At 32.7% G+C, this 60948-nt stretch overlaps 4 protein-coding genes and 1 long non-coding RNA gene across 5 annotated transcripts; 3 read left to right on the forward strand and 2 right to left on the reverse strand.

Moving 5' to 3' along the window:
* The first annotated feature begins 13458 nt into the window (after window positions 1-13458).
* Window positions 13459-17724, forward strand: LOC134693817 (uncharacterized). The gene is made up of 4 exons (XR_010102485.1): window positions 13459-13470; window positions 14138-14245; window positions 15801-15824; window positions 17565-17724. It is a non-coding gene; the product is annotated as an uncharacterized LOC134693817 (long non-coding RNA).
* Window positions 17725-25435: 7711 nt separating this feature from the next.
* Window positions 25436-26547, reverse strand: LOC134693275 (beta-1,3-galactosyltransferase brn-like). The gene has a single exon (XM_063554020.1). It carries the CDS (start codon window positions 26504-26506, stop codon window positions 25505-25507), a length of 1002 nt encoding a protein of 333 aa, XP_063410090.1. The 5' UTR covers window positions 26507-26547; the 3' UTR covers window positions 25436-25504.
* Window positions 26548-39469: 12922 nt separating this feature from the next.
* On the forward strand, window positions 39470-40941 carry LOC134693322 (acetylcholine receptor subunit alpha-1-A-like). The gene has a single exon (XM_063554076.1). It carries the CDS (start codon window positions 39495-39497, stop codon window positions 40686-40688), a length of 1194 nt encoding a protein of 397 aa, XP_063410146.1. The 5' UTR covers window positions 39470-39494; the 3' UTR covers window positions 40689-40941.
* A 2265-nt stretch (window positions 40942-43206) lies between these two features.
* Window positions 43207-48223, reverse strand: LOC134693586 (uncharacterized). The gene is made up of 4 exons (XM_063554428.1): window positions 48215-48223; window positions 44835-45406; window positions 43877-44120; window positions 43207-43431 (listed from the first exon to the last, which is right to left on the reverse strand). The coding sequence occupies exons 1-4, from the start codon at window positions 48221-48223 to the stop codon at window positions 43207-43209; spliced, it is 1050 nt and encodes a 349-aa protein (XP_063410498.1).
* Window positions 48224-53404: 5181 nt separating this feature from the next.
* On the forward strand, window positions 53405-54553 carry LOC134693587 (acetylcholine receptor subunit alpha-1-B-like). The gene has a single exon (XM_063554429.1). The coding sequence runs from the start codon at window positions 53405-53407 to the stop codon at window positions 54551-54553; it is 1149 nt and encodes a 382-aa protein (XP_063410499.1).
* Window positions 54554-60948: the final 6395 nt, after the last annotated feature.

Consider the following 60948-nt stretch of genomic DNA (forward strand, 5'->3'; position numbering starts at 1 on the left):
AGACAAAATTTCTTAATGATATATTAATCGTTACACAATAAGCGTAACTTTCGTTCTACATAATGATTACCTGTCTTTGATATACAAAACTACAAAGTAGACCTCATCAGAAATACATTAATGATAAAGATAAACATAAGTGCTGGTCCACTCCTAAATTTACTTACCTGATTTTGGCAGTAATCTTCAAGAACATATATTCTTTATTCTCAGCTGTTGACCGTAAGTACATGTAATTAATTACTTTGAGTATGTTTGTTTTTGTTGTTTAGTTAGTTATCAAAGGTAATAGGATTATTATTTAGTACGCCGGACACGCGTTTCGTCTACAAAAGACTCCTCAATGACGCTCATATTAAAATGTTCATAAAGCCAAACAAGCACAAAGTTGTAGAGCATTCAGAATAAAAAATTCCAAAAAGTTGTGCCAAGTAGGGGTTATCTAATCAAGAATGTTTATCAGATATTCATAATCCTCTGTTTATATCCATGTAGTGCCTTTATAAACTTTGCCCGCTTTCTAGATATACGAACTTGTAGTATGAGTGACAATGAGACAAATCTCGATCCAAGTCACAATTTGTAAAAAGGCAACCATTAAAGGTCAAAGTACGGTCTTTAACACGGAGCCTCAAACCGAACAGCAAAGTGTACGATACTTTTCGGTTCATTATGTATCTTATTCGATAACATATTTTAAAAAGTCAAATATCAACATTTTTGAGAATCCATGTTAACTTTTTAAAAACATTGAAAATGTATTATTTATGAAAATCTACAGAGAATCATTTTCAGCTTAATTTGTCTTTCTGAATAGAATTTATGATTTACCATCGGTTAACTATACTGTTTTTCTTCAACAAACGTTAATATATTTTATAATTTTTATTGTGCATAGATTGTGCAGTCAATCCTTGTACACATGGCTTATGTTCTAGTAACATTACTGGTTATATGTGTGCATGTGATCCTGGTTATATTGGAAACAACTGCGATACCGGTAAGTAAATATTATATACGATTGAAACAGATTTCTTTAAATAAACCAAATATGGACTTCAAAAGAAGCCGTATGATTATTTTCTGGTCAAAGTCATGAATGCTGTCGGTTTTTTTTTGTTTTTGTTATTGTTCATCTCGAAATATTCTTTTAAATCGATATCAATGGTAGATAACTGATAGCCTCTTTCGATTACAAAAATTGTGTTTCGCATTAGTGTGCTATGGACATGATAAATTGTAAAGTCACGTGTCTATTGTATTAAACTTAAGGGTGATATACATTACCTCTTTTCACAAGAAATCTTAAGTGTAAAATTAATCCTACGATGGAATATTTAGTTGAATTGTTAAGGAATATTTTAGACTTACGATGAATTTTACACTTAACATTTTTTGTGAAAAGAGATACTTCTCATTTTGTTATTTGTATCCTTCGGTTGTCGTCTCATTAATACATACATCACACCTCTGTTATCCATAAACAGGGTTGAGTTCAATATCGTAGCAGCTCTGTAGCTATCAATATCTATGTAGCAACTAGTCTATAGCTTCACGTTCAATAGTCAAAATCTACGTAGCAGTACGTAGCTACTACGATATTAAACTCAACCCTGTATACACTGCATGGGGCAAAGCTTAAAGTTTTCTCAACTTACTCATTTGACAGACTCACTTTAGTTTACTTTGTTGTGTGTCATTCTGCAATGAAGACAGCATGAAAACCGGTGTTATTATAACGTATGCATACGACGGCAATGGTGTTATTCAGATACAAATTACAAAACGTCCTTAAAGTGCAATACGTTATATCTATATTTTGTTAATAAAAGAAACCGATATTATTTATGTAATATCCTAATTATACTATTTTATGTCCTAATAAATGCTGTACGCGTTTGATCCAAATTGATCATTGGTTTTTATCTTAAGAAATATCATTAACGTTAGAAAATGAGCATTTCAACACATGTACATTAAAATTGAAATTTGGCAAATTTGCCTACAGAACCATAGTCCCAATATCTTTGATGTGTTTTGTCATGTTATAATTAAATACACTCTTTAAAAACCATACGTACAATCAATTTAGCATTAATATATACATAATTGTTTAGGTATGACGTATAAATATTAAAAAAAGAAGACGTTGAATAATTGCCAATGAGACACATCTCCAAAAGAGACCGAATAACACAGAAATAAACGACTATAGCTCACACTACTTTGATCATTGTGATATACGATTTACATGAATTTAAATCTTTTCTTTCAGTACTGGACCGTAAGTTTAAGTTTTTTTTTACAATGTTTTTATGTGCATCGTTATGAACAAGTGTCACCACGTGTTTCATAGATTATTTATAGAAATAATTTATGGCAGCCGTATATTTTATTTAATTTAACCATGGGTTAGGCATTTATATTTTTTAACCCGGAGCGTTAAGGTGTGGAACTCATCGTGTTGCTAATTTTAGTGCAATTTTGGTGATTAGATTTACTTGTGGAAAGGAGTGTTTTCGAAGATTAGAACGTACCAGGTGCCATTTGTCTGTCAACAATTTTTTGATCGCGTCCGTAAAATATCTGTAAAATTTCGAATACTACTATCAACCTCGCTATTTTGAATTTTAAAGCTTTCTTGTAAGAATCAACCACTTATTAACTACATCCCTGGAATATCATTTCAACGTGGTGATATGTAAGCCATATACAGGCATTGTAAGAGTAGAATAGTATACTACAGCTCAAAATCTGTTACATTCATTAAACTATTTAAAATGGTATAAGACAAATAGTATAGTTTTTGTCAATGATTGTGTCGATTTTTAGTCAATCTAACTTACAACGAAAATAAAATATTATATTCTTAATAACATGAATAAGGTTAATTTTTGTTTCTTCTGAAAATGCATCTATAATCATTTCATTAGGACCACAATTTTACAAAGGTATGCACTGATAACTTCACGCTTTTTACATGTTTTAATCAATTTGTTTTATAGGTTGTACAACAAATCCATGCGTACATGGTAGATGTGTGAATGAACCAACACAATTTTCATGTGTATGCAACACTGGTTACACAGGTCGCACGTGTTCGCAACGTAAGTTTAGCATAAAAGTATTAGTAAAGAAAACTATCTGATCAAAGTAAAATAACAGTTTTATGATTACATTACATTATAAATAAACACGTCGTGAGCTACGTCACAAATACAGACCAAAAAATTAAAACACAATATTTGTCATAGGTTAGCTTTGTCTGACAGAGTTTGAACACCAGGGTTTGTACAAGTAATAATGTACACGATATATACAATAAGACATATCTACATGACTTATAAATCTATATACTAAAAATATGTAACATTCTTCTTTATTGCTATAAATTGCTATAAAATCTGCAACGTCTAACAATATAAGGTATTTATACAGTGAAGCACACACACAAAAAATCGCCAAGATAGCTAGCAAATAACAAAACTCACATCAATCCACTACACAATGTGTTTTTTTAGTGCGACATAATAGTCTCTTTAATCAAATATCTTTATCTCACACAAAATTAATTTGTTCATTTTACATTTAAATATGTACATTTAATGCTATCTTGCATACACCAGAAATTTGTTGTGATTAGTTTCAATATGCATGTACCGTCTGGTGTCAAATATCCGTACGAAATTTTATTAAGTGATTTTCAAACGCTTGCAATTCTTGAATAAATGTTTATTTTCTAACCTTAATTTTTTATTAACCTTTTTATAAAATATCTACAGTCATTATACATTTTAAATTGATCAATCAAAGTGTTTCTTTGCAGCTCCGAACTGTAAGTACAATTATTTTGAATTTAAATACTTCTCTTTTTTAACAACTAAAAATATGTGATGATATAGTTTCTATTTTTTAAAATAAATCCACAATTTTGGAATGAAAATTCAGATTGGTATTTTTATTCATGTGATTGTCCAATTATTCGTTTGTATCTTTAGTTTTTTTCTATGTTTCTGCAATTTTCAAAACCTTTCTTTTCTTGTATCTTAATCTTAATCGGGAAACGTCTAATGATTCAGTATATAGATATGCCAGACAGCTACCAAAAAGAGAAGAAGACGTACATAAACCTTTTTAATGGTTTAATGTGCTGATAAAAACCCGATAACAAAACGTACTAAGTATATGGACACTAGTGATTATCTTTGAAGATATAGTGTTGATGGTTTACCATGCACACGAACGCACTGACATAAATCAAATAATCGTTTTTAAATTTTTTGTGTCAGTACAATTAAAAGTAAATACGTAAGTGTAACTTTTTAACATCCCTTTGACTGCACAACAATAATCATTACATTTATAACAAAACATCATATTACTGGATAACCAGTTTTTCAAACACGTTTATCGAAAGAGAAAACTGATATGCTATGCAACTATTTTCCTTGTTAAGTTGTGTACTCATATTCAACCGTTCGTGGTATGTCGATTATTTCAGACTGTAAAAGCAACCCATGTGTGTTCGGTAAATGTACAAACTCACCAATATCATACACCTGCACTTGTGATCCTGGTTACGCAGGGAAAATGTGTACATTGTGTAAGTTTTTCTTGCACTTAAGTGTTCTTCTTATTTCTTTGTTTTCATCTATTATGTGATGTTTCTTCGTGTTGAGTTTGTTATTCGGATTTGAATTCTCTTAACCGGTTAATGACATTTGAACACTTACATACTACTGTCATGACTGTTTCCTTATGTGTAATACCAAACAAAACAAACAAAAGAGCAACGCACAATCAGTTTTTATGCAATGATGTAAAATTGCTTTGTTTTAGAATTTTTATCTATATCAAATACTGTCACTTCTTTATGACGGAGAGATACAAACGAACCATACGTAAACATGGTAAAGGCAAAAAAACGGAAATTTTGATGACGAGCAAAACAAATACAAATCATACGAAATAAAACATGAACATGATATTTACCTGCAAAGGAAATATAAGGGAATTGACGCCAAGGGGAGAGCTGAAAAAATATGTTCTCCTTTCCCAATGAGAACAAGTACACTTTTTGTTTATCAATGGAGGGGATCAAATTCTACAAATGGAAATGCGCCTAGTCGTAAATATTCTTATCAGCACCGAATCTTTCTTTATTCAATATGCTTATCGTATGGATATTTGATAAACATGTCAACCTTTGAATAACAAAAACAAGCTTCATTCAATATAATAAACCAGAATTTCCTGGGGTTTTTTTTACTTTTTCTCTCTAACAATTTCAGCCATTGATTGTAAGTATAAACTTATTAAGAAAGTTTAAAGAGGGACGAAATGTACCAAAGGGAAAGTCAAACTCGTAAATCTAAAACAAACTGACAACGCCATGGCTGAAAATGAAAAAGACAAACAGAAAAACAATAGTACACATGACACAACATAGAAAACTAAAGAATAAACCACACGAACCCCACCAAAAACTAGGGGTGATCTCAGGTGCTCCGGAAGGGTAAGCTGATTTAAAGAGTTTCGTTTGTTGATACATTTATTTTTCATATACTTTTATAAGTCTAAAATATATAGTTGTAGTGCCACTTTGTACAATTCAATGATTTTCATTTCATCTTGCATGCATAATGTGATAATTTGGTTATAAATTTCATACACATCTTCGAAACTTAAAAGATATGCTTACGAGTTTCATAATTATATAAAGAATAAATAAAAGATTAAAATAAAACGATTTAATATTTACAAGTGTTCTTCTAGATTGTGCACCCAAACCTTGTCAAAATGGAGGTTCATGTCAGACATCTACTTCCGGTTACACATGCACTTGTGCAGCAGGTTACACAGGATCTTCTTGTCAGAGTATGTATAGTTTGTACACAATACACAATTTGATCTTTCTTTAACATGTATAATAAAATTAAAGATTCGGTTAGTGCTGCCTTTTAAGTAATTGTCAGATATTTCTTACTGAACTTGATGCCACCTACAACTTACATGAACAAATTCATTATGTCATAGGACGGTCTTAAATGATAAGTAAAACCAACATTGTTAAAGTTGTAGACAAAAATACTCAACTTCATGGCAAGTTTTTTCTGATGTCATTTAAAAGATATAAATGATATGTATTCGTCTGATGTTCTAATGAAAATAAGTTCCCAAAAAAACGTGTATGGTGTAATGGTGTATGGCATATGGTGTAATGGTGTAGTGGTGTAAGGTGTATGATGTATGGTGTATGGTGTATGGTGTAAGGGGAATGGTGTAATGGTGTTTGAGGAATGGTGTGATTGTGTAACGTGCGATCGGAAATGGTGTGAATGATGGTGTACGACATGTCATTGGTTGAAAACGAAGTTCTTTTTATTTTATTTTTTCGAATTGTAAACATAGACATAACCAATAATAATAATCTTAAAATTTGAAATTTAATTGCATTATGGGTAAGTTCGGATCGTGTAGATAAAATGGGGAATGGTTCATGGTGTAATGTGTAAGGTGTATGGTGCAAAGGTGTAACGTGTATGGTGCAATGGTACACGGTGTATGGTGTAATGGTGTATGGTGTATGGTGTATGGTGTATGGTGTATGGTGTTAGTGGGAAGTTTACACCATCCAAGAACTGTATCAGATAGAATTATCAATGATCAAAATAATTCAAATATTTGTTTAAAACAAATTGTCGAATATATGTTTGATGTGTTTAAATGTGTTGAACCTCAAACAAATACTACTGATGTACATATTAATCCCATTGATGTTATTGATTTAAAGCGACGGTATTGCTCAAACTTTATTTGTCAAAATTATATAATATATATATGTTAGTTGAATATGTTTTTACATCAGTCTTGCGTAATGTAAATCTTATAGGTGGACTGCATATCATATAGACAAAGTGTTAACATTATATCTCATATTTTATATTCCACTAAATTTCAGATGAAATTGACCGTAAGTGTTATATAACTTTACATATTGGGCCAAAGATCGATAGCACATTATTAGTTACATATTGTGCTAATGACCTTATACGATATATATGGGGTCAGTAAAATCGAATCTCCATATGGAATTAACTGACCCATTATATACCGTGTTACGTCACTAGCACACTATGTAACGAATTTATCTTACCGACTATCTTAACGTGTAAAATTTAGACTAGTGACCTATCAAAGTGAACAAGTCTTCCATAACATGATTAAGAAACTACTTCCTTTGATCCTACAAAAACAGATGCCAACCATGACAACTTATTAGATTTAAATGTGTTTTATGAATTTATTTCACTTTATAAGCACTTTCCTCGTCTGTTGAAATCTTTAAGATTTTTTTTCTCAGTACTGTTCTGTTTTTCTAAAGGGATGTAACACCACTAATAACCGTGTATGAAATAAGCCCCGCCTCCTTATTACCTTATATGAAATATAAAGGGACGTAACTCCACTACTAACCGTGTATGAAATAAACCCCGCCTCCCAACTAACCTAATATTAAATATACACGGTTTCCATGAGGACGCTTCTGTGTGTGTTGCGTTTCGGTGTTGTGTCGTTGTTCTTATCTTATATTTAATGCGTTTCCCTCGGTTTTAGTTTGTTACCCCGATTATGTTTTTTGTCCATGGATTTATGAGTTTTGAACAGCGGTATACTACTGTTGCCTTTATTTAACAAATCATATTCCTAGAAATGTATAGGAGGTGAGATAAGATGCTAGATTTGCATGATATGACTTGATTCTCATAATTTAAACAGATTTTAACACATCATTAAGGTGACAAAATAGAATAAAAAGGACACATGGATAACAATATGCGGTTTAAAAGAAAGACTCTTCTGTAAACCACACGTCAAATATATCAATTTACGTTATCTCGAAAGACGAACACGTTCTATATATACGGTGTTGTCATATACCGAAAAGTATCGGTTTCAATGTGTTGAGGAATGTGAACACTATAATGGTTTACTTTTTTAAATTATTATTTGGATAGAGAGTTGTCTTATTGGCACTCACACCACATCTTCCATGTCTATATAATATTTTTATTCAAAATCAAATTTTGATTTGTATCTTGTATATGAATACATGAATATGAAAAGTATTAGTTTTTTATAGAGCATCAAAAACTACATGAAAAAGCAACATACAGTCTTAAAAGACGGCAATAAGTCATATGATATCCAAATTACATTCTTCGTAATTACAACAAAATCAAACAATGCCATTGTTTAATAGTATTCTGGTATTAATTTTTTTCATATTTTTCTATTTTTGTTCCATTTATAATATATATATTTATCTATATATCTTAATAGGCGATTAATGGTGTATGTAGGGGTGATTCCACGTTCAATGACAGAAGTGTTTTTTCTCGTCAGGGAATGAGGAATCACTAAATACCAGTATGTCTTTGGAAATTTATTTGGCATAAATTGACGCAACTTGCCGTTATGGAAAAGGAAAAACTATAACCAATAAAATTGAGAATGGAAATGGGGAATGTGTCAAAGAGACAACAACCCGACCATAGAAAAAACAACATCAGGAGGTCACCAACGGGTCTTTAATGTAGCGAGAATTTCTTAAGGATTCTTTATTTGCTACATCAATCGAGGGAAACGTCCTTACATTGGTAGCATTTAACTATCACATGTCTTGTTACAGGTTTCTTAATATACCTTTTTTATGTATAAGTATATCACAGACGGCACAAAGGTAAACAAACAGACAACATTTCTAAACAATTTTATGATACCTATCAATCAATAATGCATTTCATTAAGGACTATCATTGTTGGTTTTTTTTGTCTCACAACATATATATATTTCTTAGTAATTCAGGCAACCATGTTCGCCAAAGTTTGATATAATAACTCGCCAAAACGTAATACTAGAAAATTAATTAAGGACTAAAAGTATTTATACATAATATTTATGTTATATGAATTTAAGGCGCAATTACTGCATAAGTAAGTCGCCTACCAAAACCAATAACAACAACAACATATCCAAATTATTTTTTGTTATATACGTAGGACTCTAAAGTGCGATGGGGACGCTAGAGTACAATAGTCACACTAAAGTGCTATTGTATACGCATTGCCTTCATACGCTTAAGTCAGGTGGTCTGCGGAAGTATAGACATAAGAAACGAAGTTGGATTATGACGTTAATTAACATTCGTTTGTACAAACTAAAAATGAACGCTCCTGAAGATGGATTACAAATATAGATTTAAATAAACCAAATTTTTATGACTTAATTAATTAAAACCTAACCGAGATTTGTCGTCTGAAGCAAATGTGTTTTTTTATGCTGGAAAAAGTTCTTTTATCCTGTAGTCGACCATTTTGCTATTTAGAATCAAAACAGTATTTGCATAAATATCCAGTACATTTATCTTGCTTTTATTGGAAGCGAACGAATACATTAAAAGCATTGTTTGTGATGCATTTTACTTTGTGGTCCCCGTTAAAGTATTGTCGCTTTTATTGAAAAGTAACATTGGTTAAATAAAGGTCTATTTTTTCAAGCGTAAATTATGAATTGTGGACTAAAACATCAGTTTGAGCATTGTACAAAATTATAAAATGTATTTGTACCCGATACGAAAAAATGTAAAGCTTGGAGAACATCGTCGTTTCTCGCACTAAAATTAAAGCTTGTACAAATAAATGTTTATACTTATTCAGACAATGATCGAATGTTGGATTTGCAATTTAAAATGACAACAGTAAGGGAAGTGTTCATATTGATAGACTGTGTGAACGGCAAGCTAAACCAATTATCCAATACGCCCTTATTTACTGGAAATATAGTATTTTGTGACACCTACATTATTTACCTTTATTACTTGGTCAAACCTTAAATTTAGATACAATTAAGCCTGCGTGATGCTTAGCATACTAGCTTTTGCAAATCGTCTTGTTTTAACATCTATGTATTTTAATGTAGTAGCCTTTAAACTTAACACTATTGTTCCATCGCACTTTAGCTTGCTTTACCATTGTACTTTCGCAAACAAACAACCATCGCACTTTAGCTTGTTTTACCTTCGTACTTTCGCAAACAAACAACCATCGCACTTTAGCTTGCTTTACCATTGTACTTTCGCAAACAAACAACCATCACACTTTAGCGTGAGACACCATCGTTCTTTAGCGTAGACCATCTCACTTCAGCGTACCAATCGCACTTTACAATACCACCGCACTTTAGGGTCCTACATATATATTACATGTTATAAAGTGATATGGGTACACACGAACACTTTACACGATGAGTTTGTAAGGTTTCACTGAATTATCGTAAATTTGAAATTGATATGAAAAACACCATTCGAAGAGTAACTGTTGTTCAAACAAACGTTAAAAACGATATTTTGTTCTTATCGAATAATCATACAAACGAAATTAGAATAGAAAAATCACCATGCAATATTAATTAATTGAAATATGTATATACATCATTAAGATGTGATTTAAATGAAATCACTGGCATCATTTTTAGATTGTAAACCTGACCCTTGTCTGCATTCTGGGTGGTGCGTGAGCACAACAAACAATTATACATGTCAATGTACATCTAGATATAAAGGGAAAAACTGTCAAATATTTGGTAAGAAAAAACAGTTTATATAAGTGTTCTATATGTAACCTCTTTGTTGTCTCTATTGGTAATGTTTACTGTCTGAAACAAAAAATCCACATTCCTTTAACATTTTATATATGTTTTTTTTTATAAATTACTGTAAGTTGTGAGTGACTGCCCAAAACCCGTCTCTCATCTGTGAAAAAAAAACACATATTCATTGAAACATTGAAACACATCGCAGAAAATGATTTACAGCGTGTTTACAAATATAAATTAAGTTTACAAATGTATGATAAGTATGAAAATTTGTTCTGTATCGTTAAAGATCTAAACTCTTTTATTTTTATGTTTTATACACTTTTTTAACTATTGTTTTCAATTTCTATAGCTTTTTGTTCATGTTGTTATTTAATCTGTTTTTGAATGTTTTTGTGCATTGTAATTTACATATCGTGCAAAATATATCAAACTTATAATAGATCAAGACCCATTTTAATTCTCTTTTAATAAAATTATATACCCTTAATCAATAGATAATAACCAGAATTGTCTGTTTGTTTTACTTTTTCTCTATAACAATTTCAGCTATTGATTGTAAGTATACACTTACCTTAGCGTTATTTGGCAAAACTTTTAGGAATTTGGGTCCTCAATGCTCTTCAACTTCGTACTTTATTTGGCCTTTTTAACTTTTACGGATTCGAGCGTCACTGTTGAGCCTTTTGAAGACGAAACGCGCGACTGGCGTATATACAAGATTTAGTCCAGGTATCTATGATGAGTTTACTTAATTAGAAGAAATTTTAAGAATTGCTTTGTTAAAACATTTGTTTGTCATATACTTTTATAATTCTTTAAGGTGGCTCGGGCCTATTCGAAGTTTCTACCAGAAGTGCCGAGTTTTGTGTTATTTTATTCTTGAAAATTAATCAAATTAGTCGAAGAAAAATAGGGGGTCACGGACAATTTAAGCTCAAAATTTTACTTTTAAACAGTATGTAAAAGGGACCATTTTTCAATAAAATGAGAGGGAAAATAGAGGTGTTGACATAATTTTATCGGAATATCAAAAAAACGTTCTATGACAATTGGTCCAAAACTGTAATATGAAAAGCTAAAATATATAGCTTCAAAAAATGAGCCAATTAAAAACATAGGTCACCGATAAGGGAAAAAATATTTTGCCTTAAGGATGTCTCCTGTCATGTTTTAGATTTTTTTTCAGATTTTCGGAATCCTCTGGTTTTATCCATTTGAATGCCTTAAAAGAAATTCCCAATGAACCCCCATTTTTCTTTTTATAAATCTTTATAATGTATAATGATAAGTCATTTGTAAAAGTCTTATGAAATATTATTTATTTTTTTAATAGTATTTGAGAACTTTATCTGGTCAATGATAGAGCTATGAAAAATCAAGAGAGAACATTTTCCGGCAAAAATGCCAATGGCTAATATCTCGAAAACACATGGACCCCTATATTTTTTTTGCTGTTTTGATTCCTCAATTTATTCCCTATTAACATGATTAATACATAATAGTTTTATGAAAAGTTATTTATTTTGAAACTAAGCAGAGGACATCCTTAAAACACAAATATTGGTGGGGAAATGGTGAAAATGGGTGAACAAATACGGATAATAACGAAAATATTCTATTAGTCACATAACTACAATGATTTAACATTTCTAATCAATCAAAATATTTTAAAAAAAATATATCGAATTTACGACAAATACTTTTGTAATTCATGCGTGAAATTATGCGCAGTAGAATAGTCCCGAGCCACCTTGATAAATATGTGTGGTGCCATTTTGTATATTTTGTTACAATTTTGACTTCAACTTGCATGTTTAATGTATTTACTCGGTTATAAATTTACAAGTGATCTTTGAAACTAAAAATGTATGTTAAATACTAACAAAACTAACAGCTGTATAATTTTTTTATTTACTAATGGTAACTATGCCGGGATAAGGTACCTGTACTTGATGTTTTCTTTAAACTAACAAATGAACAGATTTCAATAAAATCTGATAAATTTTTTTAAAAAAAAGTATGCATACAAATTTCATAGTTATATAGACAATAAATAGAAAAAAAAAAAAAAAACGATTTGATATGTATAAATATTCATCTAGATTGTGCGTCTAAACCTTGTCAAAATGGAGGTTCATGTCAGACATCTACTTCCGGTTTTACATGCGTTTGTGCTGCAGGCTTCACAGGAACTTATTGTCAAAGTACGTATACTTCACAGTGTCATCAAACGCATGGCATATAGTTTTGTTTAGCTTTAAGATTTTTTTCAGATTGGATAACCTCTACTTATAAAACATTGTTTTACTTCCGAAAATTATACATAAAATATTCATCAAGTGGAAAATATTGATGATAAAAACGAGAAAAGAATTTAAACCACAGCACGTCATAACTCGGCCATCAACAATGACTAAAACCAACATTGTCAAACAATTTAAAAAAAACAAATAAGGAACTTTAAGGTTAATTACATGTGATAATTGGCCTGATATCATTCGAAATGTCTCAGTCTGTCTAATGTAAGACAGAAATAACTAACTTATAACTATCTAATAAAAATGTTGAAGATCAGAATTAGCTAGATACAAAATAAGAAGGTATGGTAAGCTCGTCAATGAGATTAATTGGCAAATGAGATAACAACTAATTGGGTTTTTTTTTCAATTTTACGAAAGTAGGTACCTGTTGATTGGGTTCAACCATGTTGCCCTCGAACATATAATACACATTTCTGATCATCATTAAGGTCCACTGCCTACCTAGCATTTCATATCAAAACTTTTACTTAATTGCAGATGAAGCTGACCGTAAGTTGGACAGTGTTAACTTTTTATGTTACGAAAAATATCTATAGCAATTGACGCAATTTTTGCATATTACAATTCGATTCTTTTCGTTAACCGCGAATTACAAATCATTCGATTTTAACGGTTTTGTCATGTTATCTAAAATATTATTCCACGTGTTAGGAACTTATTTAATCTTATTTAAAATCAAATACTGTACATCTGATTTGCATCTTATATATGAATACTTTGAAATTGGGAATATTTCTTTCTACTGGAGCACAAATACTTGACAGAGTAAGGTATTATAAGTCAAATATTTGAATATATTACTTGTTCTCAATTTACATTATGATTTTCGGAGTTTACTTCCGAGTTGTCATATATTAAAACACAAATTTGAGATTGATACCAGGAATGACATACATATAAAGAGTAACTTTGGTTCAAACATGCCGAGTTGTCATATATCAAAACACAAATTTGAGAGTGATACCAGCAACGACATACACAGAGACAATTTGGTTCAATCATGGTTTTTTTAATGAGGCTTTGTGTTCCCATCGACATAAGAAAACACCATGCAATAGTAAGTTATTTACGCTGAAATTATATTCGATATCTTAATTTCTATAAACATCTCATTGAGATACAGTTTAAACGACTTCTTTTCTGTCATCCTTTTTAGATTGTAAACCTGACCCGTGTCTGCATTCTGGGTGGTGCGTGAGCACAACAAACGGTTATACATGTCAATGTACATCAAGATATACAGGGAAAAACTGCCAAACATTTGGTTTGTATTACCAACTGATATGATTGTTCGTTATGTAACCGCTTTAATGTCTGAACTGATAGTACGTTATCCTTACTGTTACTTACTGTCCCGGTAAAGATCAAACTCCTAATATATCCATGGCTTGCATTTAACAATACAAGGCTCCGAGATGACAACATTTTAAACTATTTAAAGGATATAAACAAATGATCTCATTTAAACACATAATATATAAACTAAACAATTACTGCAGACGACAATTACTGGACAACTTGTTCCATGGCTTAGGAAAGATTTCTCAACAGATTGAAGTGGATTTAAATGTTTGTGAGTGACTGCTCTCATGCCGTCTCCAATCTGCAAAAGTCGTGTTACTTTTCAACATTTAGAACAATCTGAAAAAAAGCCTAGAAGTTGACAAAACATAAAGGGATTCGTATGGTTTGAATTAGGTTTACACGTTTGTGAGGAGTATCACTACACATTTGTATGACAATTTTTCACCAAAGAACAAAATAAATCTTTCAAAACTTTATATAAACATGCATGATTGTTTATAATGGTTTACTTTCATAAATTGTTATTTGGATGGAAAGTTGTTCCATTGGCACTCACACCCCATCTTCCTATATCTATGTATTGTTTGGTTAAAAATCTGATGTCATGTAACCGTAACATATATTTATATTGTATGAATAACATGGCTTTGGTATTTCATATGTCATTTGACAAATCTCTCATCGCTATATTTACATCATGTTTATTATGTATTCAATGCAAAGATTTTTCTCAGTACCGATGTAACTTTTTAATTGTCGCCAGGTAAACTAAATTTGCGACATTAAAAATACCGATGAACGTCCTTAAAGCTTCAAATACAATACAGTTATCTCTTAAACATAATGCAATTATTTTGTATCAATGGTTCTGAGTGTATCAATTCCACTTTCCACGAAGTTGTCAATTTCATTAACACCTGTTAGAACATTTTGATTCATTCAGTGAGCTGAGAAAGGTTATGACCCTGAAACTCAGCCAATCATCTTCTGATATCACCGGCAACCACACGTTGATTTTTTTTTTATACAACGGTTTCGGAAAGGCATATATTTCAATAAAATTAGAGATCATTGAATTTTTTACACTAACCGAAAAATTTCTGACTGTCAGCCTGTTCCAGGAATACAATCGTTTCTCTTACAGTTACCACCTCGACGACCCAGTCTAGTAAGTACACAGTAATATATCATGTCTGGTTCGAAATGAAATGTCTTGTTATTTGGTTTGAAATACCATTTTTTTTCTTCAATGCTCTTTTAATACGACGATAAGAACACAGGAACATATTGTCAAAGAAAGAACACATGACACAACATAGAAAAGTACAGAATAAGCAATACGAACCCAAACAAAAACTAGGGGTGATCTTAGATGCTCCCCTTTAACATGTATTTAATAACTAAAGATTCGTTTAGTAACGCCTTTCAGTAATTACAGATATTGCTAACTGAATTAAATGCAACCTACATGTACAACCTCCACGAACAAATTAATACAATCGTTTACCTTACAGTTACAACCTCAACGACCCAGTCAAGTAAGTCGATATATTAAATTGCCTTCCAAATATAGTTGCGATTTCTTATATAATTTCCACGAACAAAATCATCATGTCAAAGAAAGGCCATCACCTATGAGTGAAAACCACATCGTAACAAAATCTATAAACAAAAATACTAAACTTCATGAACAATGTCTTCTGATCATCAGAGAGATTTAATTGCATAAGTAAGTTGAAGGGACAGTTAACGTAGAGGAAATGAATGAAAACAAGTATTAATGAGTCCCTTTCATCACTTGTTTCCAGACACGGTTACGGTTACGGTTTAAAATTGAATCATTTGACATCTTAATGATGAAGGACATTATTTATCAGGAATAATTATATAACATTTGTTTATTTTTGGTGATGTTGTACCCTTTTTGGCTTGCTTATAAAAATAGAATATAGTATATCAGCTTCCAAATACCGTTTCGATTTCTTATATAACTGAGAAGACAGAAATCTTTGTCATGTTTGTGAAGTACCATCTTTTCCACAAGTTAATTATTTTGTATTTGTTATCAGATAAATAATTTAAACCGTTTTGTTTGATCTGGCTATTCGTTTTTTTTTGGACAATTTCCATGGTAGAAGTTTAAAGAATATTCGTTGTTCGACCAGCTAGTCAAATGCGTTTTGATACTATACTGTGGATTCATTTTTTTTCGTGGGTACCAATTTTCGTGGATTAAGAAAAACTTGCATATTCGTGGATATTTAATTTCGTGGTTTAGATGAAGCCTGCATACAAACCTATCGAAAATTTATCATTCGTTGAACATTAAATTTCGTGGTTTAACTGTGCCAACGAAATCAACGAAAATTGGTATCCAACGAATAATAATGAATCCACAGTATACTTTTTCACTTTTTCTTATATTTTGAAAAATGTTATGTTCTACATAATAAGGATGTTCTTATTCCAAGCAGAAAACCCTAGCCGTATTTGGCACAACCTTTTTTCAACTTTGATCCTCAGTTCTGTACAACTTTGTACTTTTTTTGACTTTCGAACTTTTATATCTGGGCGTCACTGGTATGTCTTGTGTGGACGAGGTGCGTTTTTTGGCGTATTGAATTTTAAACCTGATGCCTTTTGTTATCTATTATTCATGTGTTTCTTTGTCTTATACGTTCTCCTATTTATTTGTATTGTAGTCCTGTAATATTATGTTGTCATTTTAATGTTAAATTTAACATTGCCATTAAAGTGCGAGGCCACAAAACCAGGTTCAACCCACCATTTTTTTTCTTGAAATATGTCCTGTATCAAGTCAGAAAAATGGCCATTGTTATATTATAGTTAGTTTCTGTGTGTGTTACATTTTAACGTTGTGTCGTTTGTTTTCTCTTATATTTGAGTGTGAAATACTATAAGACGTGTCACGGTACTTTTCTATCCCAAATTCATGTATTTGGTTTTGATGTTATATTTGTTATTCTCATCGGATTTGTCTAATGCTTAGTCCCTTTCTGTGTGTGTTACATTTTAATGTTGTGTCGTTGTTCTCCTCTGATATTTAATGCGTTTCCCTCAGTTTCAGTTTGTTACCCCGATTTTGTTTTTTTGTCCAAAACTTTACGAGTTTTGAACAGGTGTATACTACTGTTGTCTTAATTTATTTGTGCTGTATTTAGACCCTCTTTAGATATTCAATATTATTATAAAATTATGTAAATGATTGCAAGGAATATGATATTCGATTGTTCAATTCTATGTATGTTATATTTCAGCTCTTCCTTGTGAAGATAAAACGGGACTAGATTGTAAACTGTTTGTTGTCAGCAATCTCTGTAATGTACCTACTGTTAGGATCAACTGTGCAAAGACTTGCAAACTCTGTTCGCCAGTTCATGTTGCAAACGGACCTCCAATTGGATAAACTTGACTAATCAGGCCTTCGAAATGTTTTATTTTTTGTTAATAATAAATGTGTCATTTTTTTTAAGATGGAAACTTACAACATGCCTTTGTTTAACCAACTATCATTTTGTACGATGGATATCATCTTTCATTCTAGATACATGATAGTTATCAATGGTACCAGGATTATAATTTAGTACAACAGACGCGCGTTTCGTCTACACTAGACTCATCAGTGACGCTCATATCAAAATATTTAGAAAGCATAATAAGTACAAAGTTGAAGAGCATTGAGGATCCAAAATTCCAAAAAGTTGTGCCAAATACGGCTGAGGTAGTCTATGCCTGGGATAAGAAAATCCTTAGTTTTTCGAAAAATTCAATGTTTTGTAAACAGGAAATTTATAAAAAAAAAAATGACCACATTATTAATATTCATGTCAACACCGAAGTGTCGACTACTGGGCTGGTGATACCCTCGGAGACGAAACGTCAAACAGCAGTGGCATCGAACGAGTGGTGTATATAGTTATCAAAGGTACCAGGATTATAATTAAGTACGCCAGACGCGCGTTTCGTCTACACAAGACTCATTAGTGACGCTCATATCAAAATATTTATAAAGCCTTCTACAGAAAGTATGTTGTGGGATATGATGAAGACCATACAAGATTTATTTTTTTATGGAAAACATTTTCCAACGTGTCTTAACAATTTCTTCCTGTGAGTAGTTCTATTTATTACTAACGGGAGGTTTAGCTAGTCATAATGCCAGGTTAAACAAACAGTAAAATCTCGAGAAAAAAAACTGAACTTGGAGGAAAATTCAAAATCTTTGTATAATCAAACTGGATTACAGGAAGTTCTTGTGGATGGTCAAAAGCTCTAGTCACAGAATGGATTGAACCTGGTTTTATAGCGTTTAACCTCTGACTTGTATGACAGTCGCAACCTACCATTTATTCTTTCAATGTCCTTGTTGTGCAAAGTCATGAATTTATGTTGACGTTTGTTTTTATTGCAATTCAGTATTTTTCAATGTAGGTTAAAAACTCTTAAGAAAACAGGGCATTATAAAAACAAACTACAAATGGTTAAAACCTTAGTTTAAAGACTTCTGTTGTGTGTTGGAATTATACCCTCGCAGCTAGCATTAACTTAGAAATAACTATTTGTTGAGTAAAGGCCTCTTAATTTAACAGTTCAATAGAAACTGACTATTGCCAGGATAAAAAAAAAACAAAGGGACTAACACATCGTGCGCAGATACTCTTGGATGATTAAAAATATCAGGGACGAGCATTATATAGAGATCTGAGTAAGTGCATCAACCTGGAACTGACAGTAAATGGAAAATCTTACCCATCAGGAACAATGACAATAAATAACATAATCATGTGTTGAAAAGTAAAATGTTCACCTCAATAGAAGCATTTCGAAGAAGTATTTCACAATACTGTAATGAGTACGTCGTCTTTTGATTTAATACGATATGTCCGTGTCTCTACTGATTAGCGACATGTGGCCTTCGATCTATTGATACTAGATTGCCATCTGATCTGTAATTTGACGTGTACATGTAGGTGATGTTTGCAAGACCCAAACCTCGTAATAAGATTTGAACAATGGTATCAATACTTTTTAAGTTCATGTAGGTCCTCCTACCTTTGTTTTTGTTTAACCTGTATTTGTATCATCTTAATTAATGTATAAATTTTGACCATCAGTAACTACTGTTGGGTCAAGTTATACAACCTTTACATATTTGAAGTGTAGTACGACAACATCATATATCCATATAATAAGCAACAATAAAAATAATATTCAATACTGGAATTACTAACATAAATCGGAAACAATTCTATGACAATAAACATTCGAAGGACAAACAATGATGATTAAAGACCAAAAATAAAACCAAGATCATGCCAAAAAAGCACGGAACACAACACTTAAGAGTTAACAACATGAAGATTCTTGTTCCCATAAAAGATTATACAAACCTTTTTAATTGATGGCTAATAAATAAAAAAGGTCTGAAACTCGACTCATATCAGCACCTCGACTACGTCTGGGGCTGATATTGGGGTATCGGTGTGATACCCGGATCAATATGGAAAAGGTCATGTATTAATCAAAGTCCAAAGACCAAAGTCCGTTTTCAGAGACAAAGAGGTCATGAAATGTCTATCAACTCTTCATGATAAGTATTTTTGTTCTTGCGAAAAAAGCTTCAAATAATATTGCCTTTGTATGTAAATCGTATTACTACGAATGTCTTGTAAAAGAATTGGGTATAATGGAGCACTCAGGTAATCCCGCATACAAAGACATATCATTTGACAAGGATGAGATTTTAGCAAATCATAAGTCCTTCATGGATTCAATAAACATTACATTGAACACCAAATCGGAGGACTTACCTTGTTTGTATTGGACACCAAAGTTTCATAAAAGTCCGTACAAACAACGGTATATTGCTGGCTCATCTTCATGTTCCACTAAAGAATTGTCTATTAGATTGACTAAAATTCTGTCCGCAGTGAAAGAGGGTCTTCAGAAATACTGTGAACCTGTTTACTCGCGTAGTGGTATTAACCATATGTGGATTCTTAAAAATTCTAAAGAACTTCTAGACAATTTCAAATCTCGGTCTCTTTCTGAAATAAGTTCCATCAAAACTTTTGATATTTCAACCCTGTATACCACCATTCCCCATGTAAAATTGAAAAATTGCCTAAAAGAAATTATCCACAATGCCTTTCAACATAAAAATGGTAGCATACGCTATAAATTTATTACTTTGGGATTTCATAAAGCATATTTCGTTAATAGTGACAAACAAAAAGGTAAATCATGCTACACAGAAGAACAAGTGGTCAGTATGCTGGAGTTTCTTATCGACAACATATTTGTTGAGTTTGGAGGTAGACTTTTCCAACAAATTGTCGGCATTCCTATGGGAACAAACTGTGCGCCTCTTCTTGCCGACCTCTTCTTATTTTCATATGAATCGGAGTTCCTCCAGACACTTGTCAAAAACAAGAGGATGAAAGAAGCCAGATTATTTAATTTCACTTTCAGATATATTGATGATGTTCTTTCCATTAACAATCCGAACTTTTCTGATTGGGTTCCATTAATATATCCCCCAGAACTAGAGATAAAAGAAACAACAGACACGGCTTCCTCCGCCTCTTTTTTAGACTTATATCTCGAATTTGACTTACACAGTCATCTCAGTACCAGAATCTATGACAAACGAGACGATTTTAGTTTTGAAATTATAAATTTCCCCCACCTTAGTAGCAATATACCAACTTCACCTGCATATGGGATATATATTTCCCAACTTATTCGATATTCAAGAGCTTGCAGCTCCTACTCAGACTTTGTAAAACGTCATCAGTGTCTGAGTAGAAAGTTGATGAACCAGGGGTATGTCAAAGAACGTCTCGTCCTTTTTCTACAAAAGTTCATCGGCAGGTACCAAGACCTTGTTGATAAATATTCCGTATCAACTTCTCAAATAATACACGATGGTCTTGATGTATATATTCTGCGTACTGATGTTGTGTATCATCTTAACAACATGTTTTATTGTTCTTTTATTTGTTTTTGTTCTATTATTAAGATTACTTTTACTGTTGAATGGTTTTATGTGATATCCGTTTGACGTGGCTCGGTAATTATACATCTCGTCAATGTTTTTGTATTGGCTTTCATTTTTTGGTGATTTGTTTTGTATATATGACTCTTTGTATTTCTTTTGTTCTTATAACGTGACTCTGTACTTTATAAGATCCCGTCAGTATGATATTGGTCTATAATATGTCATTATGATATATTTCTATTATGAATTACTATATACGTTGAACCACAAACGTCAAAATCATTCAATCGCGTAGTGGAATTAACAATTTTTGGATTCTCATATATTCTATGTATAACTTTTGGACTAGTTTGAATCTCGGTCTATTTCTGTAATTTATTCTTACATACTTTTGATTTTTTAACCCTGTATGCGTACATTACCTATGTAAATTTTTAAATTGTTTGTATGCAAATTGAACGACAAATTTATGTGACGTATATAATTTTTCTGACGTCAGACACTCAGATCAATCCATGTGTTCGTAGATAGTATATGTTTATGTGTCCTATTAAATTGTTCCTTTTAAAATTGTTATACGATGATGACTGATGTACCCATATTTTGACTATTTTATTAATTGTGACTGTTTATTTAACGCATCGTGTAAATGTAGCGGAATTTGATGAGACTGTTATTAAAGTGAGAGGGTAAGCGCTATAGAACCAGGTTTAATCCACCATTTTCTACATTTGAAAATGCCTGTACCAAGTCAGGAATATGACAGTTCTTGTCCATTCGTTTTTGATGCGTTTTGTTATTTGATTTTGCCATGTGATTATGGACTTTCCAAATTGATTTTCCTCTGAGTTCAGTATTTTTGTGATTTTACTTTTTCCCTATATATGTTAAAAAATAACCTAGTATTAGAAAACATGATACATGGACAGGAATAATCAGTAATATATGTGTAATTCAAGTTTCAGACAATTTATATAATATTTAATTCCGAGCTTAGAATAAATACCGAAATTATAGACTCTGTATACAATATAAAAACGATATTGACACGATATTGTTTACATTGTAATGTATACTATGTGAACGATGACAATACAAAGGTAAACACTTTGCTGTTACGAATTGACACCCCCTTTTTGAGGGACTTTTGTGCAATACAAAATACAAAAAAAAGTTCATACCCTCAAGATATGGTCATAATTTCAATTAAAATTTACAATGTAGTTTGCAACCATAATTATCAATTGAAATACATCATAAAGGTCTTAAGATAGAAAATGAAATGCATTAGCTTGACTAAAATTAATAGTCTTTAAGCATTTAGAAGAAACGTCTAACAAAAAATGACAGCTAATCATCCCCAGATAATATAACATTTCTTTTAGCATTATTTTGCGGTCGTTTAAAAATCGAATTTAAATTACATGTAAACATTGATTTTTATCGGTGGTATTGGCAAAAAGGTTTAGTTTTGAATTTTATTTGTGTTCAAAGCCTTATTCCTAATATTTACTCTATCACCAGATGAGATAGTCTAAACACCGAAAACACATTAGGACTCCCTTAACACCAGAATCACAAGGTGACTTTCTAAACAGTGAAAACACATAATTATAGTCTCTCCAAACACCGAAAACACATACGATACACATGTGTTTGTAAAAACATTACATTAATTTCTGGACCGATAGACGGGTCTATCTCCGAAAACAACGATTCTCAAACAGAAAATAGCCCATAAAACATGTCAAAAATAATCTTGATGCTCTGATAAACCATCTTTGAAGGATAAATTAGCACTCAGCTGTCTAAAAATGAATTTTATTACACAATAACTTTCCTATTTGAAAAATCCACCGGGGCCAAAATGCAAACTTTACTCCTAACTGTGTATTGCAACCTCACCCAACACCGGAAACAAATACGGACTCAGCAAACACCGAAAACACATTTGCCGAGTTCAATTGAAACTCTTCAATCGATATCAGAGTTACTACATTATCACGTGAACGCAATAGAGTTGATATTCTGAACAACTCTAGGCAACTCTAGGGTAAGGCCCTGATCGAGCATAAAAAATGAAATATTCTCATTGGTTTGACGTCGTTCAAGAGTTTCTCGAGTTTAACCCTGGCTCGGTGAGGGTTGGAACCAGGGTACGAGGGATTAACTCGAGTGGTTAAAGTAAAAAATTTGTTGAAACCCGAGTAAGTAAAGTGAACTCGAAAGTTTCAAGTGAACTCGGCCATACGGACCCACTCAACACAGGAAACACATACGTACTCACCCAACACCGGAAACACATACGGACTCACCCAACACCGGAAACACATACGGACTCACCCAACACCGGAAACACATGCGGACCCCACAAATACCGGAAACACATGCGGACTTACCCAACACCGGAAACACATACGGACTCACCAAACACCGGAAACAAATGCGGACCCCACAAATACCGGAAACACATGCGGACCCCACAAACACCGGAAACACATGCGGACCCCACAAATACCGGAAACACATGGAGTGCGAACTTTTCAATCACTGTAAACACATACGGACTCTCAAAACACCAGAAACAAATACGACCTGTTCATACACCGGAAAAAACATCATTGCAGACTCTCAAAACACCGGAAACATTAAAGGACTACCCAAACAATGGATACATATACGAACCCCCTAAAAATCGGAAACCCATTTACAGACTCTACAAACTCTCAAAATTACGAAAATACATATGAACTCCCCAAAATTACGGTAAAATATAAGAGATTTTTCAATCACCGGAAACACTTACGGACTCGAACAGTTGTTATTAGAGTTCTTAATATGCAAAAGCCGTGTCATTTTCTCTTCTTCTGATTGATTTTAAACATCAAACAGTCAAAAAGACGTCCTAATTTGTTACGGGTTTACTACCAGTTAATATTTTTATACCCCAGTAATTTTAAAGTCTCATTCTTACAAGGAAATATATACACAGGTCGGTTTTTTTGCACACATAATTATGTTTCAAGAATTCAAGATTATAGCTCATAATAGGTCGGGTTAGAGTCGTGATTAAAAGCAACTCACTTGTACTATTTTCATCATTGCTTATCAAATATAAAAAAAAATAAAAAGATGTGGTGTGATTGCCAATTAGTCTTTTTCCCACAAGAGACAAGAACACATAAAACCTAACAAAAAAGTTCGTTATATCTATATATGACACTTTTTAAGATAAACATCGAAACACTTCATTGTATTGATCATCTCTGTAGTTTTTTCGGTACCAACTAAAGCTTTCGCAAGAAACGCAAAATATGGTTAACAGTCTATATTGTGGAGCAGGATATGCTCACCCTTCCGGAGCACCTGTGCTCACCCCTAGTTTTTGGTGGGGTTCGTGATGTTTATTCTTTAGTTTTCTATGTTGTGTCATGTGTACTATTGTTCGTCTGTTTGTCTTTTTCATTTGTAGCCATGGCGTTGTCAGTTTGTTTAAGATTTATGAGTTTGACCGTTCCTTTGGTATCTTTCGTCCCTCTTTTGGATACATTATTATTTAGTATTTGTTACTGTAGGGTGCCTGTCATATTTATTTTTCGTTTATTCATATGTTTATTGTTCATGATGTTAATTTTCTCTTTTGAAGAACATTAATTATGTTTGGTTTATTGGTGTTTGGTGACCAATGTTTGTATGTACGTAATGTCGCTTCACCGTGTATTGTTTTCTTTTTTGTAATCATAATCCCTTAATTCTAAATAAATGATATTCTGAGTCCATTGGCGTTTTATTCGAAACGTTTAATCAATTCCGCATATTAACATATCTCTTTCATGATGACTGAAGCTTTCAAAGAAAAAAAAAGATATTTTTATGTAGATTAGACCGTTGGTTTTCCCGTTTGAATGGTTTCACTCTAGTATTTTTGGGTCCTTTATAGTTTGCTCAGCTGTTCGGTGTGAGCCAAGGCTCCATTTTGAAGGCCGTACATTGATCTATAATGGTTAACTTTTATAAATTGTAACTTGGAGAGTTGTCTCATTGGCACTCAGACCCCATCTTCCCATGGCTATATCTATGTAAAAGTAAAATGATTAAATCATTACATATGATATAAACAAAATAATAGAAAATGCAATTTTTTTAACTAGCTAAAAATGTTGTTATTAAGGAGAGACAATGATTAAAACTGAATTTTCAAAACTTTGTAAATTCTTCCCATGTGGCGATTAAAGACTCTTCATCATATCCATGAGCACTTAAAAGATATTTCATTTGACCAGCGGAACGAGATTGTTTTGAAAACCTTTTTTCATCTATCAATTCAATTCCTAAAAGATGAGCAGCAATTCCTACAAACGTATCATCGATGCTGATTCTTTTGATGTATGGAATTGCACGTGATAGCCTTATAACCACATCCATTGTGGTTAATATTGTTCCGCCTAATAAATAGTCCGGCCAATAATCGTACCGATATTCTTCCAATGAAATGTAAGATTTTTCATGAAAACATAATCGGATAGGTTTCCAGCATTGGCCTCGATATCCATACATTTTATTTGAAATGTTTAAACTTGTTAACATTCGTACATAAGATAATATTCCTTTCACATTGAGAAAGTAATCATCGTCTATGAATAAAACATATTGAAGATGAGAACAATGAACACTTACCCATCTAATGTTCAAAGATGTCTTATATATATTATTTCTGTACACATCATCGAATGATCCTTGGATAATGTCATTATGCGCATGAATTTCATTATTAATCGCATCTTGTACTTCCGGTTCGTACCCAAGTGAAAAGTAAACATAAATATCCGGATTTCCGCCTTTCCCCCAGGTTCTTCTTATTGCTGATCTTTGACCATGATTACTACATTTTGATTTTACAATTACTAACAAAGAAACAGGTTTCTTGCAGGCATTTTTAGGTGAATTTATTATATTATATAATCGATAGACATCATTGATTTCTTTAGTATGTGTTGTACCTGTCTTTTTCAATTCTTGAACAATACTACTGACATTTCCGAAAGGATACAGGTATAAAAATGTATCTTTGAACTCTTCACATTTAACATAATCAAAATAAAGGTATGTTCCAACAAATGATACTACTACGCATGTACACAACGTCAAATTTTTAACAAATCGAAAAAGACGTAAGAAACTAATGTCGATTCTTTTCATCCTATACAAACCACGTGGTATAAACTATGGATACTGAGTAGATAACCTGTGAAGTTAAAACAGCAATATCAGGAATTATAAAACATGATGTTATTCGCCGTTTAAACACATAATTTTACTCCCAGGTTTTGGTAGGGTTCGGGATGCATAGTTTCTTTGTTTTCTTTGTTGTGTTTTGTGTATGATGTAATTCGACATTTATACACATAATCATACTCCCAGTTTTTGGTAGGGTTCGGGATGCATAGTTTCTTTGTTTTCTTTGTTGTGTTTTTTGTATGATGTTATTCGACGTTTATACACATAATTGTACTCCCAGGTTTTGGTAGGGTTCGGGATGCATAGTTTCTTTGTTTTCTTTGTTGTGTTTTGTGTGCTATTGATTGCCTTCTTGTCATTTTACTTTTAAGCCATGGCGATGTCAGTTTATTTTCGATTTATGAGTTTGACTGTTCCTTTGGAATCTTTCGCTCCTCTTTTATATATATAATCCCGGCAAGGGAAGAACTAATCTTTGCATATCAAACATTATTGCGTTATTTATAGTATGTGGTGTTGTCTCGATATCCAAATAGCACGAGTTCGAAACCCGGATGGGTGTAAATACATAATTGCTTCGGACGCATGACATTTATTAAATGGTCTATTTTGTTATTTTTTTCGGGGCAAAGTAATATCTTTCTATTGGTTTATTGTCATTATTTTTAATTATTCAAGTTGTAAGGGGATTCGAATAATGATACCAATAAGTTGCTGTAGTCATAACGCAGTGGTCATTAGTTGGTCGTAGGCCATAATAGTGGCAGTTTGTGGATGAAACATGTGGAGTATAGTCATTCTGGAGTACTTGAAATCACCCTCGGGTTTTGGTCGGGTTCGTTTTGTTCAGTTTTTAAATTTCTTAAAACCATTTTAAATTTTATTTAGTTTTCTATAATTTGGTTAAATTGAGTACTGTATATTTTTCTTTTAAATTAGTGGTTTTCCGCCATGACGTTTTCAGTTTGTCTTCGATTTATGATTTCATTCCATTCCAGTCATGAAAACACCATTGTTCCTCGAATATAGGTATATTGATTGCAAATTATGCATTTTAAACATATTGACTGGTAATAATAAAATCAAAAAAATTATAAATTGAAAGATAAGATGGTTTCCTATGAATACCAAATAGACAGCTGTATATTCATAACAGACTAAATGGCGTGGATTTAACCAGTTATAAGTTTTAGATGTAGTTATCGACCAACGACAGCCATTGACCAACAGGCTCCGGACTGAGACATATACATATTTCATAATGTGGCATTTATTGTCAATAAAATAGCACATCCACAGAGCTTTATTTACAAAATCTCCTGACACCGCCGTAAAATATTAACAAATATTTTATTAAATATTAGGAAATAAAAGAAATAACTTACCTCGGAAGTTCGCGATCGTTAAATGACAATTTTTCCTTCTTCTGTTTTAATTTGTGGCAAAAGTTGGAATTGAATTTCAAAAGTCACAAAGTTTGTTTACAACTAATAATTACAAATAGATTGATTTCTTTCTATGTCCAAAAACCTCATCCTTCACACGAAATACTTTCTTTTGATTTGAAGTGTTTATTCTACACAATTGCAGTGTGCAATATTGGGATTTCATAGTTTTTTTAACGCCTACTTTCGAGATTCTATGTATTATACAACAGACTGCTACTATTATATCGATCTGGTAACTATTTAATATTTACATTATTTGCAATTTATTATCCTACCCTACACTCGAACTTCAAACCATAAAATTACGTGTTTCTTTGATCGTATAACCACATTCAGTTGATAAATATAAAGTACCTTCGATTTATTATACCTCATAAACTTTGGCCGATAACTGTTTATGGTACATAATTGTGTTTATACTATACACCATAGACGATACGAATATGTCTTTTATCGTGAGATTTCATTAAATATAAGACCGAAAACCAAACATAAAACGTGTTCTTATCAGGGGGAGGGTAGAACATTTTTCGGGACGTCGGGAGCCGACCCCTCCCTCCCCTCTTATCATTGTACAGATGTCTCGATGCTGTTGTTGACCTACTTTTAACGTGATTGTTTTGAAAACTTCCTTATTTGAGTATGTGGTTTCAAACACAACAAACAAGAATTAAAATATGGAGTGATAAATACTTCTGTATTGTGCCCCATGTATCTTATAATGTTTCTAGACTTCAAATTAGAACGAAAAGCGAATAAAATATTAATTGAAAAGCTTTACTATAATTTAGTAATATAACTTGTAAATATAAACTACCGATTTGTCCAACTTTAATAAGACAGATCGAGATTTTTTTCGGGAAAGGGGTGGGGAGGGAAGGAGTCACAGACACAAACTTTTAAAGCTTAATATCTAAAGCTGACATTCGCAACTGAAATTGTTACTCTTATCGAACATATGTTTCTTAGAATTGTACTAAATTAATCGGTCACCATAAAATACCATACATGGAGTGACAACTGTGAACAGTTTCTAGTTTTAAGAGTATCAACGGCCAGCTATATATCATGGGCTAAAAGCAATAGATGAAAGACAATTTAGCTGACAACAAAAATAGTTTAACCACGCCACATACTATATAAATGTGCCTGTTCCAAGTCAGGAGCCTGTATTTCAGTGGTTGTTGTTTGTGGCTGTGTTACATATTTGTTTTTCGTTCCTCTTTTTGTACATTAATTAAAGTTTTCTCGTTTAAATTGTTTTACATCTGTAATTTCGGAGCCTTGTATAGCTGCGGTATGTTACTGTTATTGTATGTTTGACTATGCGGCATGTGCTTTGCTCATTATTGAAGGCCGTACGATGAACTAGTAAAGTATTAATTTCTGTTTCATTTGTTCTCATGTGACAGTTGTCTCATAAGCAATCATATCACATATTCTTTTTTATTTTAACGACAACAAACCTTCTGTTGTGTAAACTAATCATTATTGAGTGTAAGTAGGTTGGATATTAGTCAAATAAAGGTATCAAAATATTCAAAATAGAAAAGAGGAAAACCTATCTTTGTCGTTAATGTAGTAGACTAGTACATAAAGTGTGTCATCCTCAAGGCCTTATGCGTTCACATATACGTTGTAAATCATCGCCACCGGAAATTGGGTACCAATAAAGTGGAGAGACAAAAAAAAAAAACAAGGTGATACATCAATTAGTTTTAACCATTTTTACTTATTTTGTGAGGTAATATGTGACACTTTTCATTATATAATTCTGACATATAGGGTTTTCCCGTTTGAATGGTTTTACACTAGTAATTTTGGGGCCCTTTATAGCTTGTTGTTCGGTGTGAGCCAAGGCTCCGTGTTGAAGGCAGTACTTTAACCCATAATGGTTTACTTTTTAAATTGTTATTTGGATGGAGAGTTGTCTCATTGGCACTCACACCACATCTTCCTATATCTATATAGAGCTTTAATTTTCTATGTCAACAAGAAGAAACAAAGACAATATATTATGTTAATCTCCAAAACTGTGCTTTAAGTATCTGAAATTTTCAAGTTCGATCTCCCTCTGTCTCTCTGTTTAACAGATGTCTATGTTGCAACATTCCAGCAGGGCCTGTATACGGAGTATATATCTCCTGATTGATACGATATTCCCGATCTTTTGATAGAGGGTTGCTGCCCACAATCATGCTAACAAACCAAGAATTCCAAATTTTGAAGTTAAAATCATCCTTTCGTTAAAACATAAGCAACATGATCATATCCACATGTGGAGCAGGATATGCCATTACCCATCCGCTGCAACTGAGATCACCCACAGTTGTTGATAGGGTTCGTGTTGCTTGGTATTTAGTTTTCTTTGTTATGCTTGTGTACTAAAATGTATTATTTGTCTAATTGTATCTTTTTTAGCCATGGGGTCCAAGGACACATTTATCGTTCTATGGTTTTCGTTGTCTACGAATATAGTCCCTAGTGTAAACAGTGTATAACTTGCATGTTTTATTTGATACACTTTCCCAATTAAGTTCTTGCTATTAAATGCATGAAATATTAAGTAGGGGTATGTAAATACATGTCAACAAAATTTTGGTGCTGAATCTTTATGTTAAGTAGTGAATTGGTCCAGTTCTAAAAGGTCAAATATTATCACTTCTGAAGTTGTCAAACTGAATTTTACACCCCCTTAACACAGAATTGTCAATATTTTGAATTAGAGCTGGTAGAAGTTTCTATAATTTTGATATTATTTGTCTCACTGGTAGTACACTACACTGTAAAAATCTTTTTGAGAAAGAGCAGGTGCGATTTTCTTAATTTGAATTTATTGTCTAAAAGAAATGCACTACGAAATAACTGTGTTCTCGGGCCAACGCTGTTAGTTTTTTTTTATATCTATGAGTTTGAATGTCACTCTGGTATCTTCTCCACTATTTTCTAACTGTTGTTTTTTATTTAATTCTTTTTTAATAAAAATGGATTCGAATTGGCTGATTAGAATTAACCAACTCACATTAGAAATACGTTTTTGTTATTACGAATTAAAAGTTAACGTTGTTAGGACAGTAAATCGAATTTGACGCACATTGTAATTTGTAACTCGAATTAGAATTGACGTTAGGACGTAAAACGTTTCGAATACGAATTAAACTAATTCGAATTAGTTAATGCAAATCGATTTTGAATTATGTGTGAACTCAACATTATATTATGTTAATGTGACTTCGTATTTATATAAATTCATCAAAAAAAAAAATTCTTAAGAATGTAATAAAAACATATTTTTTGTTAATTATACGGCGAATTTATGACGTTGTCCGACAAATTGAAAATTAGCATTCTGTTTTCTGTACGACATCTTGTGATATACTGTAATGCATAGATGATATAAATCAATATATAGGAAATAACATGGGGTGATATCGTGTACATATCAATGCGCTTTCAGCTACAATATACAAAATCAACTGCACAGCAAACAAAAATAATCAAAAAACATATGCTGTTAATCTCTTTCAGATGTCTTCTGATTGGCTGTCGGTGTATTTTTTATCAACTCATAGACATACTCTCATATGGAATTGAATTTGCTATACGGCTTCGGTCAAAATTAAACAAAGGCTTAGAAATAACAAGAAGAACAGTGTTTTGGGAGATAAAATAGGGACGAAAAATACCAGACGGACAGTCAAACATTGAAAGAAAACTGACAACGCCATGGCTTTAAATAAAAAGACAAACAGAAAAAAAACTTGGTACGGAAGACACAACATAAAAAACTAAAGACTAAGCAACACGAACCCCCACCAAAAACTGGGGGTAATCTCAGGTGCTCCGGATAGGTAAGCAGATCTTGCTCCACATGTGGCACCCGTCGTGTTGCTTATGATATTACACATCCGGTAAATTGTCTAATTTGGTAGGTCACATTCGGGAAAGGGAAGAGGTATTGTAGTTACGACATAAGGAACATATCCGACATCATCTGCGAAACGTTCCATGACGATCAATCGACTCGTGATGGCGTCCGTAATGATTGCAATTATATCATTTGGAACTCTTTGTTTAATAGCTTCCTTGTCAGCAGCAATCATCTACCAAGGAAATCTCCATAGGAAATACAAGTCCGGGAACACCGTCTATGCAGGCGCTATTTGAATATTGCTACATATAAATGGAAAGTTCAAATTTGGGAAGCTGAATTCATCTCTATTGTCGTACAATTTTTTTTTCAATCGACCTTCATTGTCAATTTCTAGATTTAAGTCAAGATATGAGGCTGAGTGACTTAGCTGTATCTGTAGTATCCTTTTATTTACTTCGATGGGATAGAGTCGTTCGACATAGTAACCAATTTTTTTATTATTTAGTAAGAGAACATCATTTATATAGCGGAACGCACAGTTAAAGGATATTGCTAACTTCTTATCTTTCTTCTCAAGACGTTCCTGTATGAAGTCAGCCTCATAACAATACAGAAACAAGTCAGCAAGAAGAGGGGCATACTTGGTTCCCATTGGAATCCCGAACGTCTGTTGAAAAAACATGTTCTCCAAACGCAACAAACATGTTGTAAATCAAGAAATCTTGAAAATTTCAGTTTCAGAGAATTTTTTGTTTGAGTTAGGATGATTTTTTACAACCGAGACAAGATACATGTATCTACGTTCGCCATTATTTTTAATGAAACAAAGTAATACCAACTCTTTCAATTTGTCTTTTGGAATAGGAAATACTTGTGTAAAGTGAAGAAAAGTCAAATGTTTAACACTATTGCAAGATAAGAGAGTCTTGGATTGTATGTACTCAAAAATATCTTTATTTTTTTAAGTATCAACATCTGCTTCATGCCACCTCTAGAATAGGCAATTTCACAATAACTTTGGAGCCCGGTTTTAATTGTTATCATCATGGATGTTAATAACCTATACAGATGTTTCATGGAGCACATGGAGGACCCAGAAATATACCGTTGTTTGTAAGGACACTTATGTAGTTTAGATATCCAATACAGTGATGGAGATCCAATTCTTCGTCTTTAGTTGAGAAGGAGTTCGTACAAGGAAAAATATTTCGATTGAGCGGTGTCAGTTTCAAAAGCGTACAAACTGTTCAAAAATCTAAGGAGAAACCTCACTCTATTCGTATCTATATAGATTAATCTTCCTTACTTCCGGTGACGTCATTAGGGCGGGAAAAGTGGCAAATATATGCCCAAATATGAATTCCGTACCGTATATGTGAACGACTTAAGCCTCGGTCACACCTTACCGGATAGCTCGAACGGACGCCTAACGGATAACTTTTTTTCAATCCGTTGATGTCCGTTAGACGTCCGTTCTTATCCGTTGCGTGTCCGTTAAGCGTCCGTTTTATCCGTTGACGTCCGTTCTGTCCGGTGGAAATTTTTGAGCATGTTCAAAACTTTGAACGGACGTCCAACGGATAAAATGTCCGTTGAACGTCCGTTAGGCGTCCGTTAGGCGTCCGTTTTGTACGGTACTCGTCCGTTTTGTATCCGTTACGTGTCCGTTATGCATCCGTTGGAGATCCGGTAAACCAATTCACCAACGAACGTCTACCGGACGCCTAACCGACGCCTAACGGACGCCTAACGGATAAAACGGAATGTGAAACGGACATAAACGGAAGGATAACGGATAAAACGGACGCCTACTTATAGTTTGTTCTCATAAAACCATGCAAGTACAAAGGTTACAGAGAAGTTGAAAAATAATATACATAAAATACAAAATATGCATTAGAAATGCATAAAATTCAAAAATACTAGATGTAAAACGGAAAAATTCCAATTGAAATTTCGCGTCAGAAATGCCAATATCTGGTATGTTAGATTTTCTTGAGTGTCATGTCTATTTATTATTCGTGATGGATCTTGAAGTAAGAGCACGTCTTCGCTACCAAGCAGCTCTTATTCAGGCCAGACTCAACTTAAATGTAGCAAATATAAACCTTATAGCTGTCTAAAGGAGAAGACAAAGGAGATGGTGGACACGACCATGGCTTAGTCATGAAAGACGACGCAGTTTTGGTCTATATGACCAACTCATGACCGAACTTAGGCGGAAGGATCGGCATTCCCTTGTACACTTCCTTCGAATGCCCACAGATATGTTCGACGAGAAATTGCAGCAGGTTGGGCCTCGCAAAGCCAAGCAGAATACCTTGTACAGAAATCCGCTGGAACCAGGACTCAAGTTAGCAATTACACTTAGACACCTTGCTTCTGGAGCAAAATATCGTAGCATGCAGTACGGATGGAGAGTTCCGCATAACACCACATCCGTTTTCATACCAGAGGTACATAATATAAACAAATTCATAAAATCGACTTAAACTCTATAAGACTGAATTACCACACTGCTTCTACCTTGATTTTTTTTAATCAGAGGAGCTCTATATTTGCACACATATCATGCTAAACAAGACGCAATACAAAATAAAATCAACTAAACCAGTTAAATCAAAAAGTGACCCTAGTGTGAAGAAACGTAAAAAAAACCGGATAAATTGTTCAACTTGTTTGGTACGTGTAACCTTGATAACTGTCCTACTGACCAGACTTTCCCAGAAGCAAATATTATAACATATGTACTAGATATCATGTCCATCTGACGCGCCTTTAATTTTCAGATGGTTTATTTCTTTTAATTTTCAGATGGTTTATTGCCTTTAATTTTTAGATGGTTTATAGCCTTTAATTTTCAGATTATTTTGTTCATCCATTTTATCCGGTACTCGTCCGTTGCATTGGATGTACGTTCGACGTCCGTTCTGTCCGGTATGTTTCCGTTTCACGTACGTTCAATGTCGGTTGTGTGTCCGTTAGGCATTCGTTACATGTCCGTTAGTACACCAACGGACTCCCAACGGATAAAAATTTTGTCAACGGATAACTTTTTTTTTATCCGTTAGGCGTCCGTTCGAGCTATCCGGTAAGGTGTGACCGAGGCTTAAGGCTTTTAATTGCACACAATGTGTATTATCTTACTAACCGTTCAGGTTTGTTCCAACCCTAATTGTAAATAGTAGGTTAAAGAAAACATACAAGGCAGAAATTTGAATGCACCTGATTTGAATGCACCTGTCCTAAGTCAGCATCCTAATGTTCAGTGGTTGTTGTTGATGTCGTTAAAAGTGTTTTCGTTTTTCTTCATTCTTTTTATATACTAGACCGTTGTTTTTTTCCGTTAGAATGGTTTCACACTACTCAATTTTGGGTCACTTTATTTTTTGCTGTATGGTGTGAGCCGAGGCTCCGTGTTGAAGACTGTACTTGACCTATGGTTTACCTATACAAATTATGACTTGGATGGGGAGTTGCCTCATTGGCGCTAATATCACATGATTTTATATCTATTAACTAATAATATAATGAAGACTTTGCTGTGTCTCAGTAGCCTTAACTTTTAATTCATGTAAGTCGCGATGTATGACAGAATTAACTTTGTTTAGTACACTTTACTCTGTATTCGATGGGGTATCCATTTGTGAATCCAGGTCAAATCCACATAATTTAAAACTTATAATTTTTTTTTAATTTAAAGGTCAATAAGATCATCCTTCAGGGGGCGGAGCCAAATAATCGGTACATGGTTTTAAGATGTGTCACATCATTTCAACTGCCCTCATAAATGCAAGACAAGAGCATAAATTTGGCTAGAGTAAGATCTGTAGTTGTTTGTGGGTTTAGTATTGGACTCCCTCAACACTGAAAAGCATATACGTAACAAGTACCAACACACTTGATATTGTTTACGGAAAGCAGTACTAATCATTACTTTAATTAGTACACTACAGTTGTTCATGAAGGGAGTACGTTGTATGTCAAACAGATCGTCAAGTACCTATGACGTCATTAGCTCCATAGCCGCCATATATGTATCGTAATAAAATATGATTGTTTCATTTGAGATCTGAAGAAATTGTAATAAAATTGAGAATGGAAATGGGGAATGTGTCAAAGAGACAACAACCTGACCAAATAAATACAACAGCAGAAGGTCACCAACAGGTCTTCAATGTAGCGAGAAATTCCCGCACCCGGAGGCGTCCTTCAGCTGGCCCCTTAACAAATATATACTAGTCCAGTGATAATGAACGCCATTCTAATTTCCAAATTGTACACAAGAAACTTAAATTAAAATAATACAAGACCAACAAAGACCAGAGACTCCTGACTTGGGACAGGCGCAAAAATAAGGCGGGGTAAAACATGTTTGTGAGATCTCAACCCTCCCCCTATACCTCTAACCAATGTAGAAAAGTAAACGCATAACAATATGCACATTAAAATTCAGTTCAAGAGAAGTCCGAGTCTGATGTCAAAATGCCTAGATATTTAGCTGATTGTACTTGATGTAATAAAAGTGTTTTTTTTAATTGTTGAGACTCTTAAGATGTTAAATCTGGCAGGAAGAAATGACATGAGCAAGTCTTGAAGGTCGTATGGTGACCTGTAGTTGTTAATGTCTGTGTCATTTTGGTCTTTTGTGGATAGTTGTCTCATTGGCAATCATACCACATCTTCTTTTGTATATTGTGCCCATCTTATAGCTGCTTCTATGTCTTCTTAGAGATTAAGACAATCGTTTTGGTAGGTAATAGGCCGGTATATAATGATGTCGTCTGCAAATAGTCTTATTTGGCTGTGTTTAAAGTAGTCAGGTAAGTCATTAATGTAAATTAGAAAGAGTATTGGTCCTAGTACAGTGCCCTGAAGAACGCCTGATGTACTGGAGTTTTTTCAGATGGTGTGTTTTTGAGAAGGTCTGTTTGAGTTCTGTTAGATAAAAATGATTGAATCCAGTTCATTGCCTGAGCTGAAATGCCGTAGTGTTTTAATTTGAAAAGTAAGCGTGTATGTGGACTTTGTCTTTGGCAAAATCCATGATTACTGAGTCAGTTTGTATATTTGTATCGTTGTTTTGAGCTAGTTGTTTAAGAGATATTACTTGATATTACTTGATCTATTTGCCTTAAATCCATGTTTTAGTTCATATAGTATGTTATTTGACTCAAGTTGTTTCATCATATTGCTAGCTAGTATATGTTCACGTAATTAACATAAGATACAGGTAAGTGAGATTAATCTATAATTACCAGGATGATGTTTAAGAGATTTATGAGTTTTGAACATCGGTATACCACTGTTACCTTTATTTGTCTCCTTTTAAAATACTGGTGTAACGTTTGCATGGTTCTGGTCTGACAAATTTATATCGATGATCTATAATCCATCATCGATATAAATTTGTCTTGTTCGCTTTTAAATAATCATATATAAGGATGAGGTCTTTCTTTATCTTCTCCCAGTTTGCTTTTTTATATATTAGTGCTTTATGTGGTTGTTGTTTTGGTGTTTGTAAAGCAAAGTTGATTTCACAAAGGAAAATATCATAGTCGCTTCCTCCTCTTGGTTGGAGGGTCTCAACTCTGTTCATAAAGGGTGGATTCGTCATGCACATTAGATACCAAGTTCTATCATTTCTGTGGTTCTTATCAATTACTTTCAAGCAATTGTTGGTGTAGTGCTGAATCAGGTTTGTTTTAGTAATACCAAGTTTTTTCCAGTTTAGCGTTTGGAATGACAATCTAGAGTTTATATTGCAGATATGACCCAGATATAGACACGCGCATGTCATGTATGTGTGATAAGTCATTTCTAAACTGAATTATTATAAATTAAGGAACGTATCTCCCTCATGCAAAGCTCTGAATCCTCTCCCGGATTTGGCTATACTTTTTGGACCTTTTAAATTATAGCTCTTCATCTTTTAGTTAAGCTTTGGATTTCAAATATTTTGGCCACGAGCATAACTGAAGAGTCATGTATTGTCGAAATGCGCATCTGGTGCATGAAAATTGGTACCGTTGAATTTATTACAACCACTGGGTCGATGCCTCTGCTGTTGGACTATTAGTACCCGAGGGTATCACCAGCCCAGTAGCCAGTACTTCGGTACTGGCATAAAAAGACGGATTTTTTGTGTTATTAAACTTTGCAGTTACAAAATATAAGAAATAATTATAAATTAAGGAATGCATCTCCCTCATGCAAAGATCTGATTCCTCTCCCGGATTTGGCTATACTTTTTGGACCTTTTGGATTATAGCTCTTCATTTTTTATATAAGCTTTGGATTTCAAATATTTTGGCCACGAGCATTACTGAAGAGACATGTATTGTCGAAATAAGCATCTGATGCATGAAAATTGGTACCGTTGAATTTATTACTACTACTGGGTCGATGCCTCCCGCCCAGACTATTAGTACCCGAGGGTATCACCAGCCCAGCAGCCAGTACTTTGGTACTGGCATGAAAATACGGATTGTTTGTGTTATTAAACTTTGCAGTTACAAAATATAAGAAATTATTATAAATCAAGGAATGTATCTCCCTCATGCAAAGCTCTGATTCCTCTCCCGGATTTGGCTATAATTTTTGGACCTTTTGGATTATAGCTCTTCATCTGTTATATAAGCTTTGGATTTCAAATAGTTTGGCCAAGAGCATTACTGAAGAGACATGTATTATCGAAATGCGCATCTGATGCATGAAAACTGGTACTGTTGAATTTATTACTACCACTGGGTAGATGCCTCTGATGCTGGACTATAAGTACCCGAGGGTATCACCAGCCCAGTAGCCAGTACTACAGTACTGGCATGGGCATGAAAATACGGATTTTTTGTGTTATTAAACTTTGCAGTTACAAAATATTAGAAATTATTAGAAATTAAGGAATATATCTCCCTCATGCAAAGCTCTGATTCCTCTCTCGGATTTGGCTATACTTTTTGGACCTTTGGGATTATAGCTCTTCATCTTTTATATAAGCTTTGGATTTCAAATATTTTGGCCACGAGCATTACTGAAGATACATGTATTGTCGAAATGCGCATCTGATGCATGAAAATTGGTACCGTTGAAATTATTACTACCACTGGGTAGATGCCTCTGCTGGTGGACTTTTAGGACCCGAGGGTATCACCAGCCCAGTGGCCAGTACTTTGGTACGGGCATGAAAATACGGATTGTTTGTGTTATTAAACTTTGCAGTTACAAAATATAAGAAATTATTATAAATTAAGGAATGTATCTCCCTCGTGCAAAGCTCTGATCTTTCCCCCGGATTTCGCTATACTTTTTGAACCTTTTGGATTATAGCTCTTCATCTTTTACATAAGCTTTGGATTTCGACTTTTCTTTTCATTCGTTCTAACCTTTAGTTAATGTATTTCCTTCTTATTTTAATTATAGTTTGGCAATCAGTTAAATGTGATTTTAATTTAAACCATATTGGTACATTGTATTTGAATACTAAGTAGGTATGATTAAAACAAATTAAAAGGTATTAAATTATAATTTAGGACAGCATATTTATCAGAACATGTTAAGTTGTTCCTGCTGGTTACAAATACTTTAATCTACGTACTAGTAACTTGTTGTGCTTTACTTACTTACTGACATGGATAATTTAATATCTGTCAGATTTTTGTTTCTATGTTTCATAATGTTATATGACGTTCAATGTCAGAGTAAATCAAATATAAAACAGTTATATAGTGATGTGTTTTCAAATTACCAAAAATCAATTGTTCCTAATTCTGATTTTTCTTCACCTCTAAATATAACTGTGAGTTTATATTTGATCACCATAACTCGATTTCAAGAAGTTGACCAGACGCTTGATCTAGCAGCTGGATTAAAGGCGAGTTGGATAGATGAGGACTTATCGTGGAATCCGTCTTCATATGGTAATGCAGAAGACATAGTGGTACCTTTGACCGATGTTTGGACCCCAAACTTTGTACTTGTAAACTCAGTTGCAACATATGAACCGTTAGGTGGAGACAACGCTAATTCTGCAACACTCGATAACACTGGTGAGGTGTCTATATTTGTTGGCGACGTATTGTCATCTAAGTGTACAACAAATATATATAAGTTTCCGTTTGATTCTCAGACGTGTTATCTGAGATTCTATGTGTCGAAAATGCCATTGAGAACAGTAACATTGAATCCAGCTTCTAATCCTGTTCAACTAGCCTTTTTCACACCAAATTCGGACTGGTCATTACAATCATATAAAGGTGAAACGTCAATTTGGAATGGATTTTCTTTATTTACCTTCACACTAACAATACAACGTTCGCCTTTATATTACACAGTATTAGTGTGTGCTCCTACTATATTGTTTGGATTACTCAATCCAATGGTGTTTTTACTTCCGGTAGAATCTGGAGAACGAATAGGACTTTCAATAACTATATTACTATCTTATGCAATATTTTTGTCCATGGTACAAACGGCTATACCAGCAACGTCTAATCCAATGAGTCTTCTCTTAATCATAATGATTGTTACTATATCATTAAGTGGAATCATTCTGGCTTCAACAATTTACATATCTTTGATTTATCATAGAGATCCAAAGACTAAAATGAACTTTTTCTGGAGGTTTATTGGAACTAGAAATAATACATTAACAGGCGTGCAGCCATTTACAAAAAATTGTAAAGAAGAGAATATGAAATCGTTGACAGAGACAAGTCCCTCTTGGAAGGAAGTATGCGAGAGATTTGACAATATTGTGATGGTTATATCATACTTTATCCTTTTCATTATAAACTGTGGATATTTTATAGCTGTATTGAGGTGATATCATTTTAATGAGTTAATATCATAATGTTTCTTATCATAATAGACTAAATTACATATGATTTTTACTGCATGAAACTAGCATTAAATTAACGTAAATTTCATATTTTTCGAATTGGTGTTGAGCGGGCTGGTATGAAAAGTTTATGACAGGCTTCGATTGTTATCGCATGGCATTCCGGTGATACTCGGCAATTTTCTGAGAGTACACCTCAATGCTACGTTTTTAGTGAAAAACATTACAAAGTAGTGTACAAAACAATTATTTGGATACTGAAAAGTATATTGTGTAAAATAATAATTAAAAAAAAAAAAAAAAAAAAAAAAAGAACAAATTATTTTAAAATAAATGCATTTTTTAAAAGTTTTAAACATAATTAAGAAAGTTTCTTTGAAAAAAAAATTGACTCTTCCAAACAGTATTCATTTAGTATATTGTTGATTTTTTGTCGATTCGTCCATATTAAAATGCTGAACTTTTCACTCTTAACTTCTATTTGAATACCACGTCAAAGGATCATTATATGAATCTGTGATGTTTCTCCACCGTTGAAGCATATGATAAAAAGATCATAACATGGCATTTTTCATATCGCATGTATTATCAGCTCTCGGTTAATATCAGACCTCGAGCCATGCGTCTCTTAGGCTGATAATGAACTAGGGCTGATAATACATGCGATATGAAAAATGCCATGTAATAATCTGATATTATTCATTATCAACTGTGCATATTGTATACTTGTAGCTGTATTGAGGCGATATTTCAATAAAGTTTTGTCCTAATGTGTTTTTATGGTTTATTCTTAACCGTGCATATTTCATAAATAAATTCTTGTGATATAATTTAAAAAAATATTTTCTAAGACTCGTTTTGTTCTCTTGGGTGTTTTCTGTCATACCTCTTCAGAAATTTGAAGTGTTATAGACATATACTGTGGTAACAAGTTAACAGCTCTCCCCGCATAAAAATATAAAAGTCAAACGTAGTTTTAAGATTTTGTTAAGAAATATATTGAAATAAAGTTTACCCTGAATTTGACACACAATCTCAGTTAGCATCTAAGTTCCAGATTCTATGACAAACGAGCCAATTTTAATTCTGAAATTATCAATTTCCCCCACCTTAGTAGCGATATACCAACTTCACCTGCATAAGGGATATACATTTCATAACTTATTCGGTATTCAAGAGCTTGCAGTAACTACTAAACTTTGTGAAGGTAGATGAACCAGTGGTATCTCAAAAACGCCTCGTCCTTTTTCTAAAAAAATCATCGGAAGGTACTCAGACCTTGTTGATAAATATTCCATATCAACTTCACAAATAATACATGATGGTCTTGTAGAATAGATTTTGGGTACTAACGTTGTTTATCATATTTACAACATGTAGTAATGTCTGTACTTATGTATCCTGTAATTTTTACATTTATACCTAGTATGTCTCTTTGTTTTACACATCGTTTTCATTGTAATGAAATTTTATACGACTGACATACAAGTGAGAGGCTTAGCTAGCTATAAAACAAGGTATAATCCAGCATTTCCTACAGTAGAAAATGCATGTACCAAGTCAGAATACTGGCAGTTGTTGTCCATTGTTTGATTAGTTTGAAGTAAAGAGTATGAATATCATTGAAAATCCAAAAGACAAATAAAAAATCTCGAAATAGATTTCTTGTTATATAAATGAACATTTTCATAATTTTTTGATTATTCCAAAGGTTTTTCACAGTATATAATTCTGGTTTCTGATACCTTATAAAATAAAATACATTAGGGAAAAAGTAAAAACCAAATAGTTCAGTGAATTTAACTAAATATTTTGCCAAATTATTGCAACAAAAAGTTCCTTGCTCTTATTTGAGTTACTGGTACAACCTATAGGTCTTCAAAACGTTGAAGGAAATAAATAAATTAACTTTTGGATCAAAATATGGATTTTTCCACACAAATCGCTAAAAACATACACAGTGGTAAAATTATCATGTTTGTGATAAATCAATCAGGATTGAAATATAATATAGAACAATTAACTTTCTCTAAAGAAGACAATATTAAGATATTTAAAAGCTTTAATTATTATCACATCATTGAAAACACAAAGACATGTCTTCTTTCATGTCAATGTAAATTGTGTAATTGAACACAATGTTGATTGCTGGAGAGAAAATTCGATTTGAAAAGATCCGGACATAATTTATAGAAAAAATGAAAGTAACTTTTACGATTGTATAATAAAAATCAAATTTGGAAGGTTATTAGTTCAAGGTCCCTGATAATAATTTCTTTTGAAAAACGTTTTAAGCATGATTTATATACCTATATGGAGTTATTTTCTTTCAGAGCGATAGGTCATTCTTTTTCAGTATTAACCCGGACGATACCTTTTTTCAATACAATGTGCTCCAAGGCATAACATAATGACCTGTGGCAGGTCATTATATTATCCTGATTGGAAAACTACTTAAACTGGAGATTAACAGATTTAATTCATTTTATTTTACATAAATTGATCATAACGAAAAGTTGAAAGAAAAGTTGCATGTCACAGATTTCTTGTCACTTTCATCCGTTGAATATTCAACCGCAGCACTAACTGGTGCACCCGCAGCTGCCGATGGGTTTGCCTTCTTTCTTCCGTCTGACTGTCTTAATCCATATAAAATATTTGATGCCTCTTTTTGTTGATCAGAAGAAGTTCTTTTGTATACTCTAACTGCATTTAATACTACGATGACCTGCAATACAAAGCTTAATTATTTTCGTGTTTAAATAAGCACTTTTTTAAACTGTATTTTCAACATCGCAAAACAAGAAATAAAACCGAATAAAATTATATTCAAAATTCAGAGAAGTAACTCAAGCATGACAATGCATAACGGACAAACAGACCATTGGACGAGTAATGGTAAATCTGATTACCCGAAATATCGTGGTCGTGACAGATACAATCCTTTATCTTGATAATAAGTTCGCTGAAGTCTCTGTACTAACATAATTATACATTTTTCTTACAATCATCAGTTTTCTATTAAAGCTATTGAAATACCTGGGGAAAAGAACAGATATTGGATAATATCACACAAACAAGGAATACCTTCAAGTCTGTTTTTTTATCATTTTGTGTTGGATAAATAGGAATATTGAAAAGATAAGACTAGAAATTATGATGTTTCAATCTACTGTTATTTTACCTGTTGTTTCCGCAACGTGTTGTTCTTCTATACCAGCATTATAAAGGCGTGTTGCTGCACATGCTCGGAGGCTATGGTTTGTGCGTTTTCCTGTCAGCCCAATACTTGGGCACAACCTTTTCACAGTGCCTTGTAAAGTGTTGTGTCCAATAGGATTGTTGCCATACCATTGTCTATCTTTGATATGTTTTAGAGGTGTTAGGTAGAAACAATCCTTTCCTCCATTAGCTGGACTGAAATAGAAGAAAACTTTAAATAAAATTTCACTTCAAACACACATAATTTAATAATGTAATACAAGATGATTTTAATAATAGGTAAATTACAGCCAATTTCTTATTGCTTGTGGAGTTACACCTTGGCTGGCTTACTTAATTTGTTTGTATAAATGTAAGCTGAAGCATTGTATTGTATTTAAGATTGACATCTGTAATCAATATAGTAAAATATTATAAAATAAGCATATATTTAAATTTGATTGAAAGTTATCCCAACTACAATTGTCAATATATGTAACAGGGCAAACAAGCTTACCAAAGTATTACCCTACATGAATTATGAATCAAGCTGTAAAAAGAAATTATGTTAGATAAGATCAACAAATATTTCAGATTTTATCATATTCATAGAAGGCCGATGAGAAGATATGTTAAAGAAATCAATATGAAATCCGGTGGATTCGTATTTGAAAATTTAATGAGACCTGTATAAGGAAATCGGTACAGAGACGGCTTTTAAATAAGGGGGTGGGATACCACTTGCGTTATAATTTTTTTGCCTATGAGTTTGAATCTCCTTCTGGTATCTTCTCCCCTCTTTATCATCATTTTAACGTACAAGGAAAACCATTTGTCGGGGTTTTTTTTGTAAATGATAAAAAACATAACGCGTTAAAAAACCGCCCCATTTTTTTTTATAAAGTTATTAATAAATAATAAGCTACTTACCAAAGTGACTTGTACTTTTCAAATACTGTAACAATACATTTATTTCTGTTTTCTGGATTTTCAAATGCTCGGACACATTTTGGAACAACTTTTCTGTGCTTTAGGCCATCCGCGTGAGCTTTTGAAACATCCTCTTTGAACAACAGATATCTTAATTGAGCATCCTTATCTTGAAATGGGCCAGTTATTTGCGGATTGGAATTAAGTCTGAGCCGTCGGTGTTCAGTGCCTTCCCTTAATGCAAAATGTAAACCACATAGATAAAGCAATGTGTCTAGAAGTTGTTGGAGATTATCCACGCCAAGGATACCCTTATCATATAATGATGTTTCTTCACCTACCGATATCACATTAGCCTGCTTGCACGTATTTGCACAGAGACCTTCAGTTGCTCTTTCTTTCATGACAGCATCTAACACTTGTATAGCCCTAAGAAATTCAGGATTCGTAAAGAAGTTAATTCTTGACGACTTCTGATGGCGAATATATCCCTGTATTGAGGAAAACAGGTCATAAATACTATTGGACGGATATGTACCTCCGTCTTTTTTCTTCGCCTCTGCTATAAAATACTGTAATGAAGTGGACAGTTCTGTTAGTCCATGTGTACCAAATCCTTTTGCAAACAATTCGGGGAAATCCTAAATTATCTGATATCGGACGTAAACGGCGCTCGGCTTGCCAACTATTGAAAGCATTGTGACCCCATTTATATTTTTTGACTGAATTTTTAGGCACCGATTCCTCTATCTGTTTTGAAGGGATTTAACTGTCTCTGGTTGACCGTGTCTAAACTTTTGACGGGTAATTTACAAATCATTATCACTTGGTTTTAAATCAAAATAACTTAGAATGTCAGTTTCGGGGTGTCCGGATTGTTCAAAGAAAGACCTCCCTCCGGTCGGTCTTTCAATTGATCAATCCTGACACCCCTCGGTGTGTTCTACGACAAGAAAAACCTTAAAATATGCATTATCTATAACTTAAATGTGGACATGTAAAGCTAATTTAATGACTAATGAATGGTTGAATAATAATTTAAATACATCTCATGTCAGGGGATTAACATGAAATATGCTACAAATGAATATTGATTATTATGAAAACATTGACGTTAGAAAGAGATAATACACAGATTCAATAAAAAATGAAACACGATAATACGTATGTACTAATCCCGGCTTAAGACAGGACTACGACATATGCATCCATTAACTTATCGGTGAATCTGATACACGGCTGATAACACATATAATCTTCATAATAACGCCAAATATCAGCATGGCGATGTTAAATCTGTTTCCGCATATTTTTTTTTTTGCCCTTCCTTCGCTATTAGTCGAATACATATTGTTAGGATATCGTAACAAAACCTACACCTAACTATAATTTCGGCTTTCCGCACCCAAGTGTTACCCTCCCTCGCTAGTAGAAACTCGAGTTACACAGTTCATGGTAATATTAGACAAGAAAATAGGATTGATTAAGAAATAATTCATGGGGGCTTGAATATATCGTTATTTTACCACGGGTTGGCCCTTTATGACAAATATTTTACCCTGAGCGATAGCGAGGGGTAAAATATCGGCATAAAGGGACAACCCGTGGTAAAATCTAGATATATTCAAGCCCCCATGAATTATTTCGATTATAATAGGACAAACACGGCAATTGTTTTGGATCGAAGCGCTCTAGGTGTTGGCCATTATTTGCCGTTCCCATAAATTAACGCACTTTTAAATTGGCGTAAAAGAACGGAACAAACAGAATAAGTGACATGCTAAAACTATTCACAAAACTTTTTGGGATAGATTTGGATGAATTTTAATGATAATTTACTTATATGTCTTCTATGTATATAAAAAAATGGGCTTATACCACATTTTAGCATCGTTTGTTTACGTTTCCTGTTGTAATGATTTTCGGTATCAAAAGCGTGTGTTTTTCCCGTAAAATGCTTAAATTATAACGTCATCATTCTATGACGTCGGGTACTTCATTCATAAAAAAAACATATGACGTGGGAGTGCGATCGGAACGGCCAATACAATATATTCATATTTTACCACGGGTGTGTACTCAAAGCGTTTGAAGGACGTCATGTTAGAAATGCAAATAACCTAAGTATCTATTTATAACATGAAGGATCGTAATATCCAGTAACGTTAATAATCATTGGAGTCCGTCAAAACTAGTGACAACTCTACAATAGATCCACCCATCGGATCACCAGTAAATTAAAATGTTATACACGACTGAAAACAGTTATCATAGTCATTATTACTCTTCAGACTAAATATCAGGACATCTATTTTAAATTTGCAAATGTGTTTTTTTTTCTCGAAGGGATTCGAACTCGTACTATTTGGGTTATCGTTTTTTGATAATTTCAAAAATAGGAATTGATAATTACAAAACAAAAATCGTCTTGTTTGTCATAGATTCTGGTACTGAGATGACCGTGTATGGAAAATCGAGGTACAAGTATAAATCGATTTGTATCATAAAATTGATTAAATGACTTTGTTTGATATAGCTGTGATATAGGTCGAAACGAGATGAGATTTTATGTATATTTTACAGATTCGTAGCCCATATCTAAAATAATAAAATTGCCTGTTTTTAAATATTGTGGTCGTCTAAATTATTTGCCACACTAAAAGTTAATGGCATGTTTATGGTGTATAAATAAAACAGCCACTTAAAAAAAAACACGTTTCATTTAGTTGGTGGATTGAACCTGGTCTTATAGCTAGTTAAATCTTTCGCTTGTATGCCAGTCACATCAAATTCCTGTATATTGACACTGATGTGTGAACAAAATAAAAAAAAACACAATACGTCAAAATGTCCACAAAAGGGGTACAGCAGTCAACATTGTGTTGTAATCTTACTCAATAACTTCCTAAACACTCTTAACATCAGATTCCAATATTGATATTCAAATATCAATGAGAGGTAATGCATTCCACACCATATGACAGAGTCCACGAAAATCCATCTGTGAGTCTGGTCAACTTCTTGAAAACGAGATATTTGAATTAAATATATATTCATAAAAATATTTAAAGGTGAGCAAAAATACGAATTTGATACAACTGCTTATTGTTAATTAGAAAACACAAAATAACTGTTTTATATTTGATTTACGTTAACAACTAATCTGAACGATGGAATTTTATTCAACTGCTAAATCACACATGTGAAACAAGTACTTAAATTCAAGCAGGAATCACATAACATGTTCTGATAAATATACTGTTCTTTATTGTGACCTTATAATCTGTTAATTTGTTTTAATCGCACCTACTAATTGATACCATGATTGTTTAAATTAGAGATTATCTATAAGTCATTAACAAACAATAGAAAATATCTACCCAATCCATGCTACCTTTGATTTAGATTTTCTATTCCTTTTTAAAATTATTAATAATATCAATATACGTTTATAGAAGGATTCAAAATATCAACTTTATGTACTTGTCTCGATTTTGCTGATGTACTATGAACTTATTTACTATAATTATATTGCATATATGAAGTTCTTTGCCAATAAACACATTACAAAAAAAAAAACAATAGAAAAGAAAATACATTAAAGAAACATAATGACGAATAAATGGAAATTACGGATGTACATCAGTATATGCATGATATGTATTCTAAAATTTCTGTTAAGCATGGGACACCTTTATTGAAAATGAATAAAATGGCAATACACAATAATATAATATACGACATTCATCTATTTAAAATTCCCAGCACCACACAGATTAATATGCTTCCGAATATAATTAAAACAATAGAATATTTCGACAGTTATGAAATAAAATGTTTCTCAAACCATGTGTTACCATCATGCCGATGCACGCTACCATTACTTAATTTTTTGAAGTTAGATTGTCTAAGTCTACATTCGTTAGTAATTGTCTAAACAGGAGTTTTAAATATTAATGGTTTCCTCGAAATCAGTTTTGTTTACATCAATGTCCACATAACAGAAGAGGTGGATAATCAATTGAGAAGATCAGCTGGTGATATATGTCTGGGATAAGAAAATTCTGTTTTGTGCTGACATGAATTGTCATTGATCTGGTAATATTTATAAATGTTTTCACAATTTTTTTTAAATACTAAGGCTTTTCTACCTTAGGCATAGATTACCTTTGCTGTATTTGGCAAAACTTTAAGGAATTTTGGTCCTCAATGCTCTTCAACTTTGTACTTTATTTGGCCTCTTAAAAGTTTTGGATACGAGCGTCACTGATGAGCCTTTTGTAGACGAAACGCGCGTCTGGCGCATATACTAAATTTAGTCCTGGTATCTATGATAGTTAAGGTAAACAGGAAATTTATAAAAAAAAAAAAAAAAAAAAGACCACATTATTGATGTTCGTGTCAACACCGAAGTGTCGACTGGTGATACCATCGGGGACGAAACGTCCACCAGCAGTGGCATCGACCGAGTGGTGTAGATAGTTATCAGAGGTACCAGGATTATAATTTAGTACGCAAGACGTGCTTTTCGTCTACACAAGACTTCTCAGTGACGCTCATATCAAAATATTTAAAAAGCCTTCTAAAGAAAGTATGTTATGGGATACGATGAAGACCATACCAGATGATTTATTTTTTACGGAAAACATTTTCACATGTGTCTTAACAATTTCCTCCTGTGAGTAGTTCTATTAATTACTGACGGGAGGTTTGGCTTGTCATAATGCCAGGTTAAACAAACAAATCTCAACAATACTGAATTTGGAGGAAAATTCAAAATCACTGTATAATCAAAATACTGAACATCGGATGACAGAAAGTTCTTGTGGATGGTCAAAAGCACTTTTCAGAGAATGGATTGAACCTGGTTTTGTAGCATTAAACCTCTGAATTGTATGACAGTCTCAACCTACCATTTATTCTATCAATGCCCTTACTGTGCAAAGTCATGGATATGACAGTGGTTATTAAGTAGTTCGTTTCAATTTAGACGTTTGTTTTTGTTGCAATTCAGTATTTTTCAATGTAAGTTAAAAACTCTTTAGAAACAGGGCATTATTAAAACAAACTACCATGCAGCTAGCATTAACTTAGAAATCACTATTTGTTGAGTAAAGGCCTCTTTATTCAACACTTCAATAGAAACTGACTATTGCCAGGATAACAAAAACCAAAGGGACTAATCAGCGTGTGCAAATACTCTTGGATGATTAAAAATTTCAGGGACGAGCATTGCATAGAGATCTGAGTAAAGTCAACAATGATGGCTCCCTCTGGAACTACGCGGCAGTACATAGATCATGTGACTTCAGCATGTGACAGCAGTTTCAAATTGGCAGTTATTTATAAATTTTCGTGGTGTTTACATATCAAGAAAGCCGAATGACAAACTGCAACCTGCCTTAATTGTTGTTTATTAATCCCGCTACAGACACGTTACCTGTATCAAAGTCTTTAAGAGTTTATAATCAGAATAAAAAATGATTTTTGGCGTCCTAAAATTAACTTGTATAGTTTTAGCTTGATGTGTTTGAGCTTTCAATTTTTCCATTTGATAAGGGACTTTCCATTTGAACTTTCTTTGGAGTTACGTTTTTTGATGCAAGTGATAGGTGCAACTTAAAAAAGCTCTAAAAATTTCTAGCTATATTTAAAGTGTAAAACAATTCAAATGGGGAAACCAATGGCCTTATCGGTATAGCATGCACTTCCATTTAATTTTAATACCTATATGGAGTTATTTTCTTTCAGAACAGGTCTTTTTCATAATCAACCCGGACGATACCATGTTTCAATGGTATATGCTCCCAAGCATAAAATAATGACCTGTGTAAGGTCATTTTTTTTCCTTGATAAACATGCAATCTATGATTTACTTCAAACTTTTATTCGTCTAATAGTTTTTTGTTGCCGATGTTGGAAATTTATTTTCTCAAGTTCAACCAATGATAGATGTAAAAGAATCCGTCATTGTAGACCCGCAATTTAATTTTAGAAACAAATAACGTGAAGTTTTGTTGATTTATCGCTATAATAAAGAAACATTATCATATAGGTCAGATGAATTTTAATGTAGACTTTCATAAAATAAATCCAGATTTAACATATTCGTGTGTAAGATTTTGAAAATCTTATTGAGTCAAACTGAATAGGTTGATAACTTAACGTTCAGTGGCAAATATTTCATGCATGTTCAGAACGATACACACTGAATAGGAAATCATACTGTGACCTACATGTATTTATATTCGTCGTTGTGTCAGTTCGTAACTTTTTTTAAAATTTATGTATACCCTTTACTCTATCAAATGATCAACTAATAAAATAATCTTATATTCTATTGAATATAACATTAACGTAACTCAGGAAAGGGTCGGGTGCGGAGGGTATATAATTTTATCCTGATTATCTTTTAATCAAATGTATTGCTATTCGAAAGAAAATCTTTCTGAATTTTTCTTTCGATTCAAGTAAAATGGTACGATAAATAACAACTTTTCCGCAATAGAAATAAAATAACAAAACCAAAAAAACCAAACATACCCCCTCCCCCTTTTCCATAAGCTAAGTGATACAATAAATAACTAACTTACATTGTGTCTTGTATTTGTCATACACCGTTATCGGATGGTAACAATACATTTGTGTCTTACTTCAAGCAGTTACAGTAATATATTTATTGTGTATGGATAACAATTTTTGAAAGGTTTATATCTAAATTATTTAGTGAGTTTTATTTCACATTTTAAATGAGCCGCATGGCGTATTAAAACCTGAACGCATTAGAAAAGAATATCCCACTTTAGTGTTGTCGGTAAAAAAGGATACTAAATTTTACAAATCTTTATAAAATTAATATTTTTTGACGGTATATAAGTCAGATAATGCATATTTTAAGGTTTTTCTAGTCGTAGAACACACCTCGGGTTCTCAGGATTGTTCAAAGAACGACCTCCCTCCGGTCGGTCTTTCATTTAAATCAATCCTGACACCCCTCGGTGTGTTCTACGACAAGAAAAATCTTAAAATATGCATTGTCTATAACATAGCCGAGAATAAATGTTTGTCAATGGAATTTAAGGCTTGATTACAAAAATGAAAACAATTATATATATATAAAGCTTTAGTAAACAGTTATTATTTTGACATTAATATATGCTGATGGTGAGGGTTCGAATCTCCACAGGTATCACAGATGTAATTGAATTAACCAATTACAAATGATTGGTGCATGCGATTTAAAATAAAAAATAATTGTCTCTTTTTATTGTGAAATTATATAATTATCATGAACATAACGATGGCGAAACAGAAGTCAATGTTATTTATATATTACTGCTAGTGGGTGGTGAAGGACACTTAATGTTTTATTCCACTCCATTGGAGGTGTGCATACAATGGCAGAATCTAATACAAATACAGATACAAATTAGCAATCTCGATCTGAAGTGCTTTTGATTTTATGATTGGTCAATCTTTTACAAACAAACATGGACACTTTATTTCAATACATAAAAGGAAAAGAAGATATATTATTTAGTTGAAAAGATATCTTATTTAGTTAATTAGATATCTTATTAAGTTGATAAGATGTTTCTATTAGAAACTATATAAAAGATATCTTATGTATATCTTATCAACTTAATAAGATATCTTTTGAACTAAATAAGATATCTTTTGAACTAAATAAGATATCGTGTATGTGAAATAAGATAAATTTATAACAAATTTAATAAGATATCTTATTTAATTATCGAGGTATCGCTATTAATTTATCAGATATCTCTATTAATTTATAAGACATCTTATTTAATTATGAAGATATCTGATTTACTTTATAAGATATCTTGAAAGTGAATAAATATAAAAATGGCTTGACATATTCTTGTCAATTACTTGTGCTAGGTTATTATCATCCAGAATATTAATCAGTTGTTGATGTAGTGCTAGATCAGGTTTGTTTAGTAATACCAAGTGTTTTCTCAGTTTAGCGTTTGGAAAGACAATCGAGAGTTTGTATCGCAGATATGACTCAGATATAGACACGTGCATGTCATGTATGTCTGATAAGTCATTTCTAAATTGCATTGATAATTTGATGGTATTTGAATTGGATTGAGTTCTAGATTGTATAACAGCTCCGTATACTTATTGACTCTTTGACGTCCATTACTTGTTTACTAGTATAAGTCACATTTTAATATATTTGTTTTATTAATGCATTTGATAAATTAAAATTCTGACGTATGTCCGACTTTTCTTTTCATTCGTTATAACCTTTCGTTAATGTATTTCCTTATTATTTTTATTATTGTTTGACAATCATTTAACTGTGATCTCTAATTTAAACAATATTGTTACATTGTATTGTTATACTAAGTAATTATGATTGAAACAAATTAAAAGGAGTTAAGGTTATAATTTAGAACAGCATATTTATAAGAACATGTTAGGTGGTTCCTGCTCATTACAAAGATTTTAATCTACGTACTAGTTACTTGTTTGTGCTTTACTAATTTACTGATATGGATATTATTACATCTATCAGGTTTGTGTTTCTATGTTTCATAATGTTATATGACGTTCAATGTCAGAATAAATCAAATATAAAACAGTTATATAGTGATGTGTTTTCAAATTACCAAAAATCAATTGTACCAAATTCTGATTTTTCTTCACCTCTAAATATTACTGTGAGTTTATTTTTGATCACCATAACTCGTTTTCAAGAGGTTGACCAGACGCTTGATCTGGCAGCTGGAATAAGTGCGAGTTGGATAGATGAGGACTTATCGTGGAATTCGTCATCATATGGTAATGCAGAAAACATAGTGGTACCTTTGACCGATGTTTGGACCCCAAAGTTTTTACTTGCAAACTCAGTTACAACTTATGAACCGTTAGGTGGAAACAACGCTAATTTTGCGACACTCAAAAGCACTGGTGAGGTGGCTATATTTGTTGGCGACGTATTGTCATCTAAGTGTACAACAAATATATATAAGTTTCCGTTTGATTCTCAGACGTGTTATCTGATATTCTTTGTGTCGAGTATGACATCGGAAACAGTTACATTGAATCCAGCTTTTAATCCTGTTGAACTATCCTTTTTCACACCAAATTCGGACTGGTCATTACAATCATATAAAGGTGAAACGTCAATTTGGAATGGGTATTCTATATTTACCTTCACACTAACAATACAACGTTCGCCTTTATATTACACAGTATTAGTGTGTCTTCCTACTATATTGTTTGGATTACTCAATCCAATGGTGTTTCTACTTCCGGTAGAATCTGGAGAACGAATAGGACTTTCAATAACTATATTACTGTCTTATGCAATATTTTTGTCCATGGTACAAACGGCTATACCAGCAACGTCCAATCCAATGAGTCTTCTCTTAATCATAATGATTGTTACTATATCCTTAAGTGGAATCATTCTGGCTTTAACAATTTACATATCTTTGCTTTATCATAGAGATCTAAAGACTAAAATGAATTTTTTCTGGAGGTATATTGGGACACGAAAAAATACATTAAAAGGCGTGCAGCCATTTACAAACGATTGTGAAGGAGAGAATATGAAATCGTGGACAGAGACAAGTCCATCTTGGAAGGATGTTTGCGAGGGATTAGACAATATCGTGATGGTTATATCTTACTGTATCTTATTCATTATCAACTTTGCATACTTTATAGCTGTATTGAGTTGATTTCATTTCAATAAGGTTATGTCATAATGTGTCTTTTTCATTATCAACTGTGCATGTTTTACAGCTGTATTCATTTAAATGAGTAAATATCATAATGTTTCTTATTCATGATCGACTTTCCATATTTTATAGTTGTATTGAGGTGATATCATTTCAAAAAGTTTATATCATAATATGTCTTATTCATTATCGACTTTGCATATTTTATAGCTGTATTGAGGTGATATCATTTCAATAAGGTTATATCATAATATGTCTTATTCATTATCAAATGTGCATATTTTATAGCTGTATTAACGGGATATCATTTCAATAAGGTTATGTCATAATATGTCTTATTCATTATCAACTGTGCATATTATAAAGCTGTATTGAGGTGATATCATTTCAGTAAGGTTTTGTCCTTTTGTGTCATTATTATTTATTGTTAACCGTGCATATTTCATAAATAAATTATTGTGATATAATTTCAACAATTATTTCCTTTAGTTCGTGTTTTTTTTTCTTGAGTGTTCTCTTTCATACCCTGTCAGAAACGTATAATGTCGTAGACATATACTGTGGTTACAAGTTAACAACTCTCCCCGAATGAAAATATCATAATTCAATATAGTTTGAAGATTTTTTTAAGTTTCCCCCTTAGTTTGACGTACTTACTGGTAAAGTGTTGTTTAAAGTCTACAATGCCTTTTCCCCATTTGCCTACGAACTATTCTACTTTCCTTTTCACCGAAATATATCCAGATAAATTGTCTTTGAATCAACCATTTAAATAGAAGCCACATTTAAAGCTTAATAACAAAACTAAAATATATTGAAATAAAGTTTACCTCGAATTTGACACACAAGGTCATCTCAGTTAGCATCTTAGTACCAGATTCTATGACAAACGAGCCAAATTTAATTCTGAAATTATCAATTTCCCTCACCTTAGTACCAATATACCAACTTCACCTGCATAAGGGATATCCATTTCATAACTTATTCGGTATTCAAGAGCATCCAGCAACTACTAAACTTTGTGAAGGTTGATGAACCAGTGTTATGTCAAAAACGTCTCGTCCTTTTTCTAAAAAAAAATCATCGGAAGGTACTGAGACCTTGTTGATAAATATTCCGTATCAACTTCACAAATAACACATGATGGTCTTGTAGTATAGATTTTGGATACTGAAGTTGTTTTTCCTATTTACAACATGTAATAGTGTCTGTACTTATGTATCACGTAATTTTTTAAATATCTGTTTTTCAATATTATAATAATGATTAAAATCATAACACAACGTTGAATTATGTACCTCTATTTTTTACATTTATATCTAGTATAAAATTAAGAATGGAAATGGGGAATGTGTCAAAGAGACAACAACCCGACCAAATAAAAAAACACAACAACAGAAGGTCACCAACAGGTCTTCAATGTAGCGAGAAATTTCCGCACCCGGACGCGTCCTTCAGCTGGCCCCTAAACAAATATATACTAGTTCAGTGATAATGAACGCCATACTAATTTCTAAATTGTACACAAGAAACTAAATTTAAAATAATACAAGACTAACAAAGGCCAGAGGCTCCTGACTTGGGACAGGCGCAAAAATGCGGCGGGGTTAAACATGTTTGGGAGATCTCAACCCTCCCCCTATACCTCTAACCAATGTAGAAAAGTAAACGCATAACAACACGCACAATAAAATTCAGTTAAAGAGAAGTCCGAGTCTGATGTCAGAAGATGTAACCAAAGAAAATAAACAAAATGACAATAAAACATAAATAACAACAGACTACTAGCAGTAAACTGACATGCCAGCTCCAGACTTCAATTAAACTGACTGAAAGATTATGATTTCATCATATGAACATCAGGCACAATCCTTCCCGTTAGGGGTTTAGTATCATACCATCATAACATATATGAGAAGAACATAACCCGTGTTATGCCAACTGTTTTTAGAATAAATGTGTTTAGTTCCGACGCAAAGACCTTATCAGTGACTCAATATTCACGCCAAAATATGCAATATTTAATGACTTGACAACAGTATCGTAATTATATCACTTCTTAATAAGTCTATTCAAAGGTTTTGTAAGTTTATGAGGTGAATACTGACACCTTTGTGCTTTATAAAGAATATTTCCATAAAAAAATTGGATGTGAAATACCTGAACGTATAAGAAGTCTGCATGTTGAGCTATACGAATGATGTCTTTATGCCAATGATAAAATTTACTAAATGTGTTGACTAGTTTGTGATATCGAAAACCCTGGTGTAATAATTTTTCAGTAATACAAAAAATTCTCTCTTTAAAATCTAAAACATTGTTACATACACGAGCGAATCGTACAAGTTGAGATATATAAACACCGTAAGATGGTGACAAGGGAACATAGTATGTCTCTTTGTTTTACAAATCGTTGTCACTATAATAAAATTGTATACGACTTCCATACAAGTGAGAGGTTTAGCTAGCTATAAAACAAGGTTTAATTCAGACTTCCCTACAGTAGAAAATGCATGTACCAAGTCAGAAATATGGCAGTTGTTGTCCATTGTTTGATTAGTTTTGGCGCTTTGGTTTTGAAATTTGATTAGAGACTTTTCGTTTTGAATTTTCTTCAGAGTTCAGTAGTTTTGTGATTTTTACCTTTTGATGTCACATCTACCTTTTCGAAAACAAAATCGTAATTACAGTTGAAGTAAAGAGTATGAATATCATTGAAAATCTAAAAGACAAATAGACAAATAGATTTCTTTGTGATAGAAATGTATATTTTCATAAATATTTGATTATTCCAAAGTTTTTTCACAGTATATGATTCTGGTTTCTGACACCTTCATAAATAAAATTCATCAAGAAAAAAGTCAAACCCAAATAGTTCAGTGAACTTAACTAAACATTTTGCCAAATTATTGCAACAAAATTTATTGATCTTATTTTATTTACTGGCACAGCCTTGGTCATTAAAATGTTGGAGGAAATCAATGATATTATTTCCCTTACAGCAGATTCCAACGAGTATGAAGCTACGTGTAGATTCTTTGGTTAGCTTCCTTTCTAGCACAACCATGAAATCATTATAAGGTAAGGTACACAAGCCTTTGGTCGGCGTCAATAGTTAAACAAGAGTGCACAAACTGAAATGTCTCGCCTTCTTTACTAATCATTGATATTATGTTGATAGTCCTAAGTATAAAGTTTTATTACAACTGTCACATAAACTTAACATTAACCAAGATAGATAAACAAAGACCGATGAACCATGAAAATGAGGTCAAGGTCAGATGAACCATGCCAGTCAGACATGTACAGCTAACAATGCTTCCACACATTAAATAAAGTTGACCTTTTACTTATAGTTAAAGAAAAATAGACCAAAACACAAAAACTTAACACTGTGCATTGAACCATGAAATAAAGGTCATGGTCAAATAAAACATGCGGCACTGACATATAAATCATAAAATATTTCCATACACCAAATATAGTTGACCTATGGCATATAATATTAGATAAAAAGACCAAAACTCAAAAACTTAACTATAACCACTGAACCATGAAAATGAGGTAAAGGTCAAATGACATCTGCCGCTAGACATATACACCTTACAATCATTCCATACAACAAATATAGTAGACCTATTGCATAAAGTATAAGAGAAACAGACCAAAACACAAAAACTTAACTATAACCACTGAACCATGAAAATGAGGTCAAGGTCAGATGACACCTGCCAGTTGGACATGTACACCTTACAGTCCTTCCATACGCCGAATATACTAGCCCTTTCAAGTGGTCACTGAACCATTAAAATGAGGTCAAGGACATTTGACATGTGACTGACGGAAACTTCGTAACATGAGGCATCTATATAAATAGTATGAAGCATCCAGGTTTTCCAGATTCTAAAATATAAAGCTTTTAAGAAGTTAGTTAACGCCGCCGCCGCCGCCGCCGCCGCCGCCGTAGCCGCCGCCGGATCACTATCCCTATGTTGAGCTTTCTGCAACAAAAGTTGCAGGCTCGACAAAAATGGTTAAACAGAGAACCAATCAGAACTAAGACAGTTTAAAAATAAGTTTTCAATCTAAATTAAAAATTTATTGATAATTATAATCTTATTCACAAGCGTGCTGTATGTGTGTTTGATTTGCCAATTTTATTTCAATCAATTACCCAGTTCATTTATAAATCCAGTTATGTGTATGCACTTAACTATGGTCCAATCACAGCCTAATTATTTATATACGGTTTATTAGTTTGATATGACCCCTTCTGTAGCGTTAGAATAATAAATTATTCAAACAGCAATAGTATAAAAACAGCAAAGATAATGAATGATAGAGATAGGCTAATTTGTCCATATACAATATTATTTATTATTTCATTGCATTTCAAAGTTAGACGGGATTTTGTGGCAAATAAATCAAGATATTTGTAGAAAATCCACCGATATTTTTGTTATAAAATTTCAAGAATAGATTACTCACTTGAATTTCTATATGGTGTGATAGCGTTTATTGTTTACAAAAATTCATAAACTATCTTATTTTTTAAATCGTGCTACGTCACGAAAGTCGAGCGCACCATATGAGAACTTAAATTGGTCCGTATTCAAATTTGTTTAAACCAATATTTGAATTTATAAACTTGATTTTAGGAAATCATTGCAAGCACTGCTTGCAATAACTCTCCATTTATCAAGCACCAAATTGCCAACTATGACAGTACAAGGGGAAATGCTGTGGATTTCTATAAAATTTACATTTGTTTAGCATTGAATCAACACAAAGGTGTCTCATCCTTGAACAAAACATTAACCGTAACTCCGCTTTTTACTTCATTGTGATACATGTACAAAGATTTTTTTTATTAAATCAAAAACTATAAGAAATGAAATCTAATTTGCAAAGTTGTTTAGGTAAACCCGTTTGTATGAAACAAACATATTATAAACAGACCATTTATATGAGTGTTTTCATTTGATGATAAATTGGTGCTATGCTCCTCCCAATTTTAAGGTAATAATCACTTCATAGTTGACTAACAAGGAAGCTAACCAAAGGATCTACCTATAGCTTCAAACTCGTTGGAATCTGCTGTAACTTCTGGGTCAATTTATGGATCTTTACTCACAAATCGCTGAAAACATATATATTCATAAATGATTGTGACAAATCAGTCAGAATAGAAATGAAATATATGATAATTAACTTTCAATAAAAAAAAATTGAAATATTTGAAGGCTTTATTTAATATGATATTTATAACAATATTGATTGCTGGAGAGAAAATTCGATTTGCAAAGATCCGGACCTTATTTTTATAAAAAAAAAATTAAAGAAGTCATTTATAAGAATGTATTAGAAAAAATAAATTTGGATTGTAATTAGTTCAAGGTCCCTGGTAATAATTTCTTTTGAAAAACGATTTAAGCATGATTAAAGAGTGGCCATGACATGCTAATGCAATGACTAATGAATGGTTAAATAATCATTTAAATACTTCTCATGTCAGCGGATTAACATGAAATATGCTACAAATAAATATTGATTATTAAGATAACATTGACATTAAAAAGAAATAATATACACCAAGTGTTATTAAACAGATTCAGAATAAAAATAAAATACATTATACGTATGTACCAATCCCGACTAAAGACAAGACTACGACATATGCATCCATTAACTTAAAGTTGATACACGGCTGATAACACATATTATATTCATAATTACGCTAAATATCAGCACAACAATGTTAAATTTGTTTCCATATATTTTTTTGTTCTTCTCTCACCATTAGGCGAACACCATGATATTTGGATATCGTGACAAGACCACCTGCACTACGTCAAGAGTGATTGACCACTAGGTCACATACACCTAACTCAAATTTCGGCTTTCCGCAGGCAAGTGTTACTTTTCTTCGTGAGTAGAATCTCGAGTGGTAACACAGTTCATGATAACTTAGGCCATGAAGATGGATTGATTGCAGATAACCTTAATATCTATCATAAAGGATCGTAAGATACAATCATGGGGAGTCGTCAAAACTAGATCGCTAGTAAATCAAAATGTGATACTCGACTGAAAAAACATATCATATTCATTATTACTCTAAATATCAAGACAGAAATCATAAATTTGCTACATTTTGTGCTTCCCTTCTCTTCTTTGGTGTTTGTATAGCAATGTTGATTTAACAGGTCAGGACCACTACCTTATATGTAAATGCATAAATTAGCATACTTATGTTCTCGCACATGTAATTGTTTATTTACATGTGACGCAATTTATTTTTACCTAGGTTTTTGACCAATCCACTAAATGAGTCACAATGCATGATGGACTACTACGTGTTTACAATCAACCAAGAACACGTGTTATTTACTGAA

Source organism: Mytilus trossulus, chromosome 12 (genome assembly GCF_036588685.1).
Source record: "Mytilus trossulus isolate FHL-02 chromosome 12, PNRI_Mtr1.1.1.hap1, whole genome shotgun sequence".
NCBI lineage: Eukaryota > Metazoa > Mollusca > Bivalvia > Mytilida > Mytilidae > Mytilus > Mytilus trossulus.

Bases quoted from the DNA above. Each gene is read 5' to 3' on its own strand.
- LOC134693275 (XM_063554020.1), bottom strand. From the start codon at position 26,506: ATGAAAAGAATCGACATTAGTTTCTTACGTCTTTTTCGATTTGTTAAA.
- LOC134693322 (XM_063554076.1), top strand. From the start codon at position 39,495: ATGGATAATTTAATATCTGTCAGATTTTTGTTTCTATGTTTCATAATG.
- LOC134693586 (XM_063554428.1), bottom strand. The intron at 44,121-44,834 runs GTAAGTAGCTTA...CTTCTATTTCAG, and splicing joins GAAAAGTACAAGTCACTTTG to TCCAGCTAATGGAGGAAAGG. The intron at 43,432-43,876 runs GTAGATTGAAAC...TTTGTATTGCAG, and splicing joins AAACAACAGGTAAAATAACA to GTCATCGTAGTATTAAATGC.
- LOC134693587 (XM_063554429.1), top strand. From the start codon at position 53,405: ATGTTATATGACGTTCAATGTCAGAATAAATCAAATATAAAACAGTTA.